Consider the following 65,359-nt stretch of genomic DNA (forward strand, 5'->3'; position numbering starts at 1 on the left):
ACTTCTCGCGATTTACACTAGTTGAATCAATCGAAATTGGCAATGATTGTTTTGGATCAGTACAATTATTTCGAATCGATGGATTGAATCGATTGAAAACCATCAAAATCGGAAACAATTCGTTTACTCACCAAAAGAATAGTAATGGAAATGACAAATCGAAATCATTCCACATATTGAATTGTGAATCATTGAAATCAATTCAAATTGGTGAATTTAGTTTCAGTGATTTTGCTGGAGACTTTGAATTGAAGAATTGCCCACAATTACAATCCATTCAGATTGGTAAAATACAAAGCAAGTCGTGTAATTTCCTCTATAGTTCATTTGTGATTCGAGGTATTGTTATGATATCGATTATTTGAATGATTAGATCTGCCAAGTCTTCGATCCATTACATTGGGTAATTGGTCATTTCATGATTCTTCATCAACGATAATAGAAAGCAATGATTGAATATGAATGAAATGATTGTTGTAGATCTTCCATCACTGCAATTTATTGAACTGGGTGAAGCTGCACTATGGGGATGTGTGAGTGATTCCTGTTCATTGATAATGCGAAGTATGAATGATATGATTCTTAATGATTTGCTTTGTAGATCTTCCAATTCTAGCATCCATAATTTCTGAAGGAGGTAGTTATTTTTATCCTCATTCAGTAACATTGGAAAGTACTTCTGAATATTGAAGAATGATAGTATTTAGATATTCCGAATCTTCAAAATGTCGATTTGCCTGATTCATTTATGGAAGTTTGTTCAAAATCAATCTCTAGTATTATGGATTGCTTTGGTTTCATTCATAGATGTTTCTTCCATTCTCGCTGATTGTGTCAATATCAATGATGATAATGATTCTGATTCTGATTATTGGTAAATCGATCATTTGATTTACACTCATCACTCCATTTAGTGATCCTTATGTGCTCAATTCCTGCTATTTCGTTTGTTCTAAATTCCCTATCATCATTCTCTGGTCATTGATTAATAATCCAGCTGTCGATTGACTCATTTCTATTTTCACAATCAAGATTGGTTTAGCTAGCTCGTTCCTGTCCTCTCTATTATCGGTGATTAGAATGTTTATCTGAAGTTTATGAATAGTAGTACAGCTTTTTCCGATTCAATCATATTTGGTTAAGTGTTCAAATTAGATCTATTAATGTTTGATAATTCAATGTCTTGATTCTAAACGATTGAATGACGACTATCAAGTTGATGAACTGGGTTGTACTGGATAGTTACATTCAATATCCATCTTCTCTAACTATCTGCCTAACACATATCTTACCTTTCAACCCAAAGAAATAGAACGCATTTAACAAACAATCCACCGTGTTCCTTTTCTATTTACCTTCTGTATAGACTGTATCTTTCCTTTTCCATTCTTCCCTGGCACATTCTTTTTCATTACCGTTTCTTTCTTCTTAGAAACTTCCTTCTTCTCTGCAACCTTTTTCCCTGATTCCTCCTTTTCCTCCTGTTCAGGTCCCTTCACTTTCTGTTTGCTCTCCTCATTCTTCTTCTTTTTCTTCCCACCGGCCTTTATCACATCGACCAGTCTGCAATATTCGTTCAGCAGTCTGCGACGAGGAAGCTTCCGGAAGTCCTCATAGCCCTCCTTCTGTCGATTATCCACTCTTTCTTTCGCCCATTCAAACACTTGCTCCAACACCTCCATAAACTCCTTCACACGCTCCACTCCGTCTTTTGTAGGAACACTATTCACACTGCGGAGCAGGTAGCGAAGCAGTCCCACGAACTCCAGTCGCTTATAGTTCTTTATCTTGCTCTCCTCTTCGCTCAGAATGACCTTGCCAAGCTGCGGAATCAGCGTCATGCACAGAAGCGGCGTGCGCGTGAACAGAAGTTCGAAGAAGCTGCTGTTTATATGGGAGTGTTTCTTCTCGAAGTCTGCGAGGACTGGCTGCAAAACGCGCTCGACGATCGCTCTGGCTTCCGAGAGACGAGCTGGATCTGCGAGAACGACGTGCTGAAGCGAGCGGAAATAGAGCGATAAGCACTCCGCGTTGCATTGCAGCACGCGTTTATGGAGAGCTGGATCGGCTGTGGAGCCTGCCAGCGATAAATCGACGAGTTTGCGCATCGCCTGCTCGGTTTTGTCGGCGGTGTCGAGGAAGCAGGAAGCGGGGAGCGAGCAGTTCTTCACGATTTTGTTGCGAAGAAGACCGAAAATGCGATTGGACAACGCGTTCTCTTCGCTCTCTTTCTACGACTCAACGAATCGAATCGAAGCGACCAGCGCATTCTGGCAGATATCAGCGAGCGACACGGTGAAGTTGCTGATCAACGCATGGTTCGGATGTTTCACAACGAAGCTCTCGACGAGGTCGATGATCCGCGATTTGAAAGTCGCCAGCTCGAGAGCCGTCGCTTTGCGAAGTTTGGCTTGATCCTGGCGAGTGCGAAGCACTTTGGCGATCGCGCGGTCGTCGAGTTTCATTCGCTTTTCGAAAGCGGGAGTCAACTAGAGGTAAAGAGAAGGGAAAACAACGACTTCTTGATCCCAATCCACGTCGGAATCTTCCTCGGGACCCGCTTCTTTCTCTTTCGAAGATTCATTTTCTTCACTGGATTCTATATCTTCGCTTTCTTCTTCTTCTTCTTCTTCTTCTTCCTCTTCTTTTTCTTCTTCTTCTTCTTCTTTGGCTTCACTTTCGTCTTCACTCATTTCAATTTCCATCTCTTCGCTTTCTTCTTCTCCATCTTCTTCCTCTTCGTCTTCTTCCTCCAAACTTTCGTTCGTCCAGAACACTTGCAGCATATCGTTCACATCCTCCTCCGTCAAATCCTCGCACAGCCCTCCAAACAGCTTCACCGCGTTGTCTCGCAGCACTTTGCTGCTCGTTCGAAGCAGAATCAGCACCACTTCCAGCAACACCGCGATCGGCCGCTCGTCATCGCGGCGTTTCGTCGCCGAAAACTGCTCATAACACTCCAAAACATCCGGAATGAACTGCGAATACTCCGGTTTAAAGATCTGCTCGATCGCAATGTTGATCAGCAGATTCGTAAACATCACTTCCTGCTTCGAGTCCTCCTTCTTTATCTTCTCCACCAGCGTCTCCACACTCGCCAGCAGCTTCGAACGGACCTCCGTTTCCCCTTCCTCCCACTCATGAACCAGCGAAACGCCCTCCGTCGATCGAATTCGCGCCTCCAGTCGCTGATACTCCTGCAGCACCAAGTACACATACAGCTCCTTCTCCTTTGAAACACCCGCCTGCGATCCGTCCTCCGTCTTCTGCGCCAGGCTGCGCAGCACGGAGAACAAGAGCGACTGCGCGTGCGAACGGACCGCGTCGCTCAGCGCGGGCCGGCAGAACGACTTCAGATCGCTCAGGAAGTCCGCGTGGAGGAAATCACAGCGACTGACGTCAGCCTTCGATTGCTCAGTCGATTGCTCCTCATCGATCTCCGTGCAGCAAAGAGTCAGCAAGAATCGCTCCAGCACCATCGGATCCATCGACGCGTTCGTCGACACCACGCTGTACAAGTTGTCCAGCGCCCAGCGACGTCGCGAAGTCGCCACGTCGCGCTCTCTGTCCGATTCCTCCGTCGATTCCTCCGTCGATTCCTCCTCTCTCTCCACACTGATCGGGTTTTTATCTACCTTCAAGACCGCTTCCAGCGCCTACCGTTCGCTTGGGGCTGCAAGAAAAGGCGGTAGCAGCGGCTGAGGAAGTCGCCGAGATCCTCGACGTGCAGCGAAGCCAGCAGCTGGCGACACGTCGTCGTTCCCGTCCGCTTATCGAAGTCCAGTCCCACGTTGTTCAGCAGAATGTTGAGCAGCACAACGCGGCGATTGGAGTCCTGCTCGGTGCTCTACGCGTGACTTCAAGGCAGGAAAAGGACCGAAACCAGGAAGTTCAGCAAGTGGAGCGTCTGGGAACGAAGCAGACTTTTGCTGTTTCGCACGTTGGAGCAGACGAGGCGAAGCAGTCGGTTGTTGAGCAGTCGGTGGATCTGATCGGTGGACACCAGAGGAAACAGCAGCTCGAAGGCTTTCAGCACCATTCTACGATCGATTAGCCAACGAACCGGCTGCAAAGTACCCTCCGCGCTCTGCAGACATCGATAACACCTGCGTCGTAATGGCGTCCCACCATTTCAGAAGCGACTCTTCCCAGTCCTCTGCGAATTGCTTCAAGTAGTCGACCGTGACAGTCCAGAGCGCGTGGAGCTTCGGGAAGGTGAACGAAGAGTCGCGATACACGCTCACCAATTGCTTTAAGTGGTGCGGATTCACTTCGGCGTTCTCCACAAATGTGCGTCTCACGTTCTCGTCGTCGAATTCAATGTGCTTGTCGTGGAGAAGAAGCTGGACTTGGAGAAGGAGTTGGAGAGAAGAAGGAGTGAAAGGAAGGGGAATCAGCAGCTCCTCGTTCTCTTCGTTTGGTCGAGATTCGATATACAGAGAAAGCGAGTTGCTGAGAATGAGAGGAATCAAGTCGTCGTGGCTGAACTTCAGAATGGTAATCAGCGTTTCAACGCTGATTTCACGCAGCCATTGCTTTTGCTTGTAATAGCCAACGACTTCCTCCACACACTTTTCAACGATCGAACGAATTTCCTCGGATGGAGGCTCTTTCATAAAACGAGTGGAACGGAAAAGCGACAAAATACCAAACAAACGACCGAACACTTGATCGCGCTTCTCAGCTCGCTTCATGCTTCCCTCTATAGTGCTGGACTCCATTATCGTCGTATATACGCTACTGAGAGGAACATTCGGGAAAAACTGCAAAACACACCTAAAACGTTAGGGAAGCGTGCAGAGTATGATTTCCAATGGATATGTTAACGCCAACGAAAAACCTTGCCGAGCTCCATCATTTCGGGAGCAAATACCATTACAAAGTCTCTTTATTGTGTAAATCATGTCGCGAGAACATCCAGGGAACTGCTCCTGCTCTGCAGGAACTTGATGTTCGCGTAAATAACTCAGCAAATCTCTCGTAGCGATTTCTCTCTTTTTTATGTCCACTTCGGCCAAATCCCAGAAGATTTGAAGGAAGGGAGTTGTTTCCTGCTTGGTTTCCACTATGGATGATCCCCATAGAAGAGCCCTACAAGTATTCTCTTTGTCACTCATACAAAACGAGAATGAATGGATAGTTTTAGAGAAAAGGACAACGCAAGAATTGGTAAAAATGGGAGGAATTTGTGCAATACAGAAATTCGGAAGACTTTTTGATTGAAGTACATGAAAAAGAAGGAAGGAAGAATAGAGAGATGAATTCCATTTTGCTGCTTACATAGAATCATGCAAAAAGGCAGAAAGTTCTAGAACCTTGTCTGTCTGAACACTTTTATTGATTTTTTGAAATGACTTATTCTTATCGAAAGGCAATTTATGTAATTTCATTCGCAGCGGCTGCCATTGCTTCGCTCGCTGCCTTTTACCAATTTAAAAATACAAAAGTGCCTCCCTTTGTTCCTACAAACGAATGGCAAGAAGTGCTGCCTGGCCAAGCTGTTCCCAAGGTTTTCAGCTGTTTTGGGGGGCTTTATGGAATAGGGGCTGAAGATCCGAATGGACTTTAACACACACAAAAAGTACGCAAAACTGGATGATGGAGTTGAAACAACGACAAATCAAGGATTGGTTGTTTCTTCGACTCCGGAAATAAAGCCGGTGGATGAAGAAGCAGATAAGCTAGCCAAAATCATTGCTGACAGTCTCCTCAACAAGTAGGTTTGTTCGTTGTGTTGTTCAAGAAAAGGGATGAATCGAAGTCCAACGAGTCTCCCGACCAAATGAAAGAGAGAGTGCTCTTGGTATTTCTTCGTTTCTCCGCTTAGTTGTAGTCTCTCCCAGAACCCCTCGAGGAGTTGAAATCCTATTCCACTCTCTCCGACGCAGAGAAGAAGGCGATCATCGACAGAGTGTGGGAGCAGCGTCAGAAAGCCATCGCGGACGCTTTGAAGGATGTGCGAGGAGATATCCTTTCGATGATTGTTTTGCGAATTTTGAGAGTGTTGGGAGTTTTCCTTCATTCCACATGCTGAGATTCTCGCAGAACGTCTCCAAACGCTGCGGTCTCTTTCTCCCCAACTGGCTACGCAGCTAGGAAACGCTTCCTTCGTTTCAGAATACCAGCAAACGCTCGCAGACATCGAATGGCTGATTCTGGTGCGCCGTTTTCTTCTTCCTTTCTGTGTAGGACGTCGACAACGTGGAGGATTTGCTCAAAATGGGCGGCGAGTCGCTCTTGGTGGATTCGCTCGTGACTCTTTCCGCCTCGAATGCTCCTTCCTCCTTGCTCGCAGGTTCCATTGTATCGGTGTCCACACTCTACAAGAACGCTCTGTCGATTTCGGACCTCTCTCTGTGTGAAAAAGCGCTGCACGCTTTGATGAATCTCAGTGCGAGCAGCGACGAATCGCTGCAGCGAAAGAGTTTCTTTGGCATCAACGCGATCGTGAGCCATTTCAAACCCATGGCGGAGCGATTCATCGAGCGGAACGGAATCCGCTTGGTGGAGCAAAGCATTCTGAGCGACGACGTGGAGAGAAAGAAGAAGGCGTTGCTGCTGTATCGCAATCTTCTCTCGCAGTTCCCTACGCAGCCCGCGTTGTCGACCGCCAATGTGTGCTCGCAGGCGATGCAGGATCTCACGAGCGTGGAATGGGAGTCCCAATACGCGCTGGTGGAATCGTATTTCAAGCTGCTGCAGTAGGGAAACGGAGAAAGGATGAGGAGTAGAGTGGGGAAGGAGCAGCAGGAAACGAGTTGCGTGGATCAATTGATGAAGAGCGATGGGTTTATGAAGATTGTGCGAAGTCGGTATGCGGAATTGGTGGAGAAGGCGAGGAAAGGTGAGAGTGGAATGGAGAAGTGATGGGTAGAAGTGATCGAGGAAGGAGAGGAGAGTTATTTCACGCAGCTGGTGCATTGTGTTCATTTTGTGTTTGGAAAAGCGATTGAATAATGTATGATAGTCTTTTCGATTGTTTGTTTGACATGCAAGTGGAAGAGGAATGTGTGATTGGTGGTTTGAGTGATTTGAAAAAAAGGAAGAAAGAAATAAGAAACAGGCAGAAAAGCATCGAATCGATTTGAATGCAATACCTTCCTTGATTATTTGTTAATATTCTCCGATTCAATTCATCTCTCCTCGTTCTCTGCCAATCCACTCCATTTCACTCTCTGCATCCAACAAACACCCAAAAATGAATAAAAGCACACTAATTTTCCTCCAACTCGGGATCATTCTCCTCCTCTTCATACTCCATCTCCACATGGCTTCCAGACTTCGGTCTATCCATCAATCCTCCTCTCAACCCCCACAATTTCCCATCAAACTTCGACTCCATGCGATCTCCCATCTCTTCCATATCCTCCTCTTCTTCCTCATCGTCGTAATCCTCAATGAACTCGTCTTCGATTTCTGGCTCGCTTTCTACGATCAAACTCCCTTCCCATTCTCACCCTGATGCTCATCCAGCATGTTATTGAACTCTTCCGGAGCAAAGTTGTAGATATCTCCGTACGTTCCCTTCTTCAGACGATCCAGCAGCTCCGACTCGATCGATTTCTCCAGCTTCGCCACGCTTTCTGCCTTCTTCTCGCGAACCGCTTCGCGCTTTTCGGTCTTTCGGTTGATTCGCTCCAGTTCAGGTCTAGAGAGAAAACACAGAGTGAATCGCAAACTGCACGCGCTGACGCAGCTTTCGCATCTTCTTCAAATACTGGCGAATTCGCAGCAAACGCTTCTTGTTCTTGGAGATGAGGAACTTGGGCCAGTACTGCAAGTTTTTCTCAATTTGTGATATAGCTTCATTTTTATTCTCCGACAACTCGACTTTTTCCCAGAGATTCTTGGGAGTATGAGCTCGCTCGATCGTTTTCATATATCTATATATATAAGAATCACTTCTAGAAGAGCCAAGTACAGATAGCATTTTCCCTTTTCCTCACGAATTGTCGCATATCGCGAGTTTGCTAACGGGCAGTGCTTTCTCGAGCAAATTCCAGCCACATTGTATGGATTTCTGCAGAATGCTTGTTTCTCCTGCCTTAACTTTGATTTGAACGAGCAAAACTCATTGTTGATGATTTGCCAGATGAGATCATCGTGCTGCATAGTTCTACGCAATAAATACGATGAGCAAATTCGTTACAGAAAAGAGTGGCTAACTGTGAGAAACTAGAAGAGTAAGAAATACAAAAGCGAAACTCCCCAAAAGAAAGCAAAATGAGTTTATTCTTTGTCGTGTGTCCTCATTGTGAAGTGGAATATGAGTCCAGACTCTCATTTTTAGAAAACAGAAGCGGAATGCAAATATCAAGCGAAGGATTTTCAGCTATGGAATGATAAAGAAATCGTTCGAATCCGCCGCGGCCGTGAAGTCCTTCTCTCACTGAATCCTTACGTCTAGACGTATATTTGCCCTCTGTGCGAGTCTGAGGATTGCATTGATCATGAAACTAATGTTTGCCTCGTGTGTGATACAATTGTGCACCCAAATATCATTGTTTCTTGCCGCGTACTTTTTTTCTACTATGTGTGATCCTAGGAATGTAAACATATTTGCTCTGCATTACCTAGTGTGAAATTAGCTCCCGTGCCTGAGGACCCGGATGAAGAACCGGAGTGGTGCGAGATGGAGGCATTTTGTTCAGATATGACTTTTATGGTGGAACTGTCGTGTGGTCATAAATTGTGTTTAGGCTGTTTTTCTAGTTATGCAGCTGTCGTTGTGTTGATTTGGCTGTAAGCTCTAGGATTGTTGTAAAACGTTTAAAAATGTGGTGTATGACGAGTTTACAAAAAGCTTCATCATGCGTTGCTTTGCAGACTGCAATATCCCGCATCCTCTCGATCTTCTTCGTCTTGGCGGCAGCTCCAACTGGAAGCTTCTAAACGAGAAAATGCTAGAATACCGCACTCACCTCGACCAAAACCGTATTCCTTTCGATGTCTGCTGATTGCTCCAGGCTGCATCTGCCCTCTTCCTCGCTGCGGCGCGATCATCGAAGGCGTTCCGCCGATCTCCGAGCAGAAAGTGGTGCGCTGCCCGACCTGCCAGCGCGAGTTTTGCCGGCATTGCAACGAGGAAGCGAAGAACGGCGAGTGTCCTCACAAAGAAGACTTGGAGGACGACCAGTCCTTTCGCCGGTGCCCGATGTGCCACACGCCAGTGACGCATTACTACGGCGATGAATGCCATCATATTGGATACGGAACGGGAGGTTGTCCGGGGTGCAAGATGCAGGGTCGTGAATATCATTGGTGCTATTATTGTTTGAACGGTGGAAAGGAGTATCCGGTGTATTGCAAGCAGAATCACTGGTTCTGCAAGCCGGATTGCCCGGTGTGTCCCGACTGTCCGGTTTGTCAGCAGACCAATCCGGGGCGGCGCGTGAAGCACAGCGATAAGAATCATTTGAAATGTCGTGTTTGTCACAAACAGAACACTACATGTCCACTGGACTACGCGGCGAGTCGCTGGCGTTGACTTCAAGCGACGACTGATGCTTGTTCGCCAGAGGACCCGAAGCCACATCGGCGGGTTTCTCTTCCTTCGGAATCGCTGCAGAAGCTTCGGTTTCCTTCTCCTCCGTCGGATTCATCACCGCGGAATAATTGTTTTCCTTCTTCTCCTCCTTCGCACTGCCCACAGCAGCAGGAACAGGAACAGGAACAGGAACAGGAACAGGAACAGGAACAGGAACATCCACAGCAGGCACAGCAGCAGGAACAGGAACAGGAACAGGCACATCCACAGCAAACACAGCAGCAGGCACATCCACAGCCTCATTTCCCTTCTTCTCCCTGGACACCAGCAGCGGATCGTTCTCTCTTCCCTTCGGCGACGGCGACGCCGACGCGCTGCTTCCCTTCTCCTTCGGACTCATCGCCGCGCGTTCTCGCTCCCGCGGACTGCGCGGCGATTCCTTCGCGATCCACGGCATTTCCCGCGGGGTGAAGCCCTTCTCCCGCGGGGTGGCGCCCTGCCCTCGCTCGCGAATCGTGATCGAAGGCTCCTTGAGCTTCTCGCTGGCTCGGTCCATGAGCCGCGGAGACAACGCGGAAGGCGTGAGTTTGGGCTTGTAGGGAATGGTCTTCATGCGCGTGTTCATATCCGCGAACCAGGGATGCTGCATCAAATCCGCCGCGGAGAGTCGCATGTCCGGGTTCTTCTGAAGCAATCCTTTGATGGCTTCTCTGCACTACAAGCATGATTTGGCCAAAAAGAAGAGAGAACGTTGTAGGAAAGATTGATAAACGCGCTGTTGTTGTAGTCGGGCTGTCCGGTCACGATGGCTTTAATGATGTCTTCCTGCTTGTTCCCGTCGAACGGAAGCCGGCCGCGTAATCTAGCCGTGAGTTCGTTCAACAAAGCGAACAGAAGATAGAAGATCACGCCCAAAGACCACATGTCCGCCTTGGTCGTGTAGCCTTGCTTGGAGATCACTTCCGGGGCTAGATGAAAAGGGAGAAACGTGGAAACCGATATAGTTGAGGGTTCCGCAAGGATAGTCGAGTTTTTCGTCGGGGAAGACGAGCTTGCTGAGTCCGAAATCGCCGATTTTGATGTCGAAAAGCGAATCCTTGCAGAGAATATTCTCTGGCTTTGCGTTAGGGCGAATCAACCGACAAGAAGTACTTTGATATCGCGGTGAATGATGCCCATGCGGTGCAGATAGCACAGACAATCGGTGAGCGGGTAGATGATGCGGAAGGCTTCTTCCTCCGTGAAGATCGATCGTCCGCAGATCCGATCGAACAGTTCGCCGCCCTTTAGAAGCTCCATTACGATATAAATCGACTGTTTCTCACCGTTTCCCTCTGTTTTTACCTCCTTCGATTCGAACGTGTCGATCAACTCCACGATGTTTTTGTGCTGCACCAGCGTCAGAATCGCAATCTCCGTCTGGATCAGCCCCGCTTCTTTCTACATGGAACGCCCTGCACGCCTCGGACCTCCGTCAGCTTCGTCTTATTGATCACCTTCACGGCGCATTCCTGCAGCGACGTCTTATCCACGCACTTCACTCGACGCCTCTCTCCATTCCTACGCGATACACGGTCGCGAAGCGACCCTCTCCGATCTTCTCTCGGATGTCGTAGTAATCCTCGATCTTCCGCACCTCCGTCATATCGCGAATCACGTTCACCCAGTCCTGGCATTCCTGCTGGCTCGTCGTGAAGAACTCGCGGTTGTACGTCGCAGGGAACTGCATGCGGAACCCGTAATACCCCGACCGTCGATTCGACCCATCGTCGATCCTACGCGCGTCACGCCGCCGGCGGAGGAGGAATACAATTCCACGGTCGCCTTCTCCATGGAGACCACGACGTTCGGCGCCTGCGCGTAGACGTTCGAGTAGATGTACATGAACTGGTTGTGGATGCGCACGAAGTTCTTCTTCATCCGGTTGAACAGCGAGGCCGTGTAGAGCTCGCCGCTGTACTCCTTCACGTCGCTCTACGCATCGCTCCGCTCCGCTGGGCCCACGTTCACGCCGGGGATCTCCATGCGCGCGTCCACCTTCTCGTCGCGGAACTGATGTCCGCAGCTCGAGCAGAACCGCATGGTGATCACGCGGTGGCACTCCGTGCACTGCAATTTCTTCAGCGAGTCGTCGCTCCCGCTCTTTTTGTCCACAGGGAACAGCTCGCCTTGGCACATGCTGCAGAAACGGACTTCTTTCTGGCAGTGCGAGCACGTTAAGCACCAGTACGCGCGCGTGAAGCCCACCCAGCGCTCCGGGTAGCGTTGCTTCGCCGTGCTGCTGCTACTCAATCAGCGAGAGGCAGAGAAGGAACCGGTCTGATCGGGTTTTGTAGACGTCGGAGTCGATGGTGTCGAAGGGAATCGCCTTGTAGGGGTCGTTCGATTTCAGCGTGTTCATGAAGGTGTTGTAGTTGGCGGTGATCGTGTTGCCGTTGAAGGTCACGTTGCGGTTGGTCGCGTTGAAGATGGACTTTTTCGAATTCGAATCGAATGGATACGCGGAAATACTCGTTGAGATGCGTTTGCTCGCGAAGGAAGACCGAGAAATCGTGGAAACTAATCATGGCGTGCTGGAATGTGAGTTAAGAGAGAGAGAGAATTTTACGTCGTCATTGCCGGTGAAGTAGGCATCCAGGAGAATCTTGATTCCTTCTTGGAAGGAATCGGAGGGCTACGGGTAAATTTCGAATGGGGAAGGCCTGCCAGATCGTTCATGTTGCCGCTGTATTTAACAGTCCAATCTACGGAACAGAAATGATGAAAGCGTTACTGTGTGCTGCGTTGCTTCGTTCCTCGGCAGATTTAAGAGTTACATAGAATATACTGGGAGGAAGATGGCTCATGACCGTTCTGAACTCAACATAGTCAATACCTCCATCACTAGCAATCAAATACACCCCGATCACTCTACTCTCCGAGATCGAAGAACCGGAATATGAAATCATCCAACTCTTGCGAAGTTCCAAACATACACAGCTTTATCCCTTCTTTGAAACTGGTCCAGTATATCTTATCGTCTCTATCCTCGTCAAACATCTTAAATAATCGTTCTGCGCGATTAACACGGACATTCAAAGCTCACCTCCGAGTAGACCAGGAAGATTAAAAAACTTAAAGAAGTCTTCCCTCAAAATATATCCCTCGTCACTCCGGGTCTCTGCTAATGCCTTCACCCTGATGCACAGAAAGGACCACCTACCATAAACTTCAACTTCAGAGTTTTAATTTCTGCCTCATTTTCTAGTTTTTACTAACAGTCGATTGTTTGTACGATCAGTTGATACTAATATCGCTTCATGCGACTTACAGTTTCCCATGCTAAAATGGAAAAAAACTCTAAGACAAAAGTATGGTCCTAATCACTTCCGACAAAAAAGAAGAAGAAGAATTCAATTCCGAAATTCGCAGGGATTTTGGTTTCCACAATTATGTTCGATTTTTTGCGCAGTTGGTGGGAGTTTCAGGTGGGGTTTTACACTACTTTTATATTCTTTTTATGGTAGATCTATATTATTTCCAAGATATTGGAAAAGGAGAGTCCATTAAGTAGGGGTTTTTTGTGTTTTACTCTGATCAGATTGGCGCTTGACCTGGCTCGCGTTCCCTATGTTGATCATACGATTCAGCTAGCCGATTGGCCCAGTATAAAATCCAAAGGATTGGCGGAGGGCTCTCTTCCTTTTGGACAATTGCCCTTATTAAAAATTAACGGTTTGAATCTGATCCAATCGACGTCTATTCTTCGCTACTTATCGCGGAAGTAGTTTTCCGCCGCAGACTTTATGTTAGGTACATCTCTCCGGAAGCCGATGAAGCATTACAAGCTACGATTGATATGATGATCGAGGGATGGGATGATGTGCTCTCTGGCTATTTTGACCATTTGTTTAGTTCTCCGGGTGTTCTGAAGTCCTGGCTATGTAGGACTTGTTTCGTGGCTGCAATCTAGATAATGAATGTGATACTTTGCTCGATCGGTTGGAACATTACTATCGCTTGCATAAAGTATTTTATATTTTTGGTTCTGGGAACGAGGTATAGACACGCTATTTTGTTTCCGATGAAATAACGGCAGTGGACTGTTTGGCCGTCGCCTGCGTTGAAAACCTTATGTACGACATGCCAGATATTCTGCTCAATCATCGCGACCTCACTATCTACATGAACAACGCCATCAATCATCCCGTTCTGCGAGCCTCTCTCCAAAAGCGACACATGTGTTCTGTTTGTAACAAACACTCCATTCCTCCTTCTCCACACTCTGCTCCTCACTTTCACTCCTTTCCTCATGCAGCCTCTGTCCGGCCTCTATATCCTGTTCTTCAAACTGCAATCGCAGCTGCCCAGTGCGCAGGGCGCTGATCGGGAAGCGCTTCTTCCGCGTCGCGCTCACTTTGATCACAATCTTCGCGTCCACACTTCCGCTCTCCAAATCCCTTCGTCTCTCGCGCTGATCGCGGTCTTTCACGATCGTAGACACGAAGGCGCAGCCACTCGTTTTGGAGGAACCGTTATACATGGTGCACGGGGTGTTCGGGTAGATCACATGATCATTAAGTAAAAGACGGTTGGAAGAGAGCGGAACGGCGATGGAAATGTCCGGGAGATTTTGGGCTTTGCAGATTTCCTGCGTGCTCCGAGCCATCTCGAGGAGATCTGAGATCATCTCGTCTTCCTTGAGGGGAACGGTCAGATAGCATTGATCTTCTATGGATTATTCGGTAACGAAGCAAAGCACTTTTTGAAGCATGCTGAGTACCGAGTTCATTCCTCCTTGACAGCATTTGATGATGATGTGCTTCTGACAGTCAAGAAATTAGAACGATTCTACCCTCTGCCGCTGCACTTCTCGTTTTTATTTGGTTTTCTTCGTTTTGGTGCCTTTTCAATTCACTGACCTGATCCTACTAGTTAAAACGCAATTTCTTTGGTTACATTATAAAATTTTTCGATTCTCGATTCTTCAAATGAAGCTAATTCATTTGCATTTTGAATCCTCATTTTCAACTCTGTTTGCACTAATAATAATTGATTTTTCAACTGTTTCTGCAATTCTTTAACAGCTCTCTTATAATCTTCGTCATCCTCTATTCCTAAAAACACATAAACAATAAAACCGAAATTATAGTTTTCAATTCCGGACGTATTCTTCTCAACCTTTCTTCGTTTAGACATGTCCTCATCGCTCTCCTCGACGTATTCATCTTGAACTCTCTGACGGTGGATGGTACGACGCGCCATTTTCATTAAATCGTTTTGTGCGCTTTACAAGCAATATCTACACACTAGTGAGTAGGGAAACAACAATCAATTGACACAACACTCCATCGGATTGTTTTCAAAGAGTCCAAACTGAAGCCAAACAGCTATGAAACATATATCACCATATGGTTCTAACAAAAATGAAATAAGGACTTACAAGCAACTTGAATTAAAGACAGCAATGTAATATGAAATGCTTGTAGATTAAGATTAAGCTGATTGGTTGTTGGAGTTGTCACGGTTATTAGGTTGTTCTAGCAGTTGAGCTTTTACTCGTACGGCATCGTGAAGGAGTTAAGGGATAATGATGAAAACTTTGTATAATGGTGACACAGCAAAGGTAGCTATCTATTATCCAACACACGTTAATTCCTCTTTTTCTCTGTGTAACTCACCATTTCCCCAATTCATAATTCGTTCTCAATTTTAAACAACCCGTAGTATTCCTCTTTTCGACAAAATTAAAATGGAACTTATTGTGACAGCCGATGATTATGGGTAATCGGATTCGGCATTCCGTGAAGAATAGATATTCTCCGTATCGTGATGATATTATCTTGGATTGTTTTCGTCGCGGTATTCTAACGGGAACCAGTTTGATGGTATGTGCTAGACTCGAAAAGGATCATTTTCAGGTGAATGGAAAGTCTGCTGAGTCTGCAGTACAGAAAGGGAAACAAGCGGGAATCTGCATTGGATTGCACTTAAATCTTTCGGAAGGGATTCCTATTTCAGAGCCGTCCCAGATACCGTCGTTACTTCGCGAAGAGAATGGTGTGGTCCAGTTTCTCGGGAAGGAAGGATTTATTCAGTCTGTGACGGAGGGACGCATTGTTCCTAGTGAGGTGGAAACGGAACTACGCAATCAGGTGTGAATTCACTTTTTTGTTTTGTTTTATTTTAGATTCAAAAGTTTATTGAACTGATGGGAGAGCCTCCCTGCTATATGGACGGCCATCAGCACGTCCATCTGTACCCCTCTCTAACCGAGACCATCGCCAGTGTAATGGAAGAATTCCACATCACAAAAACGCGCTTTCTCTCCGAAGACATGAACGAAGTGAGCTGGATGAACTCCAATCCGCGCAAATCCTTCCGTCAGCTCATCTACCAGAACGTATCTCTCTCCCCGCCAATCAAAAGCTAGACGCTTTCCGCGATTCCCGTGTACAACAAACACAACGTATTCGGTGGCTATGGAATCGGGAGCTCGATCGGCGGCATGTCGATGACGGCGCAGCGCATCATCAACTGCTGTCTGCGCTATCCGCGAAGCCGATCCACGGTGACAACGATCGAATTGATGGTAGGAACGAGCGAAGGGAGTGAGAGGAAGACGCATCCCGCGGTTCCGCACGAGGATTGCGCGGAGTGGGGGTGTGGAATCGGGTGCGATGCGTTCAGCCAGTCGGAGGATCGCGTGCACGAGCACTCGGTGCTGGTGGATGCGAACATTCGGCAGAACATTCTGGATAAGGGAATTCGATTGTGCTCGTATGCGACGAGCCACATTGGGAAATCGAAAAGGGAAGAGAAAAGGGAAAAGAGGAGTGAGAAGAATTGTGAAAAGAATTGTGAATCGAATTGTGAATCGAATTGTGAATCGAATTGTGAGTCGAAAACTGAATCGAAAACTGAATTGAATCATCAATCGAATTGTGAATCGAAAACAGAATCGAATTGTGAATCGAAATCGATGCTTGGCAATGGAAAACGCATCGTGATGATGCTTTCTTTGAAAGAAGGCACCGGAAATACCATTACCGGAACGCGAATCGCTTCCGTTCTCATGGAATTAGGCTTCGTCGTGCAGATGGTCGACACAACCGACCACTTCGAATCGCAAAACCTCGCCGCGATTCTTCACAACCAGCGCTACAACGAAGGCAGCACGCTCTATCGCCTGTTTTGCATCCACGCGCTGCGCGCAGGCGTTTTCGCGCTGACCGCCGATGTTCCGTACGTGCTGATGCTCGGAGGAACGGACATCAACGTGAGCATTCACGACCCCACGAAGATCGATCGCGTAAAAAACGTTTTGCAGCACGCGCATCACATTATCGCGTTCACCGAATCCATGAAACAACGAACGATCGATCTTCTTTCCGATTCGATTGCTCCGCCCATCACGGTGATCCCACAAGTTGTTATTTCGATCCAAAACACTATCCTTCAGAGCACAGAGATCCCACACTCTCCCGATGCGTCGCTCCGAACCGCTCTGCGGTTAACTGCTTCCCATCAGCTGCTCGTTCTGCCCTCCGGGCTTCGGCCTGTTTTCTTTTCCCACCCCATCAAACAAAGGTTAAGGACGTGTTCTTCGTGCTGGACGCGTTCTCGAAGTACCACAAACTTCATCCTAACGTTGTGCTCTGCATTATCGGACCCGTTCTCGATGCGGAGTATGCCAACTCCCTCTTTGCGAGCCTCCCCAACGAGAATTTGATTGGAATTTCGTATACGGGAAAGAAAGAAAGCGAATTGTACGAGGGTGTGTATTACTCCACGTAGCAAACATCGATGCCTTGAATGTAGCCCAATTCCTCACACCAAGTTCATAAACACGCTCATGGATGTGGACTTCGTGGTGAACTCCAGCATTTCAGAGGGCTTTGCAGCGATCGTAAGGAGGGAGGAGGGAAATTCGATGGATAGTTACTCGAAGCTTGGTCCGCCAAGAAAATCATTTTCGCGAGGAATAATTCGGGTAACAGTGCTGTGATTCGGGACGGGATCTCTGGACTGCTCTACGATACTCCCGAACAGTTCATCCAACAACTAGATCACGCGTTGTCGGATAAGGAATATCGAAATCATCTCGAGCAGTCTTCTTTCGAGTAACTTGCTACCATTTCTGTCTTATTGGAAGGTACTTGCTGTCTCAGGGACTCATTGAAAACGAGAAGCGCGAACTCCTTCGAATCCTTTGCGAATCTTACCATTGTTTGTTGGCAAATCCCCGCGGAATTTGATGCTTTTGCTTTTTTCCAATTCTCCCAAATTGTTTATTAAATCAAAAGGCAATGGCTGGAAAGGAAGGTAAAGATTAGAGCAAATCGATGATTGTTAGGTGGCAAGAAGAAACCTCTGAAGCAAAAGAAGACCGAAAAGGGTGTGGAGACTGAGGTAGACGCTATTGCCGTTCGCTTAGTTGTAGGAAGACAAGGCTTTCAAGGCCAAGCAAAAGGAGGAGCAGGCCGCTCTGAAGGCGATGAGAGAAAAGCTGTCCAAGAAGAAGTAATCCCTTTCCAGTGTCTATTATTTGCTACACGTTTGTTCAAACAAACCAGTCTAGTGGATGCTAACGTAAGTAGCACCATTAACTGTCTTCACACGAGGAATGGTGAGGATGAGCATTCCATCCTCAATCTTAGCGACCATCTGCTGCGAGTCCGCGTCGATGGGCATCTCAATCATCTTCTTAAAGAAACCGTTGCGTCTTCCAGCAATAAGATAAACATCTTCGTCAGAAACCACCTTCTTCTTTCTCTTTCCTTCGATCATAATCTTGTTATCCTTCACCTGGACGCTCACACGATCCTTAGGAACTCCAGGAATATCGGCAATGACGACATACATATCACCGGCCTATTCGTAAGCATACAAAACTCGATTCAAACCTGAATCAAATCAATATTCAGAGGAAAATGTTCAGGGTTCACGTTATCGCTAGGAAATCAAGTAGGCAGCAAAATCATACAAAACGTTTCTAGCTCTAGCAACAGAGTTGTACGCGTAATCATCATCCTCAAAGAACTTGTTCTTTGCAAAATTAACTATCGACATTTATAATCACCTTTAATAAAATCAATGAAAAACATCTTTTCCTTTGTGAAGATTCTCTCGATGAAACTCCCATCATTCCATTGGGCATTTGGTTTTCGCAAGATTCTAAACAAACACGCAAGGCAGCTAACTTTTTCTTTTGAAAACTCGTCAATGCGGCAGCAAAGGCTTGGATGGAGGATAGAGGAGCCGCATAGTCCAGCGAGTACTTTTTCGACGAAACCTTTCCGAAACACACGTAAACCGTCGCTAGGACTTGGAACCATTCAAATACCACCCTACGCGACGACTCTCCACTATCTTCTCGCAAGATCAGCTGGAAGTTTCGTTTGGACGCCTTCTTCACACGCCCTTTGAACTTTAACCTACAATTCAACCTTCCTAGTCACAACAACGTCCATCCCTTTAATTCCTCCGACCACACGGGCTTTCGCGTTATAAACACCTCGGGGGAGCGGAACCCGATCATTTTCTTCGTGTGGGACGTCGAGGCTAACATCGATTTGTAAAGCTTTTGATCCTCTTTTCTCTATCGCTCATTCGCTCGATCTCTGTTTCTACGGTGGCAGGAGCAAACACCTGCATCGAGTTCGGCTGTCTGCCGGCTATATTGCTTTTGTATGTGATCCGAAGCACCTGGTTTCGCTGGTTTTCCTCAAAGACGCACTCGGGGATTAACGCAGGGTTCAGCCCATTGTCGTATAGAATGAATTCTGTGCCCAGGCCGTTGCCTTTCATCACACCTAGATAGTCTTCGTCGTAGATGTGAGCAGTAACCGTCGATGCCGTGATGTTGGGGTTTTTGAAGAACGCTACGTTGCTAGAGCCGGGCATGGCCACGGCGGACATGATATACTCCTTCGAATCTTCACGATACAAATGGAACACGTCGGAATCTGGATTGTCCGATGCTGTGGAGTCAAAATCCAAACATCGATTTCCACCTCGGTTCCGCTCGATATAACACCGAATTGTGCCTGCGAAGCCGCACGAAGACTTTTTCATTCCAAAGGAGCGGAGTTGCTCTTCGGTCATGGTGTCGAACTCGCAGGGCTTTCCTCCGCTACTTAGATATCCCGGAGAGAAGAATTTGCTCCGTTTTGCGATATCGTCGAGAAGCAACACGTCAAAAATGTCGGAGTTGATTTCATCTCCGCGATATGTGAACTTGCTGGTTTTCGCCAGGAATAGAATCGATTCGCTCGTATCTGCGTCTGATTTCTTGTACGACACAAGAACCCCGTGTCTAGTGCTGAGAAACGAATTAGTTTTAAAGACCTTTTGAGCCAAGTGAAACATCCAGAGAGAACCGTACGCGCATTATACGCAGATGCGTACTTGCAGGAAGCGATGAAATTTGAGCTATTTAGACCTTGGACAAGCAGATTCTGCAGTCGATCTTGCAGAGAATCCAATTGTAATATACTTGCCACTTTGCAGAGCTCAATGTCCAGTCCTGTGTTGGGGCGCAGGAGATGGCGCATTTGGTCCATTGCGAACACACTTCCATTGACATCTTTTAGATGGATGTAACGAATCAGCAATCCGAATGCATGGAAGAGTCTACAGCATGGTGCTGATCAGAGTGGTACTACTTTTCGCTTGAAACACGGATTGTTACTGTGTTTACGTTTTTCCACTCGGATTCCAATTTACTTCTAAAAATGATTCACAAATCAAGCCGATACTTAAAATAGTTACTCTGACAGAGAAGTTCTCTGCTAGATACAATATCATAAGTCAGCTCTGAACAATCGAGTTCAAATCTAAAAATCACTGGAATCCTCCATTCCTAACTGTTTTCCATCTAAAAGAAACCCATTTCCAAACATGCCGTCTTCACCTTTCATATAACACACAATTATCCTGATCAGATCATCGTAATCCGACGTGAAAACACTTTCCTGATAGTAACTATTCATAAAAGAAAAAAAATGTATCTAACAAACAATCGACTTTAAACCTCTTCAACTCCCAATTTCTTGCATTCTCCCAGCGTCGATTCAAACCTTCAGTCCGTTCTTCTCACAAATCGCCTTATACGCCTTTATCGAATTCGGGAATCTATCCATCACTCCATGTCTTCATTCATTTCTACGCTTCTTCGAACGGAGGCTCCGTGCAAATCGTCTCAATCGGATACTACTTCGCACAAAATCAGCGATTCTACCTTTTCACGGAGATGATTCAGCACCTCCGCTGTTTCATGTTCGTAGCTGTAGAAGCGGCGCTTGATCACATCCAGGTTGTCATCGCTGCGTCCCCTACAGTGAAGCAATAGGGAGAGCACAGTACTGGTCCTTTCCGCGCTCCAACAATCGCTTCTCCAGGAACTCGTAACTGCACTGGTACAAAAGGCAGCCAAGAACGTTGCAGCTAGATCCCATTACGTTGACCCAGGTCTGTGGTTGAGTCTGTAACCAGAAACAATACATTGTAGTTCGACATGTTGCGAGGATAGCCATCCAGCAGCAATACTCCGTTCGTTGTTCTGAGGACTTTGTCCTTTATCAATTCCATCGTCACGTCGGTAGGAACAAGCGTTCCCTCGTCGAGGTGCTTTTTAATCATGTCAGTGTACTTTCCGGGAGTCTTTACCGTCTACCGATTTATGCAGAGCATGCACAAGTACTTCTCTCAAAATCTCTCCCACAGAAACGTGGCATCCTCCGAATTTCGCAACGAGGTGATCAGAGTGCTTTCCCTTTCCAGAGCCGGGAGCTCCCAAAACAAAAATCACATTTCCTGCAGTCGAGGAAAAGCATCGGACAGAGCTCTGCAGCGATCTTCCGAGAATCAAACTTGAGCGTAACAGGGACATATAGAAAGGAGAATGTGTGAGAAAGGGTGGGATCCCACAGTATCGATTTGTAGTTTGGACAAAATAGTAGAATGTTTATTGCTCATAAGCGAGTTGCGGCCGAAGGCGACTTTGTCTTTTTATTCGAGAGGAAGGACTCGATCATTCCTGTTTTTTTGAAACATGGGGAAAAGTATCAGTGTATTTTGGGTGCATTCCTTCATGACGATATGATTGGAAAGGAATTTGGATCGATCGTTGTTGTTTTGTCGACTTTCCTAATTTGCAGATAACTTCCCAAACTGGAAATAAATATTTGTATATGCTGCGGCCTACTGCAGAAATGTGGTCCGGATCGATGAAAACTCGGACGCAAATCATTTTCGCTCTCGATGCGAGTGTTATTATATTCAATTTGTTTATCAAGCCGGGTTCGAGAGTTGTAGAGTCTGGGACTGGATCGGGTGCGTTGTCGACCGATATAGCGCGTGTGCTCTCTCCCATTGGTCATTTGTTCACATTTGAATACAACGAAATGCGAGCTACGGAGGCGCGAGCTGAGTTTGAGCGAAACGGGCTGAGCGATATCATTTCTGTGTTCCATCGTGATGCCTACACAGACGGATTTGTGGTGCATGACGAATCGAACGAAAAGCTGTGCGTGGACGCGGAGCACCCTGTGGATGCTGTGTTTTTGGACCTTCCCAAGCCTTACAATGGTATTTGCGAATGTCTGCACTGAGAAATAGCGATCAAGCACGCTTGCGAAGTGCTGAAATACAACGGCCGAATCTGTTGTTTTAGTCCCTGCATTGAGCAGGTGCAGGAGAACTGCCGTACGCTGCGTGAGAATAAATTTGAGTGTAGGGAATGGGAGGGAGAGAAGGTAATGGTGTAGTGATTGAGACGATGGAAGTGTTGGTACGCCAGTACGAATTGAATAGCATTGACAACAATAACAGCTACACGACGAGAAATCGAAATCGGGAGCGAAACGCAGCAGCAGCGAAAGCAAAGGGTAAAGGAAGCGAAGCGAGCGCAATGGAGACGGAAAGTAACAAGGAAGAGGGCGAAGGGAACAACGCAGAGGTAAATGAAAGCGAGAAGATGGAATCGAAGGGATCTGTGAAGCGCGAAGAGCCTGAAGAAGCGAGAGAAAATGAAGGGGAAGAAAAGCCACAAGAGAAAGAAGAAGAAGAAGAAGAAGAAGAAGAACAGAATCAAGGACCGACGCTGTTTGTGCCTTCAAAGAATGTGATGGAATCGCTTTCTTCGATGATTTTGTCAAAGGGAGAGCATATTGGAAGAGGCCACACGGCTTATTTGACGTTTGCTACGAAGCTGTAGAAGAGCGAATGATGAATGAAGGAATTGAATGAATTGAAGTAAATTGAATGAATGAACACAATGCAGAGACTGTGAGTTCGTTGTTTGTTAGAACAATCAAGAAAATGGAGCTGATTGTATAGTGCTAAAGCGCACAAAGCCTTGGCATCACTTGTTTCACGCACAAGATCATCCAGTTCGATCACCTTCAAACAAATGTATTCACCTTCCTCCATTAGTCCCGTGGCTTTGTCCTGGAATGAATTCAGCTCGGCCTCGCTCACCTCCTTCTCGTATAAGAACAGCTTAATGTACTCGTCACAACCTCCAGGAGAAGGATACATTCCCGGATAACGATCACCGTACACCTCCTTGGTCATATCGACCAGATCCGATGCATTTATACTGAGTCCAACTTCTTCCTTTAATTCCTTTGCCGCAACACCTCCGAAAGCTTCCCCATCAAACACTCCCGCAGGAATTTCGGTAAAACAAGAGTTGGCAATAGGCACGCGCGGTTGACGCGTTAAAATCGTGTACTTCTTTCCGTTACACTTGAGAACGATCAAAATCGCCACAGAAGGTCCACGCATGAACACAATGCCAGGAACATGTCTTCCCTCTGGATTCGAAGCTTTGTACACTAAAGATTTGAACTTAATGAACCCGATTCTTCCATTTCCGAAATAGTCAACATTTTGAATATCAATGCTTTTCACGAGGAGACCATCGTCAATACTATTGACCCAGTTTGTAAAATTAGGATTTTTGAGAATGTCTTGAAGTTGGCATTGACAACTAGCGGTTACAGGCACATCAACGCCATGGATTTTTACAGATGCTGACATTGTACGTAAAAAACAAGAGCACGAACGAGCAAATCGAGTGGATTTAAATAGTTGAATCATGGATATTTTACCCTTTTTTACCTTTCCATAGTCCTTTCACACTATTTCCTCGATTTACTCCACCCAGATTCCTCTATCTGGTGTATAATAAAACTCTATCCTTTCGATTGATCGATGGTAGAATTAATAGTGTTAATGCGAAGCCATGATCGCGGGAATTGCATAATTTTGTGCCATTTCATGATCATCTAAGATGAATCTGGATATTTATATTTTGAATAACTCTTTATTTTCAAGGTATGGACATCTTAATGATATGTGTGAAATGTCATATATTTAGTGTTCGCGGGTTCTAACTAGTTTTCTAGATAACTTACCAATGCCCAGTAAGCATAAGTCTGAGAAAGCTGATAATGCGTCTTCGAATCGCAAGGGATCTCTGAAAGTCGGAGATAGTTAGTGTTTGTACGAAAAGTGATGATTGTGTAGCTTCCGGAATTATTAACGAACTGACAATCCAAGTTGACTATAGTCTGGACTCCCTCGTCGAGTTGTACGATTTGTTGTCCGTTCTGAAGTGTAGCAATGAGATAGATTTTGCAAGCGCCATCAGAAAAAACGAACTCGCCGTCTGTAGTTTTTCGATTCCGTTTCGATTCTGTAGGCATGAGTAATGATGATGTTGCCGAACTTGCCCAAGGATTTGATGCGTCCAACGCCAGAGTCAGCACGTTGGTGATTGCAGGTACCACTCAATCGGAATCCCTCCTGTTCAGCTTCGGACGACTCCAAGATCGAAGATGAGGACGGTTCCGTTCTCACGGAGCTGATGGAAGCCATCAGCGAGCTCTCCTCGGTCACAACCCTCGTGTTTTACGGACATGACTTCGAGGTGCTTTCGTTCACCGCGATGCCCGAGAACGTGCAAGAGCTGGTGTTCGACAGTCCGCCTTCTTTTCTCTCTCTGTGAGCCGTAGAGTGCAAAATCGGCTCGATCGAACTGGACGAGAACGACGCGGCGAGCGTGGAGACCCTTGTGTTTGCCAGTACGTCGCTCTAACGCATCCTAACTCGCAGATCTGACCAGCGGCGGCACGCTGACGATCCCCGAGAACGCGTTCCAGAACGTGAAGCAGCTGAAGATCGTGCGCTGCCACGCGGAGAACGTGGAGATCCAGGACGGCGCGTGCCCGGTGGGCACCATTCTGGAGATGAGCAGCTGCCGCCAATGCGAGACGCTGACGCTGGGCAAGGATTGCTTCTCGCAGGGAGAGATGCTGCGCGTGACGCGCGTGCCGAATCTGTATCGCATCGAAGTGGGCGAGAACGCGTTCGAGAACGCCTCGGAATGGAACTTGTCGGGTAGGAAAGGAGGAAGCGAGTGAGAGCCAGCGTCGCTGCTGAAGATTCTGGTGCTGCAAGGCAACAATTTCTGCAAGATGAAGGAGGTGGATCTGCAGTTCCCCGAGCTGGTCGAGTTCCGGTGCGGTCCCAATTGCATGCAGGAGGCGAAGAGTCTGATCTGCCAGGATTTGGGCAAGCTGCAGAAGCTCATCATCGACGAGCACTGCTTCGAGCGATGCAAGAAGCTGTTCTTCAGCGGTGCGGCCTAGATTGGAGTGCTGATGCTCAGATACCGACAATCTGCGTGAATTGGTCTTCGGACCCTACACGTTCGGATCGCTCACCGACGAAGATCTCACGCTCTCGGGTACTCTTTATTACCAGCTCGCATCATTGCTAGACTTCCCGCGCTTGGAGCTGCTGGAGTTCGGAAAGAGCTCGATGGCGAAGCTGGACCGCTTCATCCTGGTGAGTAGGCGCAGCAGGATCTTAACGAATGATTTACAGAGTGCTCGAATTTGCGCACGCTCCGAATCGGCCCGAAGGCTCTCAAGTCCTGCGAGTACTTCGTCCTGCTGGGTAGGCTGGCCGGCCGGCTGGCCGCTGGAGCGTCGGCTCACCTCTAGACTACGTGAACCGCGTGCACATGGAGGAGGACGTGGGCAAGCTGCAGATCATCCCCGAGGAGTACCCCAATCTCCCGCAGGAGGCGGAGATTCAGTGCCAGGCGAACTCGTTCCGCGTGGAGGGCAGCGATTGGGCCCGGGTTTGATCGCGTAGTGTGTCGCCGCCTGCAGGAGATCGAGTTCGGCGCGGAGTGTCTGAAGAACGTGGAGCACTTCGAAGTGAGCTGTACGTACCGCTGCGCCGAGAGAGCTGACGTGTAGTCCTGAAGCGTCTGAAGAAGATTTCGTTCCCGCAGTACTTCCTCGAGGAGCTCAAGACCTTCACGATGTCCGGTAGCGTTCTCTCGCCTCCTCTCCACGCTAGACAACCCCAAGCTCACCGACGTGTTCATTCCTGAGGGCTGCTTCCCGAAGGCGCGGTACTTCTCGCTGCAGGGTAGGAGGCGAGAGCGAGCGCAGCGATGGCATGTAGATCATCCCGCACTGACCACGCTGGAGATCGAGGATGGCGTGATGGCGAACGGAGGATTCTGTATCATGCGAAGTAGGGGCGAGAGGACGCGCTGAGACGCAGATCTATATCCGACGACGATTAACATTAGCAGTCGAAGTATGCTTTGCAGCGCATCCAGTTATAAATCAATCCCCAAGAAGTTACGCCGCGCAATTGTGAAGAATCTGTCTCCGTTCCAGACGAAGATTGCTTCGGACGCTTTCTTAGGTCAGACATTAGTTGGATCCATTTCTATTCTTGGAATCGTATCTGTTTTGGTGGTTCTTTGTCTTTGATCTGTTTGTTGCATTCATTTTCGGAGGGGTTTTTAGCATCCTTGATAATCAAGAGTCATGCTGATGATTGGTCATACAGTTTCTCCGTTTTGGGTCTACAATAATCTTAAAAGGAAAGTTAGATGTAGGGATTGTTGTCGGCGTCCCGCTCTGATCACATAGATGCAAAGTTTGATTCGAAGTGCTCTTCGCAGAACTGGTTCGCTGGCGGTGGTTGCCCGTTTTGCCAGTACCCGCCCGTTCGCTCCCGTCTTCAATGTGTGGATGCCTGGAATCCGTGACTCGTAGTTCGTGGATCGCTATGTGGGTCCCCGCGACAACGAGATCTCCGAGATGCTGAAGACCATCGGCTGCACGAGTCTTGACGATCTGATCAATAAGACCATTCCCAAGGAGATTATCACTCACGTTTGTATTCCGATCTTTGGATCACCCGCAGAAGATGAAGCTCCCCGAGCCCATTTCCGAGGAGGAGGCCCTGGAGGAGATTCGAGCGATCGCCAAGAAGAACAAGATCGAGAAGAGCTACCTGGGTGAGGGCTACTATGGCACCTACATGCCCACCGTGATTCAGCGCAACGTGTACGAGAACCCGGGCTGGTACACCGGCTACACCCCCTACCAGGCCGAGATTTCGCAAGGCCGTCTGGAGTGTCTGCTGAACTTCCAGACCATGATCTCCAACCTGACGGGCCTGCCGATCGCCAACTCCTCGCTGCTGGACGAGGCGACGGCTGCCGCCGAGGCGTTCCACATCGCGCACGAGACCTGCAAGAACCGCAAGAAGTTCTTCGTGAGCGAGGACTGCCACCCCTCCACGATCGCCGTGGTGCGCGAGCGCGCGAACCTGCTGGGCGCGGAGGTGGTTGTGGGCGACGTGCGCAGCGCGGACTTCTCGTCGAAGGAGTACAGCGGCGTGCTGGTGCAGTACCCCAACACCTACGGAGAGCTGTTCGATTACAAGACCGTGAGTGACGCCATCCACGCTAACGGCGGTCTGTTCATCGCGGACGCCGACCTGCTGGCGCTGACCGTGCTGAAGACGCCGGGCGAGATCGGCGCGGATGTCTGCGTGGGCTCGACGCAGCGGTTCGGAATCCCCATGGGCTACGGAGGCCCCGCGGCCGGCTACATGGCCGTGCAGAACAAGCATCTGCGCAAGATGCCCGGCCGTATCATCGGCGTGACGCTGGACCGCCACGGCAACAAGTGTCTGCGTCTGGCGCTGCAGGCGCGTGAGCAGCACATCAAGCGCCAGCGCGCGACGTCGAACGTGTGCACGGCGCAGGTGCTGACGGCGAACATGTCGTGCATGTACGCGATGTACCACGGCCCCGAGGGTCTGAAGAAGATCGCGACGCGCGTGCACAAGATGGCCAACGCGTTCGAGCTGGCGCTGAAGGAGAACGGGTTCAGCGTGAAGCCGGCGACGTACTTCGACACGATCACGGTGGACGTGCCCAACGCCGACGAGATGATCCAGAAGGCGCACAAGAAGGGCATTCTGCTGCGCCGCGTGAGCGACAAGCAGGTCTGCGCCAGCTTCGACGAGACCACCTCGGCCACCGACCTGGTCAAGCTGCTCGAGTGCTTCGACGTGAAGGCGGACGCCGCCGACCTGGACGCGCGCTCGTCGGGCGCGATGCCCGCGGAGTTCCAGCGAACCTCGCCGGTGCTGCCGCACGAGATCTTCAACAAATACCACAGCGAGCACCAGATGACGCGCTACCTGCACATGCTGGAGACGAAGGATCTGTCGCTGAACTACTCCATGATCACGCTGGGCTCCTGCACGATGAAGCTGAACGCCACCAGCTCGATGATGCCCATCACCTGGCCCGAGTTCACCAACCTGCACCCCTTCGCGCCGCGCGAGGACGCCAAGGGCTACCAGAAGATCATCGACGACATGGACAAGATGCTCTCCACCATCACCGGCTTCCAGAAGATGTCCTTCCAGCCGCTCTCCGGCGCGCACGGCGAGTTCGCGGGCCTGCTGACCATCCGCAAGTACCTGGACTCGATCGGCGAGGCGAAGCGCAATGTGTGCCTGATTCCGCGCTCTGCGCACGGCACCAACCCCGCCTCGGCCGCCATGAACGGCATGACCGTCGTGGAGGTGAACAACCTGGCGAACGGAGCCATCGATCTGCCCGACCTGGAGAAGAAGATCGCCCAGTACAAGGACACGCTGGCGTGCATCATGATCACCTACCCGTCCACGTACGGTATCTTCGATGAGGGCATCAAGGACATCGTGAAGAAGGTCCACAACGCGGGCGCGCAGGTCTACATGGACGGCGCCAACATGAACGCCCAGGTGGGCCACACCTGCCCCGGCGTGATCGGCGCGGACGTCTGCCACCTCAACCTGCACAAGACCTTCTCCATGCCGCACGGAGGCGGCGGCCCGGGTGTCGGCGCCATCGGCGTGGCCAAGCATCTGGTCCCGTTCCTGCCCACCAACCCGACGCTCCCCGTGCACAGCGGCGCGGGCAGCATCGTGTCCGGCGCGCCCTACGGCAACGCCAACCTGCTGCCGATCACGTGGATGTACCTGCGCATGCTGGGCATCGACGGACTGCGCAAGAACACGGCGTGCGCCATCCTGAACGCCAACTACATGGCGGCGCGCCTGAGCAAGGACTACCACGTGATGTTCCGCGGCAAGCAGGGAATGTGCGGCCACGAGTTCATCCTGGACGTGAAGCCGTTCGAGCCGTACGGCATCACGGAGAACGAGATCGCCAAGCATCTGATGGACTACGGATTCCACGCGCCGACGATGTCGTTCCCTGTGCATGGCTCGCTGATGGTGGAGCCCACCGAGTCCGAGGACAAGCAGATGCTCGACCGCTTCTGCGACGCGCTGATCATGATCCGCAAGGAGATCCAGGACATTGCCGACGGCAAGCTCGACAAGGACGACAACCCGCTGAAGAACGCGCCGCACACCGCGCAGGACGTGATCTCGGACAAGTGGAACCACAAGTACTCGCGCGAGCTGGCCGCGTATCCCACGCCCGAGACCAGAGAGAACAAATACTGGCCGACGTGCGGACAGGTGGACAACACCTGGGGCGACCGCAAGCTGCTCTTCACGGTGGACAGCTACAAGAACTAATCAACCAACCAACCAACCGCTTCCTTCCTGTTGTTGTATTGTTGTTGGTGTGTTTGTTGGAGGAACCAAGGAACCAAGGAATCAAGGAATCGAACAAACAAATTGAATGAATGAATGAATGAAAGGACTGTGAACGATGGAAGGGAGTTCGATCGTTGCTAGGGATTGGTGCGAGGTCGCTTCTCGGATGATTGCCCAGCCAGAAGCGCGAGCGCTTGTCTGCGCGAGAGAATCGTATTCTGCTGCTCTTCTTCCTTCATGAACTGCTTGAGCGCTAAGGAGAATCACCAACTAACAGGCGAGTGCTACCTGCAGGGCACTGAATTCCGTTTTCCTCGCACAGCTTCACAAACGCAGGGAACAATTTCTTGTTGCGCGCATTGCAAAACACGCACACGCTGCTCCTCTCTCCCGCCCTCCCCACACGTCCCGCATGGTGAATAAACTCCGAAATCGACGACGCGAACGACCACATCAGAATCTACTCCTCGCTCCTCCCATTCGCCTCTACGCAGCGCGCCGATTGCAGCTCCACTCCGCGACCCACAATCCCCGGCGTCGACACCAGCACCTTCAATCGACCCTGCTGAAACTCCTCGATGGTTCTGCGCCGGTCCGCGAAGGGCGTTTCCACAGTTAGCGAGGTATGAGTGCATTTCGGAAACTCCTCGTCGAGGCATTTCGTCACTTCCGCGGTCTCCAAACGCGTCTGGCAAAGCACAACCAGCGGCAATTCGATCTCCGACTCCCTGCCTTGCAGTCGGTTTCGCAGCAATTTCGCGAAGCTCTTTCGCTTCTGCGTGTCTTCGCGCCAAAGAACCGAGTAGTCGAGCGCGCGGTTCAATGTCTCGACGGTCGACACGTTGATCTCCATCGGGTTTTGAAGCAGAGAAGCGGTCTGCGATCGGAGATTGGGCGTGATGGTGGCTGAGACGATGATTTTCTGGGGCTGAGAGACGCATTCAATGCGCACTTGCAAGCAGGGCGACGAACAATTCGAAAGAATCGACTGCGTTTGTTCTAAAAAGTCCGATTTGAACAATTGGTCAGCTTCATCGAAGACAACGCAGCGAATTTGATGGCAGAAAAACGACACTAGTCTTCACCAAAGCCACGCTTCTCTCTACTCCACTCTTTTTCCGATCGAATCAAATCCAAAAGCCGCCCTGGCGTCGCTACCAAGAAGTTCGCGTTCTGATGGAGGCGATAGCTTTGCTGCTTTTTGCTCCCGCCGCCGATCAGCAGCGCCGAACGAACGCCGTGCTCACTCGTAGCGAGCTCTTTGAGTTTGTTTTCGATCTGGATGGCGAGTTCCTGGCCAGGAACCAACACCAAAACAATAAAATCTTGGTAGAAACGCGTGGCTTCGAACTAGAAAATATAAAAAGAATCAGATTGATCTGAGTACGTAGTCCATTAGAAGAAGGGTTAGCGGAATGAGGTACGCGAGTGTTTTCCCACTGCCTGTCGTGCTCTGGAGAATAACGTCACGGTTACTGAGAATGCAGGGGATCTATCATCTATTGTTCGAATGGGAAGGACTACGGATTCCATTTGAATTGGGGTGGGTGAAAACACGCCTACACTCGTTAAATTGTCTCGTAGAGTGGAAGGAAGGGAAATGTTGTCAAAAGAAAGTACGGAATGTTAGAGAACCAAGCAAATCCTACGAGGATGATAAAAATCGCCCCGAATCGAGATGTTGAGGCCTTGCCTTATTTTTAGAATCTGCGGATATTATCGAAAAGGGTAGATGTACATCGATGCTCGAGTACAATCCACTCCATGTTACGAATTTGTAATATTCGGCGATTCTCCAATTATAAAACTCATTATCTAGCAGATTACGATATGATCAAGGTCCAACCATCCCATTTGGCAGAAATGCTTAATTCTCTTAGCTTTTTCATATTTTTCTCTTTTTCCAGGTGAATTAGTTTGCACTCCATGCTGCAGACATCTTTATCTGTTTCATCACAAATGTACTCTCCATATCGACCACAGACCTACAAAAGAAAATTATAAGGTAGGTATACAACGCAAACCGGTTCTCCTGGTTCAGGATATCGTTGATCCTTAGAGAACTGAACGATTTTCTCTTCGGACATTCCGCAATGCACTGTAATGCGAATTTAAATGCAGAATCCGAATCTAATGAAAAGGAAAGAGAAGTATAAGGAATCTGGAAAGGATAGATTTGATTCCAAAAGAATCAAGTCGAAATAGTGGTAAAAGCAATGTATTACCTAACAATTTAAATAGATTCACCCAATGTAGATTGACAAAGCTTAAATCACATTATTGTTATCAAATTCAAAACTGGTATCAAATGATAGTATTCAAAGTTGTCTATTTTCGATGATTACCAACTTGACCATTAGTAGTCAAAACAAAGGATCCTTGCAAAATCGATATTGTATTAAAATTGAATTGAATATGCGAATTAAAGCAACTATGTACTGACTGTTATTACTCAGCGCCATGACTCGATTTCCATTGTTGCTTTTCTCTTTTAAACTCACATGCGAACATTATTCCACAAATGAGTCTACATACATTTTCAACTCAATCATACTTAATTTTACTCTATTTTGAAGCAATACACCCCACTCATAGTAAACCATAAAAACTTGTTCCACATTTGAATCTCTCTCTATTTCACTTTCGTAATCAGGAATCAAACAAACAAGTCTAAAGTTGCTTTTTTGACAATTTTCTCATCATTTTCTTTTTCAAATGGATCCCCAGAATCGACGTGTGGTTCAAGGCATCGAATTACTTCAAACAAATAAGTTTTAGCAACGCCTAATGTCAATTCTCAAGAAGCGACTCCCTCTGTTCATTTTTCACCAAATGTGATGTCTTCTGGACGTGCCAATGGAGAGAGATCTGAAACAGACCGCAGTGTATCGAGTACGCCGTATGTGTCTTGCTCTTGATTATTATTCAATAGGGGCGGCAATATTCGCTCTCCGTCAGCCGAAGTAGCTATTATTTATTCGTTTCATGTAGTTCTCTCCGGGTTCGCAATCTCAGTTCGAAGATGTCATTGTCGGTACCGACATTGTGGTTACTGAAGTGATGTCCGTGTTCAAGCAATTTTTGGAAGATTTTCAAGCTGAGGGTGAAGAAAGTGGCACCTACATTCGTAAGATCAATCAGCTGATCGAGGAAAACAACCGTTATTTGAATCTGGACTGTAATGATCTGCGAACATTCCCAACCACTTCCAAACTGTACGAGCAGCTGATTCTATTCCCCCAGAAAATAATCCAGGTGTTTGACGTGGTGGTGAACGAGTTAGTGAGCACCCTTCATCCATCCACTCCATTCTCCATCCACATTCACGTATTCAACATCGGAAACAAGCATCCGATGCGAGACCTCTCCACCGACAACATCGACCAGCTGGTCTGTGTGGAGGGCATGATCACGCGCGTGGGCGACCTGATTCCCGACATTCGCATCGCCACGTTCGTCTGTTCCAACTGCAAACATCGCGCCGAGGTGCACCGCATCGGCAACCGCATCGACTGCCCCGCGCGTTGCGAGCAATGCCACAGCCCCAACACCCTGCGGATCGACTCCACGGACTGCATTTTCAACGACAAGCAAGTCGTCAAGATGCAGGAAGTTCCCGACCAAGTCCCGCAGGGCGAGACGCCGCAGTCCGTCACGATGTTCGCCTCGGAAGAGCTCTTCGACTGCGTGAAGCCGGGCGACAAAGTGGAGGTGACCGGGATTTTCCGAGCGCTGCCCGTGCGGATTTCGCCGAATCGGACGACGGTGCGGGACGTGTTCAACACGTTTATCGACGTGCTGCACTACCGCAAGAAGGTCGATAAGCGCTTCGCCGTGGAGGGCGAGGAGCTGGACGACGTGCAGCAGGTGGAGGAGGAGCGGCGGCGCGAAGAAGCGCGGCTGGTGGAGCTGTCGCACGACGAAAACATCTACGCGAAGCTGACCGCGTCCATCGCCCCGTCGATCTGGTCGAACTCGAAGCGTTCTGTGACTTGTAGGGGCATGGACGACGTCAAGAAAGGCCTGCTCTGCATGCTCTTCGGGGGCAATCAGCCCGACGACGAGCGCGGCCCGCACTTCCGCGGGGACATCAACATCCTGCTCTGCGGCGACCCCGGAACCTCCAAGTCGCAGCTGCTCTCCTGCGTGCACCAGCTCGCGCCGCGCGGGATTTACACGTCGGGGAAGGGCAGCTCGGCGGTGGGACTGACGGCGTACGTCACACGCGTAGGAAGAAGGAAGGGGTTGGGTTCAAGCCAAGGATCCGGAAACGTACGATTTGATTCTGGAGAGCGGCGCGTTGGTGCTGAGCGACAAGGGAATCTGCTGCATCGACGAGTTCGATAAGATGGACGACACCACGCGGTCGGTTCTCCACGAAGCCATGGAGCAGCAGACGATTTCGGTGGCCAAGGCAGGGATTATCTGCACGCTCAACGCGCGCACGTCGATCCTCGCCGCGGCCAACCCCGTCAATTCGCGCTACGACCCCAATCTCTCCGTCATGCAGAACCTCCAGCTCCCGCCCACGCTGCTTTCGCGCTTCGATCTGATCTATCTCATCCTGGACAAGCCGGTGGAGGCGTTGGATCGGCAGCTGGCCACGCATCTGATCTCGCTGTACACCGAGCACCCCGAGAATCACGTCGAGGTCGCGCCCATCGACAAGAAAACACTCACGGTTTCGTCGAGAGAGCGAGGTGACGTGCAGGACTATATCAGCTACGCGCGCAGGAACGTGCACCCGGTGATTCCAGACGCGGCGGCGGTGCAGTTGGAGGAGGAATACATCAAAATGAGATCGCTGGGAGCGCGGTCCACTGCGGGCAACGTCGTGACCGCCACGCCCAGACAGCTCGAGTCGTTGATTCGGATTAGCGAGGCCTTGGCCAAGATGAAGCTGAATAGCGAGGTGAGCGTGGAGGATGTGAAGGAAGCCGCTCGGTTGATCAATGTAGCTACGCAGAGGGTAGGGGATGGGAGATCGCTGTGTTGTAGGCAGCCACGGATCCTCGCACGGGAGTCATTAACATGTCTAGCATATATGCGGAATAGAAGAAGAAGAAGAAATGATTCATTGTGTTTGTTGAAAACAGGGAATGGACAAAGCTATGCTGCGGTCAACCCCTTTAGAAGATACCAATCTTGTTGGCGACGTCCATAGCCTCGTTCTCTCCGCTCATGCGCACAAACGCCTTCTTGAAGCCCAGAGGAGAGATAACAGTGTTCACCTTGTCGCACTTGACGTTGTACAGCTTGTTGATAGCCTGGCGGATCTGTCTCTTGTTGGCACGGATATCCACGAAGAAGGTGAGAATGTTCTCAGACTGACGTGTGACTGGAGGGAAACGAACGGCCTACCTCAATCTTCTTCATCGAAGACTCGCTCACAGCGGGCTTCTTGATAATGGCGTAAGCGTCCATCTTGTTCTCCTTCTGGACAGCGTGTCTCACATACTTGGGCTTGCGGGCAAGCTCAAGAGTCTTAGGACGGTAGAAGCGAGTGGTGGTGTGAATATGACCAGCTTTCTTCATCTGAACGCGTTTCGTTTTCTGAGCAGCGGTAGCAGCTACAGCGATAAGACAAGTAAGAAAGTGATATTCTACCCTTCGTAGCCTTGACCATTTCGTCTAATTTTGATTTTTCGGAAAACATGGGGGTGTGATTGTGGTCTGCGAGATTTGCCTGAGGTAGTTGCACCCCCATAGTGATAATGGTTTTTGATTATGTGCACTATTTTTGAAGTTTGGGTAGGTTTACTGGGATGAAGTGGGAGAGAACTGTATGGAGTAGCAGAAGGTTTCGAACAAACAAGGTAATCAGTTGTACTTACTGTGGTTCCTGAGGTTCCTGTGATTCCTGAGGTTCCTGTGATTCTTCTTCCTCTTTCTGTGGAGTTTCTTTTTCTATTTCTGGAGTTTGGGTGTTGTCCTTATCATCTTCATTCTCATCAACATTCTTATTTTCATTCTCATTCTCCTCTTCATCTTCATTTTCATTTTCATTCTCCTCTTCATTCTCCTCTTCATTCTCCACTTCTACCGCCTTCTTCACACTATGATTAAACTTCGTCGCATCAATCTCATTGATCTTCCCCTCCAACTCCGTCAACTGATCAATATACCGCGGGAAATTATTCGGCTTCAAATGCACCAAGATCTCCTTCATATGCGCAGCGTTATTCAGCAGAATCCTCTACCCCTCACCCTTCTCCTCTCCTCTCCCTACCCGCACAGGCGCAAACAGAATCCCCTGCGTCGCCGGACTGTCGATGTACAGCGCGATTTTCCCCACCGTGTCCTCCAAGCGATCCGTTCCCTCCGCGAAACTCGCCAGCATGTTCACCACTTGCTGCTCCTCCAGAGGGAAGCGATCCTCCGCGGAGGACGCCTGCGCCATGAACTGCTCGTACTGCTGAATGAGCGTGATGACCGTGCCGCACACATCGCGGCAAATGCCCTCGATGAGCTTGTTCGTGCTGTCTTTGAGCGCCTCTTCGATGAGACGCAGCCCGTCCTGGTTGATGAACGTCATGGTGGGAATGGCGCGAGCGAAGAGTCGGTACAGCGTGCTGTCGCGAAGCGAAGTGTCGCTGAACGGGAGATACGTTCCGGGCGAATGGAGATCGAACGGAGAGATCTGCTCGCGCAGGATGAGGAGCGTTTTGATCCGGAAAAGCTCGCTGTCCACGAGGGATTGCCGAGAGAGAATGGCGGCGGCGGCTCGCGAAATGGAGACGAGAACGGCGCTGACGGCTTCGGCGGTGAGATCGGCCATGATGGTGTACTACATGATCAGCAAGCAAGCAAAAAGCAAGCAAAAAGCGTACATCGACGCAAGTATAAAGCAAGGAAAGCACGCGGAGAATCTTCTGGACGGGCGTGTACCACACCGAGTAGATGGAGAAGTCGGCACGATGCTTGCGAGCGTAGAATCGATAGAGCTTGTCCGGATAGTCGATGTCTTCTTCGGTGGGAGCGTAGTTTTGAATCGTCGTGTCGATGTACGTGTGCGCGATGAACAAAATTCGCTCGCGAATATCTTCTTCCAGCTTGATGATCAGCGGAATCACCACCGATGTGAAGGAATCTACATGGAATCAGCCCTGCAAAGAGCCACTTCGCTTCACCACATCGCCCGCCACGATTTCCATTTTCACCATGTGCACCAAATCGCACAGAATGTCCAGCTGCGAACAATCCAGAACCAGCGGACGGATCTGCTCGTAGCAAAGCAACGCCAAATCCTCGATGAGCGAGCAGATGCTATTCGCGAACCCCGGCGAAGACCGAACCGTGGAAACGTGGTTCTTGTCCGATCCGGAGGAGAAAAACGAGACGAAGCACTCGCTTTCCATTTCGCAGACTTCAATCATGAGCAGAATCGCCGATCGCACGCGGGTTTCGAAGGACTCTCCGTTTTCGAGGATCTGCGCGACCTCGCGGAGGAAGAGCTCTTTCATTAGATCGTAGCGAGCCTCGCAATAGAGCGAAAAGCAGGAGTCTTTCTTGGGCTCGTAGGCGCCGGAGTGGATTTGAAGGATGTGATTCACGACGCCGGCGTTTCCGCGCGATAACGCAGAGAAGAAGTAGTAGAGAGGGGAGGAAGAGACGAGGAGCTGCTAGAGGGAAGGATAGGAAGAGAAGCAGAACGTTTTTGTCTTGTTTTTCTTGGACTTGCGCTGAGCACGTTTTCAAAAGCGAGGAGAATTTATTGGAGATGATTTCGTACACGCGGTCGAGGAGAGCTTGATACTTCGTGATGTAGTTCGAGCTGTCCTTGTAGGAGGGCTGCATGGAACGGGGAAGAGAGTTTGTACATGGGAGTTGAAGAATTGCAGACAGTCGAAGATGCGAGTGATGATGGAGGAGAGCTCGTCGCAGTACAGGTCGTACTCCATTTCCTTGCTCTTCTCCGTGGATGCTTCTTTCGCGTAGATGCTGCTCATTCCGATCTTGTCTGTAATCACAGACAAATCGCGGAAGTAGGAGAGAGGCTCACGAAGCTCGCTAAGAACACGGCTGAGTGATTTCTACAGTATAAGATTACAAAATGAAAAAATACTTCATCAGAAATATACCCCTCACACTCATCATGGAGGGACTTTGTTATGATAGATATCTATGGCACTAAACGCAATTTGAATAGTGGGTACATCATCATATTGCTGCGAAATCGTATCTAACGTTCGGATGGACGAGTTTACCGAATCAAGAATGGTTTCTGTACTGCTGATCGTATTATCAAGTCTTCCAATGAGGGTACTACAAAATGAAAAAGTAAAAACAACGACTACCTCAGCTGTTGTTCAACATGGGAAACCTTTGGACGTAGATCGATATCTTCAAAAATATCAATGGAACGGTTCGTCAGGACAGGAAGGGTTCCTTCCGATTCTGTCCACGATGGTGGAGTATTCATGCAGGTCTCTAATTCCGCATAAATACGTGTAAGTTCATCAGAATAAGGGATAAAACGTTTCCAGTCGGAGGAATCCGTATTCATCTTGAACAGAAAAAAACTGTATTTGAGGGAATGTTGTTCGAAGTGTATTGAGGAAGGAGTGTTATTGAATGTGGAATCGATTTTGCAGGTATTGAACGCTAAGTCGAAAGTCGATTGTGGGATGTATATAAACATTGCATGGAAATGCGAATCTATCGGTCGATTTGCATTCAAAGAAAATAGAATTTTATATTGTTAGCCAGAATCCACTCACTTTCCATCTATTCCCCATTTTAGATACATTTTTCTGTTTTGTCTTACACCCTGATTTATATTTCAAGCAATATAGCCAATCCACATTATTGTTAGAAAACCAAATCTGATTGATCTATTCAGCTTTCATCCTATAGAGGTCCTGTATTTCAGCATTTTCAAACCCTCTCATGTCATCTGTTGGATCATTGTATCAACCAATTCTTCGGGACGAAAATTCTGAACAACTGAAGCGCCATCTGCGATTTATTAGGATATCCTTGCAATTTCTTCCCTTGTTGTAGAGTTGTCTTAATTGAGAGTGGATCGCTGTAATAGTAATTTTGTGTTGTTTGTCTTTCGGTCTGTATTGTGTAATATACAGAAAACAGAGTCCTTATCTGTTCGCTTCTCGTTACTCTGACTCATGTTTAGTTGGCTTTTTATACATTCCTTTGTGTGGGTCCTATCATTCTATTATGTTCGATGGGTTTATCAGTTCAAGAACCGACCGGGGTACTGTTATCTCGTGGGATATGCGTTTTGTACGTTTTGCTTTTTGATCAATATCATTTTCATCATATGTTCGATTGTTTCCATGATGTAGAATTTCGTTTTGATGCTAATGTAGAAAACAAGTTGTGTGGTGGTACATTATTATTCTGATATGCTGTATCTTCCAAAGCATTTGTATTCGAACTCGAATCTTTACTCCCTATAGACTGGATGCTTCTCACTTGGGACATCTTCAAAATCGCCTCCATTTCGGTTTCCAACTACGACGAATCTTATTCCCTGCTCTCTCTTCTTCGACTCTCTTGGATCTCTGAGGTTTTGATTCTCCACTCAATCCCAATTTAGGAATTAAAGCGAACCAACAAGATCGTTTCAGTGAGTTTATTAACTCTCTTTTGTCTCGGTCAATTCGGTGTCTCTCTCTATTCTCACTGCGAGTCTTCGGTTTCCTGGTTCTCTCTGGGTCTTTCCGGTCTGTTCCTCCTGTACCTGCCTCCATCGAATTCCATCGAACTCTAGAACCACACTGTTGTTCCTTCCCCTCTATGGATGCCAGACCCGAACGATTTGGCTTCGCCGCGTGCTGGTCGTGCTGATTCCGATGACGCAGCTGGCCTTCGGAATTCTATCGAACTGTTATTTTAACCGATTGGTGTGCTCTGCGAACAGAGGATTGTGCGATTCGAGGAATGAATTCATTGTGTAGAAGCGTGTTGGCGAAGGGAGAGAGCGTGCTGCTCACGCTGTGCAGCGGCTTCGGCTTGCTGGTTGCGCTGCTTACGACGAAGGAGTACGATTTGTATAGTAAGGACTTTGACGAGCTGAACGCCCAAACAGAAGAGCGGATCAATCAGATCTTGCAGCACACGATTGTGTAGAGAAGAGAGATGAGATGATCTGACCCGTTCTTTGTAGATCAGGTCAGTTCGCTTGCTCCTATTGGCGTTGTTGTTGTTGTTGTTGCTGTTGTTTTTTGAACAAACAATCCACTCTAAGAACACTTGAAAGAGGAGCAGAGATCGCTCCTTCATTAGCTGAGAAAGCTGAATGCGAAGAGAAAGTCGCTGCGTATTGTTATCTTCCAGATCTACTTCTCACTCCCTTCTTTCATTCCCACTTTCGATCCGTTCTGAAATTCGCTTTTTCAGCGAAGCCAAATCAGCTTCCACCTGCTGAATGCATTCTTCCAAGACGGAAATCTGGTTTACATACTCCGAAAGATTCGCTTGTTGACCAAGCTTGACCAGCCTCACATACGACCTCTCCGCCTTCGCTTTCTTTTGATTCAAATCGCCCAACTCGTCGGTGAATCGCGTCTCATCGAGGAGATTGTTTCGAAGATCGTTCCGAAGCAGCACTTCCTCGTCGTGAATGTTTTTGATTCGCTCCAGCAGCACGCGGATGTCGGATGACAACTGCTCGTGCTTCACTTTGCACTCCTCCGACATTCTACATCTCAAACCGAGCAGCGAATGGCGAACGTCACGCGGCATCGATCCGAGAACTCACTATACAACTGTACATACGAAACCCGATCAATCTGCAGATCATTTCTCGACTCCTCCCCCACATCATGCAATGAAATCATGGTTTTAAAGAAGGCTTGCACTTCCTTTTCTTTTTGCAGATGCGAGAGACCCACATCATGGATAAAGCTCGATATCTGAACCAAATCGCTCTGTAAAATGATCTTTTTATACTGCAGCAGCAACGCCATGGTGACTCGAAAGAGGCCTGAGATTCCCACGATAAACAAATAGTCCCAGATCCGGAACACCAACGAAAACGGCATGTTGTTCGAAAAAAGCGGAATGAACCACCGGGTGACGATGATTGACAAGTCAAAACCGAGCGATTCTAAATGATCGCGAAGATCCGGAGCATAGCGACTAGGGAACAAAAGGAAAGCTAGCTGTACTCTAAATACTTTCGTAAAACAAACACGAATAAAGGGAGGTCTGGAAAGCCATACCCCCACAACCGAACCATCTGCAACCGATCAATCAGTAAAGACATGATCTCGTACATTTGGTTTCGGATATCTTCTGTGTCCAAACTACGTTCAACTAAAAAAGGCGATGGCCCACTTTCGAATTCGATATTGCAGTTCATCTGTGTCATTATCACTATAGTAGCCGTTTAGCTCGGGATCGACTAGAGCGATCATGATCGTTCCAGCGACGTAGTTCATTCCTTGGCAGTAGCCAAGTCCAAAATAATTGTCGCTCACTTTGCGAAGGACAGATTCTAAAATTGACTGGCCACCGTTCTCTTTGTGGCGGAATAAAAGGTGATGAGGAAAAGTGCGACAAACATCACGTGAAATCTCACCTTCGTTCTTATTCAAAAAGGGATTATACCATCTATATACTCGTCCTTCATTAGCCGCTCTCCGTGATAATGAGGGACAATATTGGTGAGAATGTCATCACGAAACTCAAAGCAATAATTGTCCTTACTAATAGGATAGAGTACTTCAGTAGAGTAGAGCTTCAAAACAAGCTCCCAGAAACTACCCATCAGAAAAACACCAGAAGCACAATACTGCGGAATAAAACGATTTGGTTTGCACGGATAGCGTAAAAAGGGCAGAATATTCTCGGGTTTACCCAATCCTATGCGTTACTGTTCACTGTCCGCATTCCACTCTTTCGAGATTGAATTCCGATTTTGCATAGGGAGATAAAGTCAAATCGCTACAATCAAACGAAACTCGCTCGAAGCCTACATCGAAGAAACTTGAAGACAAGCTGATGACTTCAAATACCTTCTCAGACCTAGACTTCTCCATTAGTGATCGAGTTGATTGGTAATAAAAGAAAACTTAAACTAAACAAACATACAAACACAATTCATTCCACACATTGACATAGGAATAGCACGAAAACAACACGAACAGACGACGATACCACAGAAATTGGGTACGGTGCAAGGACATGGCTCTCCAGCTCATGAGTGGAGACCACACACGAAATGTGTAAGCAGAGCTCATTTGAAATGGACCCAAATATTTGGTGAGCAAGTTTGCAGATTTCAAATATCTTACAGAAATGTTATTGTTTGAGCAGTAGCTTGCGACTGCAGAATGTGCAGATATATGGTTCACATGACCCGACACCCCAAAGGCATCAAAGGTGAAAATCTATTGAAGAGTAGAAATTGAAAATACTTCCATAACGTTCCATTTTTCGACAGCAGATTGAAGGATCTGGACAGTTTTTGTTTCATTCCAGGTGAGAGTCGGAGAATCCTGAATAGAATGATCGTGAACAATCTGAATATGGGTAGGGTCAACGGACAAGAAAGTTAGGGCAGAAAGTAACTCTTTTTCACGAATGTCTCCCAAACCTTCGAAATCCCCTTCATATCAATCATGTGCACCTTTAATACCATTCGTATAATACAAAAAGTAAAGTGTGGACTTGTTCAGAGCGAGGATGGTGGGGATCTAGTGATAAACACTGATTACTTCTACCATAAACATGGACTCATCGTCCGGATGTGCCAACACAAACAAACAATTGTGATCGGGAACGATTGGCTTTTTCACTCTCACTAGAGCCCCCGATAACCACACCGCAAGAATGGCCAGGATTCCAAAAACCCGATTCATAATTCGTTTTTGTTCACTTCGTACACTTGAAGTATGTTCAGTACATTTTTATTTTTGAAATGCCTTCCAGAACGGAATTGTATGACATTCTTGGAGTATCTAAAGATGCAACTGATGCGGAAATCAAGGTTGTGATGATAACCTTCACTGAAAGATAGAAAGCATACCGATCCAAAGCTTTAAAATACCATCCAGATAAAAATCCAGGCGATAAAGAGGCCGAGAAGAAGGTATTTCTGTCAATACTGTTGAACTTCAGTTTGTGGCGATCAAAGAGGCGTATGATATATTATCCGACCCACGCAAAAGGGTAGTTTGTCAGTTTGCGTTGTGATGTAGGCACTTTATGACAAGATGGGAAAAGAGGCAGTCGATATGATGGACAATCCGTCTAACATTTCTCAGGAGACATTCATGGCGATGTTGCGAACCTCCTCAGTTTCCATACGTTGTTCTATTTTTTCGCTCCTTTTGTTTTTGCTTCTCGGGTCGATATGGTTCGTTTGTACACAGCACTGACAGAAATCAAATATAGTAACATTGTGCATGCGGATCGATGAATGGATAACTTGGCCATGGTGGGTCGTTATGCTGCCAGCCTTTGTCGTGGATGCATTTTTACTCTACATGTGCATCGGCACTTTCCCCATTCTTTTTGCAAAAATGAAGGAAAACAGAACACTGGATGAGTCGGAGCGTCTCCCGATTTCCTACCCGCTCCTCATGAACATCAATGTCATCATCTTTGTGGTGGCCCAGATCTGCTTCGTGCTGTGTCTCGACAAGGTTTGGAAGGTGAACTTCACGACCGCCCTCATTCCCTACTTCATCTACGCTCTCAAATATATCTACATGCCGTTTTTGAATTCCTACGAGGGGCAGAACAAACTCCGAGACTTCTTCGACGAGTTCTCGAACGTGATTATCGCGCTCACCGTCTATCTGGTGGCCGCGAAGCACGATGGGATCATCAGCTGGGACTGGGAGCTCACCTTCCTGTTCGTGTGGATCTACTACGGACTGCAGATTTTGGTGGCGCAGTGCATGCGATGCGGCCTGCAGGCGACGGGAACGGAGGTGTGGATGGGAAGAGAGACTGAACAGTAGGAGGGAGGGCTGCTCTCGATGGCTCTGGGCTGTCACACGTGTGTGACCATCGTGAAGATCCTCGTGGCGGTGTGTTTGTTGATGAAGATCTCGGGGAAATGGAACTGGAAGTTCACTTGGTTCGCCATCCCCGTAGCGATCATTGTAAGCGAAAAGGGAGGATTGGACCGTAGGCGTTGTGCTTCGCCTCGATGTTCCTCTGTTCGGTGAGCGCTGTGCTGTTTGGAAATGGCGGAGTCGTGATGGAAGATCCTTCCGATTTTAAGGAGCCATTTGAACCCACGCAAGCGACGACTGTTTCAATGGAGACCTCTGTGGATATCGACTAATTCTTCTTTGTTCAACAAACACGCAACGCCACGTTCTCTCCATCCCACAGATCCTTCCATGTGAAGGGTGCTGGGAGCAGGAAAGCGCCATTGCAGAATCGATGATGCCGATCCATCGCTCGAATCTCTCTCATCTCCTCCTCCGTCAATTCGAAATCGAACACGTCGCAGTTCTGCACGATTCGCTCAGGCGACGAGGACTTTGGAATGCACACCGTGCCTCTCTGAATCGCCCAGCGAATCATCACCTGCGCTGTCGACTTGTCGTATTTCTCTGCGATCGTTCGGAGAATGGGATGTTTCATGAGCGGTTCTTCTCGCTGGCCTGTAGCATTCGCGGATCCGCCGAGTGGATAATACGCGGTCAGGAAGATGCCCTGTGAATCACAGAATTCTTTCAGCTCCCATTGCTGTAAATAGGGGTGGAGTTCGACTTGATTCATGGCAGGCTTGATCGTGCAGAAGGAGAGCAAATCCTTCAGTTTCTTCGTTGTGAAGTTCGACACACCAATGGAACGAGCTAGTCCGCTTTCTTTCAGTTTCTCCATTGCACCCCAGGTTTCTTTCAAATTCTCAATCTGATAACCCAAACGACGACCCGGTTCATCGGGCTGAGTACCATTGTAGTCAAAGAAATATCCCTCTTGACGTTTCTTTTCTTCGTCTTCGGGCAGATTGCATGCACCTGGCCAGTGAATGAGGTAGAGATCAATGTAGTCGGTCTGAAGGTCCGAAAGACATTGCCGAATAGCCTTCTCAACGTTCTCTTTCTTCCAGTCCACCACCCAGAGTTTGGTGGTAATGAAAAGATCTTCACGCTTCACCAGTCCTTCTTCGATACATTGCTTTATCGCAGTCCCGATTGCTTTGCCATTATTCTGGAAGTTAAAGACTTTTGGGTGAATGGAAAGGATATGTAGTAGGAGGCAGTATCAATCATGCGGTATCCACATTTGATGGCGGCTGTTACGCATTTGATGGTTATTTCGTCGGTTGTTTCCCAAGTTCTATTCATGAAGTGGACTGTTTAAAAGCACCCCAAACCGATCACAGGCATCTCATATCCAGAATTGAGTTTTACCGTGGAAGTCAAATCCAGCATAGTAACAAAATATGGTAAATTGGGTTGAAGTGTACAATTGTTGATCATTTGACATGATATTGAATAGGAGTGGGTAACTAAGATGGAGTCTAGTAAGAAGGATAACGAGTCTGGTTGTTTTGAGGTAAGAGATAAGAAACTTAGGTTTTGGCTTTTATGAGTTGTTTTTCATTATAGCTGAATGTTGAAAATAGTCTTGCATGATATATCATAAGATTGAACATTGATAAGATGATTTGCAGAGTAATAATGCAAGCAATAGTTGTGACTCTTGAGTGAATAATAAATAAACGAATGACAATAGGAAGTAAGAAATTAAATATGGATCATGGATATATGGTATATGTATGAACGTGATGAGTAGCGAGGAATAGATCAGAACCATATGGAGATAGTAAAAAGCCAGTGAAGACACTAGAAATGAATTCCTTGTACAAAATGAATCACTTCCAACAAAAAAGGGTTGATCATCCGATATAGCTGATAGTTCTTTTACATATTAACTCTAATTATTCTATCCTTGCTCTTGATGGGTAATGCAAACTCAGTTGTCTTTCATATACTATTTTTACCAGTAAGCATAAATATACATAAAGAAAATTGAAATGATGGTAATAAAAAAGTGAATTGATGCTCATTTTTATTAGTTCACATTTTCTTTTATAATCAGTTATTACCAATCGCTAGAATCTATAAAATGAAAATAGGATGGTAAAAAGGTTGAAGGTTGGTAATTCAAGGTTAATATACCATATTCACTCCTATATAATGGAACAATATCAGTAAATAAACCAAGTATCGTTTGAATTATTAGCGTGTAGTGAATCGTGCTTGTTTGTCGAAAATGTGAAAAACGAATTCACTACTATAAAACAAATCATATTCAAACGAATGGTTAAGAAGCAAAAAGGATAATTCGTCTAACCAAAACAAGCAAAGGTATATCGTTATTCTAAACTACTCTAAGGTATAAAACAGATGAATGTTATTTTGTAATATTTCTGTATTATGAGTGACAATACTGTGTGAGTAAACCTTTCTATTTAACTAACGATAGGTCATCCATATAATATAATTCTTAAAACTACAGTAACTCACAAGGCTCAATAGAAAAATCGAATCGATGCTCTTGTACAATAATTATTGATTATCAAGAAATCGTTATAACAATATATAACTACACAAAACACAAAAATTTAAATGAGTAATTTGACAAAAGGCGGAAAACTTGCTTCTAACATAGAATTAGCTTCAATTAAAGTCGAAGGTGGTGGAAACGGCGACGCTGATAATTGGTGGGAATATAATGTCTCTGAACAGTTTCCTATAAAGTCCGTGAAGGAAGAAAATGGAAAAGCACGTATTGAAGTAGATAAGCCTCACGAAGGCTGTACGATAAGAACAACTCTTAAAAACTCAAAAATGGATGGTGAATCAAGTATCTATTCCAAGAAGAACATATTGATGGCAAGTTTGACTTTTGTGGAAGGAACAGCTTGTGGACCTTGCACAATCTATAAGAATGGCTTGGTATACTTTCGAGGTTATTTTAAGAATGGACGTCGGGAAGGTCGAGGAAAAGAATATGACAGAAATGGGAATTTGATATCTGATGGATTTTATTCGAAAGGTGAGAAACTGAATATAGAACCATTATCAGAAATGGGAAAAGAAGGCTATTGGAAAGAGTGTGATGAAAATGGTAAATTGATTCGAATTTGTCAAAAAGATGATTTCGGAAACAATGAAGGATATTGTTATTATTACAATAATGAAGGAAAGAATCTAGATAGATTAGTTCATTTTAAAAATGGATCTGAAAGTTTATACAGTGGATTATTCAAATTATATGATGCATCTCATAAAGTATGGTTTGAAGGTAATTTTGAAAGTGGATATCGCGAAGGTCGAGGAAAAGAATATGACAGAAATGGGCAACTTGTTTCTGATGGATATTATTCGAAGGGTAAGAAACTGAATATAGAACCATTATCAGAAATGGGGAAAAAAGGCTATTGGAAAGAGTGTGATGAAAATGGTAAATTGATTCGAATTTGTCAAAAAGATAAAGAGGGAAACAATGATGGTATGTGTTATTCTTATAGTGCTGATAAGATAAGTCGTATTAGTCTATGGAAAGAAGGTAAAGAAGTGGCTCTATTGAAACAATTTAGTTCCAATATAATGACGGAATATAAAAATGGCCACAAGATATATGAAGGAGAATTCTTGAATGAAATACGAATGTGCTATCCAAGAAATGGAAAAGGTGAAGAATATGACAAAGATGGAGAATCAATGATATTCCAAGGCAATTATAAGAATGGTAAACGTCATGGAAAAGGAATAGAATATGATAATGGTGTAGCTAAAAAAGAGAGAGAATGGATAATGGGTCATCGTATGGAAGAAATATGGATTATTCAATCAATAATGATGATTTTAGTAATAGTTTTTATTATAATTAGTTTTAATGTTCAAGTAGTAATTGGTTCTATTCTATTGGGCGTGCTATTATTGTATTTCGTGTCTCTCTGGAAATGTCAGGAATGGCTTAGTGAAAGAGTTTGTATATTCTTTGATTTTGACGATTCGATTAATAGTTTTATCGAGCGATTTTTAACAGTTGATAAAAAAAGCAAAACGTGTAAATCAAAATACAAGAAAGTTATGAGGAATATACTAGAAAATTGTTATTTGTGTATGATTGTTATCTTGGTTATTGTAATTATCATTTTCATTATCTACAGTATAATAGATTACTACTATGGAGGACCACATGGTATTAAAAGTAACCAAGAATCATACATTGTTGGAAATGGATATGGAAACCAATTTAAACGATTTAAAATATCGAATTATCCAAATCTAAAAACAATCGAGATAGGAGATGATAGTTTCGGAAAGGCGACTACATTTGTAATCGATGGGTTAAGAAGTCTACAAACTATCAAAATCGGAAGGAATTCATTTACTAGTGTAATAACAATACAATTATCAAATTTGAATTCTTTGGAATCAATCGAAATCGGCGATGAATGTTTTGGATCAGTGCAAACATTCCAAATCGATGGATTGAATCGATTGAAAACTATCAAAATCGGTAGCAATTCATTTACTCAACTGAAGCAATCTAACTGGGACTACGAGAAGGCGGACAACAAATCGAAATCATTCCACATATTGAATTGTGAATCATTGGAATCCATTCAAATTGGTCAATACAGCTTCAGTGATTTTGCTGGCGACTTTGAATTGAAGAATCTACCACAATTACAATCCATTCAAATTGGCACAATTGGAAGTGTATCACGAAATTTCTATCATAGTTCGTTTGTGATTCGAGGTATTGATATGATAATGAATATTTGAATAATGCATAGATCTTCCAAATCTACAATCTATCACCCTAGGTGACTCTGCGTTTGGAAATAGTACTGAATACTGTCTGCACAATCTCAATTCATTAGAAACAGTTGAAATCGGCGATGAACGTTTTGAATCAGTGAAAACATTCCAAATCGATGGATTGAATCGATTGAAAACTATCAAAATCGGTAGCAATTCATTTAATCAATTGACCACTGATTTCTTGAGTAATCCTCATTCTGCATCAGAATGGATGGAGAATAGTGATAAATCGAAATCATTTCACATATTGAATTGTGAATCATTGGAATCCATTCAAATTGGTCGATATAGTTTTGGTGATTTTGGAGGCGAATTTGAATTGAAGAATCTGCCACAATTACAATCCATTCAAATTGGCACAATTGGAAGTAGTTCAAGCAATTTCTATGGTAGTTCATTTGTGATTCGAGGTATTGATATGATAATGAATATTTGAATGATGCATAGATCTTCCAAATCTACAATCCATTACATTAGGTAAATGGGCATTCGCTGTTTCTGTAACAACAATAATTGAAAGTATTGAATGAATTCGAATGAAATGATTGATGCAGATCTTCCATCATTACAGAAAATTGAACTGAGTTATTGTGCACTTCGTGGAAGAGATGATGATGATTCATGTTCATTGACACTTCGAAGTAATAATGAGTTGATTGGTTATGATTTGCTTTGTAGATCTTCCAAATCTAACATCAATAACTTCCAAAGATTGGAGTTTCCAATATCCTCGTGTAGTGACATTGGCAAGTATTTCTGAATATTGAATATTGATAGATTTTAGATATTCCAAATCTTCAGACTGTCCATCTACCTATTTCATTCCAGAGAGTTCGATCGAAATCAATTTCGAGTATAGTTTGATTGATTTGATTTGATTCATAGATGTTCATTGGAGACTCGCTGATCTTGTCGAAATCGATGAGTAATTCCAGCATTGGATCTACACAAATCACTCCATTCCATTCCATTCCACCCAATGATCATTGTATATTCAATGCTTACCTTGTTTGTTCCAAAACCCCTTACCGTCACTCTTTGGTCATTGATTTAGGATCCAATCATCGATTGACTCTTTTCCATCATCACAACCCAGATTGGTTTAGCTAGCATGTTCCAATCCTTCGTGTAACGATGTTAAGAATGAAAATAAGGAATAATTGAAAAACGAAAAAGCAAAACTGAGACAATCGAGTATATTTTAATGTTCAGAATAGAAATGTATTATACTGGGCATCTTTCTCTATTCCAAACGATTGAATTGAGACGATCAAGTGAATTTACTGGATCGTACTGGATAGTCTCATAAAATAGTTATTTCTCACAAACACTCAGAGACTGGAATTGAGTGTGAATGGAACTTGTTGTTTCGATTTGATTTGTGTGTATTGTATGAAGACATGCACATAGAATAATCGTATCTAATGGATCTGTCACTATTATGAGAATTGAAACAAATTGCCGATGTATTGTATTAGTATAATCAGTAACACAATGGATAGAAGAAATAAAGCAGTATGCAAGCGATATAGTTGCTGTATGTAACAAACACCTTATTAAACCTTGTTATAGGAAAATACTATTTAACAATAATAATTAGGATAGATTTCACTTATTAATCCTAATCGTCCAATCCATATATTCATTCACTATGTCACCCTGTTGTTATTGCTATTTCTTACTTATTGTACTGGCTGTATAAGTGTGCGATACTTGTTGCTATGTTTCTTACCTGTAATATAGAAAAATACAATCTCTATTTCCAACTGTGAGTTAATTATATTTAGTACTATTATTGTTTTCTATGGTACTTCCACTATTACCCTATCATTATATAAAACCATTTAGACTAACAAGTATATAACAACGATTCTTGTTTGTTATAGTAATTCTCTATGTGCTATCTCTTGTTCTATTCTTATATTATATGATGAATCAAATAATTCCTACATTAGTTCACATAGCAATTGCCTATGAATCGTAAACTTTTGTTTTTCAATCCCTTAGTGTTGTTTCTATGATACTGGTATCCAAAGCGAATGTGAATCTTCTTACTTCTATATTCCATTTGCCATTTTCTTCAAAACTGTCTTTTTTCTTGAAAAGGCTTGTATCAACCTACCAAATCATAATAGTAGTATAGGAATGGCGCGAATATCGCGCGAAACCATTTTCGACCCTTTTCCCGCGGTGAACTATATTTTCGTCCAAAGTCGCCTTTTCTCTATCTGGCTGCCTATTTCTACCATTTCTACCTCGTTGGTCATAACAAGAAACGCGCGGAAACCGACGGTTGCCATTATGGCTAATTTCTGCCATTATAACCTGGCCTCCTTTTTAGACCATTATATGCCTAGCTGTCTCGATGCCCAAAGTGTAAAATTGTTTCCCTTACTTCAATCGGTAATGTCCAAACGCAAGTGTGTGCACGTTGTCGTCCAAGATCCAACGCTTGCTATCGGTGCACGTCATAAGGGTCTTGGTCTGCTCCTTCGTGCTGATATCGAAGGCCTGGTTGTTGATGCGTTTGAAGCTGCCTTCGATCACTGCATCCTCCTTCTTCTCTGCCTCGAGGACACGCTTGTACAAATCGATGTTCTTCACACTCATCCTCTCACCATCGATCACCACATTGCGAGGAACTCCCTTTGCTGCGTTGTGTATCACATGCTTTTCATCAACCAAGCAGTACATCTTCGGTCTCAGTCCAACGAACTCCGTGATACGATGTCCGTTGTGCTCGTCCTTGAAGATGGGACCAGGCAACTTCTTGTTGAAGATGAGGAACGAGTCCAATGAAGGGAACTTGCTCTTGTCCACTTCATGCTCGTAATACTTCACGAGTTCACCATAGAAGTAGCTCGTGTTGTCCAATTCCGAGAAGTCGAACGATTTGTACATGTCACACATCTTGTGAACGATGTTAGCGCGATCGTGCAACTGCACGATGAGTGAATCCGTGTCCTGTCCCAACAGCTCCACGTTATCGAATGTCGTCTTGAGCACATTGCAGTAGAAATCATAGATGATGTGCTTGGGCATGTCCAGAATGGCGAACCCGATGAAGAATGGCTTCTCCACCCTGCGAACCGGTGTATTCAACTTAATACCGATCAGATTCTCGGAATACATGGTAGTCCCGGCGATCATATCGTACCCATGCTTCTGAATGATGGCTTCACGTTCATTCCATGTGTTAGCGAACTTCACTTTCATCCGTTTCAACCCAGTCTCAACGAATTTGCCATAGGTCGAGTTTGCCAACAGCTTGTACAGGCTCTTCTCCACGGTGGTCTTAGACTTCGCTCGTTTCTCACTCAGCATGTTCACATACTCGAAGATGAACGGTGCCTGCTTGAATCGAATGATGTGGTGAATGTGAGTGACACGATATCCCTGTTGAATGCCCAGTTGCAACAGAGAGTAATGTACGAGATACTTGCGACGAGGTACAAGATCGCAGATGAGCTTCGGTGTATTCACCTCTTTCACTTTGTCCACAATGTCGTTCTTCTCTGCGTACTTCTTGATTCCATCGGAGTACATGCCTGCCTTCTGTACGGGGAAGAATGGCAGATCATTGAACTTGTCGTGGAATTCCACTGGTGCCTCGATATCACACTCGATAAAGAATCCATACTTGCCGAACGTCTTGAGTGATTGCACCCACCCATTCGGGTCACGATTGATCTTCTCCATCACTTCTCGTCGCTCAGGTACACCCACCAACTCGTAAGGCATCATTCGATGCATGGCTCCACCGTACAGGTTGTTGGCGTCCAGGTAGTAGATGCCTTGGGACGACGTTGCTTGCTCCTTGTTGTCAATGTCAACCTTGGCATGCCGTTTCACGATCTGTGTGATGCCTCCTCGCAGGTTCTTCAACAATCGCATGAAGTCATCGATATCATTTGTCTCCATCAATCGAATGCCCTTGCTCTCATAGAATTCACCCATGCGATTCAAGAACAATTTCACCAGTTGTTTCTCGGCGAGTCCCTCATTCGCGTTGATGCGCATGATGTACTGAGCCCATTTCCTTGCGAGGGTCATGAGGCTACTCTCACTATGATCGCCCTCCATTGTGACTTTCAAGAAGAGCGAATAGGCCATTTGCGGTGCTGTGATGTAATGCATTGGATCAACACCGAATGCATTCAGTGTGGTAACGCGAAAATGCTCGAATGCATCAGCCATGAGAGTCACATCGAGTACATTGTACAATTCGTAGTACTCACCCCATGTCTTGATATCGAAGGTCTTCCACAGCTTCACCATGTGATCATACTCGTCTTGGGGCATCATCTCTCCCTTTATATCATCAATGCATTGCTCACGAGAAGGAATGACGGTGTTGTTCAATGACTCGTATGATTTGATGAGGCTGTAGAACATGGGTTCTTTCCGTGTCAACAGATTGATGTATTCATCACTCCATTGCTTGCCTCGAGACTCACAGTACTTGCATAGTTGTTGTTTGGTGTACACGTACAAATCGAGGTTCCCTCCGAGTGTCTGCGCGACGATGGATCGAAGGGGGCTGCTGATGAGCTTCAACGAGTCCTTGAATTGAATGCCATTGTACTCGATCTGCATTTCCTTGTCCTCAGTAGTTGGAATGACTTCGAGATTCCCGCCAGGCATCGTCGCGATGATCTTCATGATGAATGTGACATCGTAGTGCGATCCATTGTGGAAATACACTGGCAGACGATAGTTCTTCTTGTTGAATGAGAGTTGGAGATTACACTTGGTACAACAAATACAGATGTACTGCCCAGTTTTGAAGCTGCATATTTTTCCCTTCCCTGTGGTGTATACACCTGCCACATGTGCGTGATGTCTAACCTTGTCGTCCTCCAGTTTCTTGCGACAGAAGGGACACACGGTTGTTGAACGAAAGTCCTTCTCGACCTTCGATATGCTCTCCAATGGCAATTCATCGAAGACATACGTTTTCACACTCCCTTGCAATTGCACGAGATACTCCATGAAAGGACGAAGCTCTTCTTCGCTCTCGTGTGGTGCATGGAAGACTCTCAGTTGAGTCTGGATGGCAGGGATACGAGACACGGCTAGACAGGATAACATGATTGGCTTATGTCTGTTATCGTCATCAATGGCCGACTCGAAGTCAGCGTACACGACGACCGGTGCTGGCATTTCGTATCTCTGGTTTGTGAATCGCAACCGAGTTTCCTCGTTCGACAACTCGTACTCTTCGCTTTCATTGACGAGTTCTCGATGTGCTTGTACTTCGTGATCATGAACGGCTTTGTGAGATCCGAAGAAGTCGTCACAGAATCTGCATTTCACGTTTCTTGCGAGATGTCTATTCTTCACATCACTCTGACGAAAGATGCGATGTTTGAAATCATTCAAGTCCTTGATGTACAAGAAATGCTTGGGAGTGCCCTCGGGTAGATTTAGATCGTTCAAGATGCAGAGGGACAGAAGAGGACATGCTTTCTCCTTGCTTTTGTACACGACATCGCATGTGAATAAATCGAATTGCTCCTTCGTCTTATCGGTGTATCCAGGCAAGAGTGTGACCTCGAATACATTGAATGAGACTTTCAACAATGCCGCCAATGCGGCGAATTTCTCTTCACTCGCGTTGAAGGGTGCATTGTCGCGAATGTTCATCGCCTCCTCCACTTCGTGAATGGTCACTCCGAATACTTTGTACTTATTGGGTTGTTTCCACCACTTGTTGTACACGGTTGCATCGCCCATCTTGCGATTTGCAATAATCTTGTGTCCGCCTTCACTTGCCAGAATGAGACACCGTTGCAGGCATCGGTTGTCATTGATATTCGGGTTGACCGCCGTCTGTCCAATGATAAAAGGTGTGTGGTGCTTGTAGCCCACGAATGTCCGTAGTGGGAACATCTCGACATGGAAGCCGATCCACCCATGGTACACGAACCCGCTTCCCTCTGTCTCCTGTTCCTCTACACCATTTCGGTACCATTTCAAATAGTCCTTGATCCACTCATCGATACGATCTCGGCGAACGATGCGGAGGTGTCCCAATCGATCATTGGTGAGGTAGAGAATCTTGGGATCTCTGTCATGTTCAACATGAGGTTGTATGCCATGATTGTGACGAAACACTGGTTGTACTCACGCATACCAGTCATGATGTACTTCTTCACGATCTCATTGAACTCCTCGCTCTCATCGAATACGAGGTTGATCGGTTCCACTTCCTCATCGCCCTTTTCACCAGGTAGTCGAACCCACAGTCTCTTGTCATCATCGTTATTGAGGCGAAAGTCCTTCTTGGTACGTTTCTCTTTCATCCATTCCTTGTACATGTCTCCTTCCACAGTGTGATAGTACGTGAGTGCATACCCGAGTGACGAGTCGATCACATCACTCAAGCGTCCCTGTGAGACCTTGCGATCGAATCGTTCGAATGCCTAATGGCGCCTCATTTCACGCCTTTTCTCCACGGTGTTCAGGTAAGCGGGTAGGTGACGTTGTCGCTTCTTACCGAACTCATGCCCGTTCCACTCGTACAGGTTTTACAGCTCATTCCATGCCTTGCTTCCTACGAACACGTACTTCTTCTCGTTTGTAAGGTCAGTCACTCGTTTACGACGTGTTACCTGTGCTTTCGGCGTTGATAGTTTCATCCCGAATATCTTGTTCGACAGATACACTCGTGAATCAGGAATGGTCTGATTGGTGAACGTATCGCCGATCATGTAGTACTTGGCGACCAATCGCTTCCAGGTCGACCCACCGATCTTGATTTGTTTCCCGGTCTCAGGGTTGATAATATATTCGTCGCGATGTGAACTCATTTATATAAGGGTCACAAAGTTTATAAGTGAATATACACGCGCGACCAAAGTGAATTAGTTAGGAGACCAACGTGGGGAAGCGAAGCTTCCCCGGGAGACGACGAAGTCGTCTCCCTACGGTCTTCCTAGAATGGGAAAATGGCATGGCCATCTTCGTCATATTCGAATTCATCGATGTCGACGTACTCAGACTCGGACGAGGAATCGTCTGAATCATCGTTTGCGAATATCTTGTTGATGTCTGGATCATTATCGTATGCTTTGGCTTCTTCTTTAGTCATCTTCACCCATTGTCCTTTCACGAGTCTGTAAGTGTCTCGGATCAACTCATTGAATGCTGTGCCACCAATGATAATACGTTTATTGGTGGGTGATAACATTCTCGACTTTGAGAACGTACTTCGTCGTACCCTCAGGCAATGGTTTGTCGTACAAGCGATTCAATTTCTCGTCGTACTTGAATCCACGCTTGAGAAGGTTCCAGAAGCGAACTCCGTTGATTTGAATTTCTCGTCCTGTATTGGGGTTCAATGTGTGAGTAGGTCTGTCCATTTATATATTTATATTTTTCCCTTTAATCCTCGTTATCCCCTTCCTAAATGAAGTACAAGAAAACAGAGAACAACACATGGTCTTCCCTGGTACGCACTTGTAAGGACGAGAATATCGAACTCGCCGATATCATCATCCATACCAAGTATCCGATCAATTCAGAGCATCTATTCGGTTTCAGTGTTCGCATCCCGCGATCGAATGTCAACTGTGGCCTGATCTTGCACGACTATGATTGCGTGGAGATGACGTTGGACGAAACTCGTCCTCCCTTGTTTACCGAGGATGAATGGGAGTATCTATTGCCTCAATTGAAATCCAATGGTCTGCTGGGTGTGCCTCTGAACGTGTTTTGGAGGAATGATTTACTGCCTCTTAATATTATCGGTGTAATGACCGAGAATCGTGCGGTTTATTTCTTCTCCAACTACTATGTTCGCGTGGTCTACAAGGTCGTGAATGATGAATACCCGCCCGAGTTGTCCGATCTGTTCATCGATGATGGCGCGTGTCTGAAGGGTGTGTACGTTCGTGCATATCAACGAAACAATCCAAAGTAAATAAGTAAATGTCGTACATCTTCAGCAGCAATGGAAACAATTACACGTTCAAGAAGCTCGATAACATGCTTATCAATATGCCAGAGAAGGACGGTCATCATATGCTAATTCGAGAGACAGTGGATGGTGTTCCTCAGTATTCGTGGGGCAGTGCTTCATGCATCGTGAAAGCGAACGAAGCATTTGTCTTCGAGTACACACCAGAAGCTACCGAATCATTCAATGGCGAGTGGGGTGGTGATGCTATGCCACCTATGCCGTCCGGATCATACCTGGTGACCACGAATGTCATAACGTACCTTCCCGATGACATGTTCAACGATTGCGACTCAATCGAATCGGTGGTTGAAAAGGGTTATCGAGTGCTAGTCACGTTTGACAATACGCCTATCCTAGACAGACCGTACATCGATACATTGAATAGTCTTGCATCTCATACTGGTTATGCTGTTGTAAATGTTGGTACCTCTCCTGTCCTTCGTACGTATTCGAATCTTCCTATCATGCTTCTCGGTGGTGTGAAGAGCATCACGATCGTTTTCGAACATCTTTCTTCTGGCTCCTCGTAATGGGTCGATGTGATGTTGCTGCCTCTCTCAATGCATTGGGTTCCTTTCGACTCTTGGATCGAGTGATAGGCGGTGCTGGTTGTGGTTTGCATTTGCTAGCCAGGAGTTTCCAATCATAACACTTCTGTGTGCGGTTGTTTCCATCTTTCACTTCGTACATCAATGGCATGATGTGATCGTCAATGTCAACCACTTCAACCAAGTCCTGAGACCATTTGCTCGTCAATGATCGCTTTTCCAGAATGCGAGGTCTTCGTGTCACTCGAACATAATCACCCACATCGAATTGAGGTGTTGTGTCCTTTGCTGTCATGTTGGATGGTTCTGTTTTCTCCGTGTACAAGATGTTGTTGTTCCAAATGTCATTGGGTGTATATCCGATGTCTCTGTTCTTCCTTGCATTATGTCTACGAACTGTACCATCGATCAAGTCGAACCATACATTTTTCGATTGATTGAATGAGGAAGGGGAACCATGATGTGTTCCTTGATATCTCGAATTGCTCGTTCAGCTAGTACTGCCTTATTCGCTGAATCCATGTGATACATGCTGATATCATACTTGTTCAAGATGTTGGTACGAAAGATGGCATTGGTGAACTCGGTACCTCGATCCGAGCAAATATGCTTTGGTGGTCCGTATGTCTGAATGATGTCCTTCATCGCATGCGTGACTTCTGTAGCACTCTTGCTTATCAGTTTCCGAGTCATCAGGTATTTCGAATATCCATCAATACATACAAGGACATACTTGTATCCACGATTCTTGTAGAATCCGGTACTCTTTTGTCTTCCTAATACTTTCTGTATCGATTTGTGTTGTTTTGAATAGAAATCGATAAGATCGATGAAGTATATGTTTCCCTTGAATCCACTGATGATCACTCGAGTTGCACCTCTTCATTTTGGTGGTTTCCATAGTTCCTTGATTTCGTTCTTAAATGAACCGCTTTATTCAATGGTTGAAAGGGTTGTGGAAAAAAATGAGTAAGAGAAAAAACCACAAACTGGTGGTGGACTCGAAATGCAAGGACAGATGTCACTGCCTGTGCGTGTATAATGAGAAGAATGAATCAAGTGACGACAGTGGAAGCGATATTTCCATGAGTCCAACAGAGATTAAAGTGAAATGAGGGGAAGCTTCGCTTCTCCCTGCTTCCTTTTTTCACTTTGGCTTTACACTTCCATGATGCTTACCTTCAGTCGAGTGAAGTAATGTTCGATCGTGGTGTCTCCAGAACGTATGACTTGAATTTTCATATCTACAGGGGCGTACTGATGTGAATATGTTCGTGCTACTCAATGTCGTTGTTGGTACTGGATTATTCAAGCTTGCTTTAATGATTGTAGCTGTCTCGACACCCATTACGAGAGTTGGCACGCTCGTGAATCCTACAAGTGCCTGTTCATAGTTGTCACAACGAAGTACGGCATCGATGGTGATCATGTACGTCTTGTTGGGTTCCAATTTGATGGGTGCAGAAAGGTCCGAACCTTCCGACGTGAGTGCCTCGCTAACAACCTGGTGTCCACTTGTCCAGGAGGTGTACTCGAATGTCTTACTCAACTTAGCTGATGTGGGTGATAACGAGACTGTGCCGTTTTCTTTGACTTCCATGACGTACTTGCCAGCAGTGGATGGGATTGTTAGCTTGGACACGTTGGTCCCATTGTTGTACACGAGACACTTTTCATTACTAGTACACCCGAGGATGTCTTTGTAGACGATCTCAGGCGTGAGATTGGCAAGAACAGGACTCTCATTGCTACTCTCGACCTTGAATGTCGCATAGCCTGCCGTGGTTGGCAATGATAGACCATAGGCAGCACTGTCACAGTAGGTGACGATTCTCTGTCCATCAGATCCGATTCCTAGAGCTTCATGGAAAAGACTTCTTGGTGTGACCTTGTTGAACTGGAAGTCATTGTTCGAATCGGCTGAAAGGAAGAACGTTCCCGGCTTACTTGGTAAGAATAGATTCTTCGAATCACTCTTGGTCGAATTCCAGTTCGGTACCGCATACCAGTCCGACGTACTCGTAAGTTCGAGTGCCTCGAAAATCACGGGCTTCGTCAACGCTTCCAATGAAGGACCACTATCCCGGTCAGTCGTGAGAATGAAAGAACCACTTTCTGGCAGATTGATCGCTCCGAACGCCGAGTTATTCTTGAAGAAGGGAATAGCTCCATTGGTTGGAATGGTAATCGATTGTCCATCGCTATCTTTGAAATACGAGTTATCCAAGGAAGTGAAATCTTCACCTGCGACGGACCATGTGTACACATCGTCAGTCTTGGTGAGCACGTAGTTGCCATTGGTCGACGGAAATGCGAACGTGTCGAAAGAGTTGTCCGAGTAGTACTGGATACCATTCGTCATCTCTTTGCGCCTGAACACTCCGTTCTGAAGATATACAAGTTTCTCAGGTTGTGTTGGTGTTGCCATTTACTATAGGGTTGGATAATTATTTTTTCCCCACAATAAATGGCTACTACAATTCCTCCTGTGCATAACTACGAATCGCAGATTGTGTTCAGCAATCAGTCCAATAACATCAAGTCGACCGATGTGATCAATTGGACGATCGCTCCATCCGGTGGTGACGTGTACTTCAATCTCTACAAGTCACGAATGACTTTCAAGCTCAAGATCACCGGATTGGCAAATAATGCGAGCAGTTCGTCGAAGGATATCTATGTTCCAGTGAAGAAGAACATGTCGGGCATTGTGAACAACACGAAGGTCACGTACACCTATTGGAACGGTGAGAACTTGGCGTCCTTGCCTCTGAGTGCAGACAATGAGAACATCGGTCAGATCCGGTCACTCTTGAATGCGCTCACGGACAACAAGCACAACAATGTGGTGAACGAAGGACTGAAGGAACTGTCCTACATCTACTACGATGACCGTGACTACGATACAACCGATAAAACCGCACGAACTGCGGCCATCCTGGGTCGACCTTATGGCGGGAAGTTATTCTACAACATGCTCAAGTTCGTACAGCCACCTGGATCGACCACGGCGTATACGACGATCAATGTGAACTTTGCAGACATCTTCGAAGGTTGTTCTCAGGAACGATTCATCAATCTCACGCAGATGGATGCTCAGATCTATCCCACGAACGACGATGCATACTTCTACATCGATGCTGGCAAAATCAATACCGCTATAAGTCCGGACGCTGTTCCATCAGCCACAGCTTTCACCGGTGTGTATTTCGATACGTGCACGCTTTGGTATCACAGTTACAAGACGAGCGATGATTCGACCTTCGATCCTGAGGACACTCAGTTGGTGAAGAACCAGATCATGACCAAGACGTTCCGTATTCCTACTGGCCAGAACTTCATCGATGATCGTGTGCTGGTCAACTTCCCCATCAAGATGATGTTCATGATGTTCACGGACGACAATGGCGATTTCTCGACTCTCAAGGACATTCGATTCAAACGTATCTCATTGAACATCGCTGGTGAACAGAAGCGTATCATCAATGTGGACAACACGAACACACCTGATGGAATTGATCACACGTTCTTCGAATGGATGGACTATCTTTGCAATAGTCGTTCCGACGAGTACGATACGCTGTTGACGTACAAGACGTGGTTGAATCAGTTCCGAATCTTCGCCTTCCCGTTAGCCGAGTGGTTCCCGATGCGAGCATCGAATCAGATCCAGTTCAAAATCGAGTTGGAAGACGATGTTGCAGCGACGACCCAGATGCACCTCGTCATGATCCGTGCCAAAACGCCGAGTGCCTAAGTGGCATTAAAGAGTTCAATAAGTAAATATAAATAGATATGAGCAACAAGATTCAGGTTTTCGATCTTTTCAACACTTCTAACATTTCTCTCACTTCCACCGGATTCAAGAGAGATGGCGAATCGGCTAAGTATGTCTGCAAGATCACCGATGCTACCATTGTTTTCGTGGGTGACAACTCGAAGTACGAAACAGACAAGAAGAAACTGTTCAACACTTTCTCCATCACACTGCCCAAGGAGCAATCGAACGAGTTCAAAAGAATCCTCGATGAGACGAAGAGAGAGAGTCAGCCGTATAGTGAATACGATGGCGAGATCCAGTTCAAAGTGAAATTGAGTCCGAACACGAAGATCGTGAATAACGACAAGAAACCCATTAAGATTGACCTGCGAAATGTACCCTGTACCGATCTTCGCGAATACAAGGATGCAACGATCGATCTTGTGGTAACCGGGGAGAGCAAGGAGTTCATGAAGGAAGATAAGGACGGCAATATCACCGAGTTCTCGTACACAACTCTCACAGCAACGCAAATCAAAATCAAGGATAAGAATAGTGTCTTCGATTGCGATTTCCTGTAAATGGCTACCGTGGTTGCTGTGACTACCTTTTTCACTTTGGCTATCGTGGCTGTCGTGGCTGTCGTGGCTGTCGTGATTGTCGTGGTTGCCATGAATAAATGGAAGATAGTCCATACATTCCAAACATTGATACAACATTGCTCGCCATTAAGAATCGAATATGACGATTCAATCATCGATGTCCGTATAACAACAAACGATTGACAAGAAGAACAGAAAATACGCTCAATCAAGCCGAAGTAATGCAGGATACCATCAAACAACGGATTGAGAATGAAACCGATGAAGAGAAGAGCAAGCAATATGCCAAAATACTGCGAGAACTAGCCGACTACATCCAACCAGAGCAGACCATTGATGAGCAATTGCAGGATCTTCGACAGAACAAGGAAAGCATGGGCATTATGAAGTTCGATTGGGAACTTGATTGTCAGGACACATTCCTCAATCAATTCACGCTCATCATTGCTCCTTCCAAGTCGGGTAAGTCGTTCCTCATCAATCAGTTGTGCTACGAGATACCTCACTCGTTCGACAAGATTTGCTTCTTCATGGGAAAGGTGAGCTATGAAAACAAGTGTCCACAAGTACTCAAACATGTCGCCAACAAAGCAGGCATCAAGACACAATGGATCAACACTGACGGAGGGGGATCGGAGATTCCCCCGTTCACGGATAGCGAGGACGTCGCGTACAAACAATTGAATGAGGATGGATCAAGTGTGGCCATCTACAACGACACCACATATCCGTCCATCTACATCTTCGACGACCTGTACACGAAGCCGAATAATCATTGGGTGGTGAACTTCATGGACACCATGGCTTGCATGAGTCGACATCGAAAGACCAGTTGCTTCATTGCATTCCAAGGATTCTCTCGATTGAGCAACAAGATTCTGGATAATGCCACTCGAATCTTCTTGTACTATGACATCCTTGGTCGCGAGGATTTATGGCGCAAAATGAAGATACCTCCGCCGTCCAATCTATCCGAGGTACTTCGTGATATCCAGATAGGCATGCACACACGATGGTACTACTTGGACGACGATTCGTTGGTCGAGTACGTTCCATACGAACTGAGTAGCAAACAACAGGCAATCAACAAACTGCGATCGAAATTACCGAAGGCATTGAGTGATGAACGAAAGAGGAAGGAAGTGGAAGAGAAACAACGACAAGTACAGCAACTCGAGCAGGAATTGGGACGCGCGAAGCAGACCACGCAAACCGTTGCCTCCAAAGTGAATAAGGCACGCACTTACAATCTCTTGGACATCAAAGAGGCCGTTGAAATCAAACCACAGGACTACAGTAAAGTCATCAACACGAAAGAATTCCAGTTCGTACAGAAACCAAAGGATGGAACGCAGAACTGGGAGGCTCCGAGTGATAGAGTTCCCCCAAAGCAGAAGAAAGGCAAAGGATTGCGTTCCAGATACGGACTAGCATAGGCGTGATGACCAAAGAGGGGCGAAACTATTTTTCTCTCCCGAGGCGACATTGTCGCCTCCAAAGTAAAAATGGGTTTATTATTCATTTACTTCTACAACCTCTGGATAGCCGGGTCAACAGCGTCGTGCGTGTACAAGTGAAGGAGTGCCAGGTAGCCACAGTTGTTCGCAAAGATCGACTGGTATTTCACTTTGTTCACACGGAATACACGGCGAGTGTCTTTGAGGGCTTTTGGAAAATCATTCAGCTTGCCAAAGCTGTCCTGGTAGTTCAGCGTGCCATCGGGTTCACAGAAACATGACACATAGTGACCCATGGAGGAATTTTCCTCGAATGGTATCCAGATGATGCAATTCGCTGGTTCTTTGTACTCCTTTGCCAAGGACTTGTACTTGTCCAATTCCATCACATCGAAGTCGGGTATTTGTAATTGTCTAGCCAGTTTTCGGACTTCATCGAAAGTCATTAGTTCAGCATCCACATTCATGTAGCCGTGGGTGTAGAGGCTCAATAGACTCTCCTTCGGATCACTGACTTCTCTATCTTGTTCTCGTTCTGTGGAAGGGCTGTGAGGATTCGATTCTTTTTTTTCGTTGGGACTTCAATTGCTCGTGTCTCGTTGTTCAGGTCGGAAATGTCATAGCCAGTGCCGGCTTTGCTTTCCTTTCCCTGAATCTGGTTTGCCACATCGCTCACCGTACCCTTTGCCATATCACCCACCACGTTCGCGATCTGTTTCACAGTGTCCGATCCTGTCTTCTGGGATACATAGTTCACACCCTTGTTGATCGCGTTATTCGCAGCATTCGTGCCAGCATTTACCAGGATATCGGTGATGGGTTTCAACTTGTCTGCATTGTTGTCGTACCATCCTTTGATCTTGTTCCAGGCATTCTAGAAAAACGTGCCGACACGACTTGAACCAGCGTACATTGCTCCACCTCGGACTTCGGTGTTTTTACTTTGTCGTTCAATGGCTTTCATGGTCTTCAACACGTCGTCGTATTCGCTAGGGTTGATTCCGTTGAGGAACACAGCAGAAGCACCACCGAATTTCAGCGCGCCACCCTCCTTACCCTTCACTAGCTCTTTGAGGCTTGAAATGATCTGTGGAGCCATCTGAATGAGTGCCGGGATGATTGTGGCAGCAAGAGTACCAAGTGCCCCGCCTTTCTTGAGTCCGGTTAGCTCGTTCATCAATTGCGCTTCATTGAATGCCAGGGCTCCTCCGGGTTTAGGATCTGTCTGACATGCGCCGCCTTCCTTGAAACCAATGGCACCGGCACTTTTTGCTGGAGCTCGCTTCGGTGATCGTTTCTTTCTCTTTGGTGTGTTGCTTACTGGTGTTTCGAGTTCCTTGTGAAGATTCAATGTCTTGCGTCGGTCCACGATCGTTCCACTATCCTGTTCTCGAAAATCGGGTTCGCCATAGAAAGCAGATATGTCAACAGTGAATGGAATTGCCATTTATGAAGTCAAAGTGAAAAGAATATTGTCCGTCTTCATTTAGCCATTGAAACCTTGTGTAATGGACATATCCTTGATTGTGTTATACGTATTTTGCAGATATTGCTCGAATTGTTGATCTACATTGACAGCAAACCGTTTGATCTTGTTTTTCATGTAGTCCAAATAATCAGGAGTTAGATCCTTACTATTAGCTACTCGTATGAAGAAACTCATCAGTTCGGTATCTTCATTTCGATCACGATAAGCCCTGAAGAGATGTGAGAATCCAAGGTCATTTGCAAATTGAGCAAAATCAGGATTGTTGAAATTGCGAGCAAGCAAACTTGAGAAAGCAATGAAATCTTCGCGAGTATCATCGTTTTCCCAACTTTCCTTGGTGTCATTAGAATCTTTACTTTCATACGCGTCAATCAAGGCTGCAGCTCGATTCACTTGATCGATTGCTTGAGGTGTGAAACTAGCATTTACACTTTCAGATTGACGGTCGTTCAGTACAATCACAGGTTGAATTTGTGGCTGATTCCGGAAATATTCATATGATTGCCAAATGGCATCCATTAAGTTCTGGATTCCTCTCATATTCTGCTGATACAATTGTTGATATAATTGTTCCCGGGACAGCTGAGTATCAGCAAAATGATTACTCATTGTAGTAAGCAGCTGACCAGTTTGAGCATGTCCATCAACAACTGCATTACCAACATCTGTCAACAGGTTACCAGTTTTAGTCTGATTGTCAGCAAGTTGATCAACAATTGCACCCGTAGAATCTTTGATTAACTTGGTTGTTTGAGTCTGCCCGTTTTCAAGTTGCTTACCCAGAGCGTTCGTGTCATCGAATAATTGCTGCCTAGTTGCCTTTCCCTCTTCTGCAACCGCATTACCAGGAGCTATCAGATTCTTGTTCGTAGTCTGCAATTCATTGGACACGTTTTGAATCAAAGGTGTGAATGTATTGAATGATTCAACCAACCGTTTGTTGATCTCATCATATGCTTTTGCCAACTCAGCAGATACAAATTGCTGAATGAAGCTGTTTCGCTCTATCCATTGTTTCAAGAAATCATTGTACTGCGCCTTCATGATCTCTGTCAATCCATCGATTCGCATTTCACTTTGTGTTGGAATCAATGCTACAATATCAGCAATTGCAGGAGGATCAGGTTTGTTTTCAATTCCTTTCAGATGATCTTCGATTCTTTGCAGATATCTATTACTCTCCTCAATCACAGCCTTCTGTTGATTTACCAAGTTACTATCATTCTGGATCAACTTGTCGTCTCCTGTCGCAATGCTTTTTGCCACTTCAGCATATCGATTGCTCAACAACTTGATTCCTTGGTTCGTATTTGTCAATTTAGAATTAACCTCTGCCAACAAGTACATC

General features: G+C 46.3%; 25 protein-coding genes; 12 read left to right on the plus strand and 13 right to left on the minus strand.

The window, feature by feature from the left end:
• Positions 1-2,489: 2,489 nt before the first annotated feature.
• On the minus strand, positions 2,490-3,488 carry GSBLH_T00002684001 (uncharacterized protein; the record flags this gene model as incomplete). Its single annotated transcript, XM_013041170.1, has 1 exon — positions 2,490-3,488. One exon carries the CDS (start codon positions 3,486-3,488, stop codon positions 2,490-2,492), a length of 999 nt encoding a protein of 332 aa, XP_012896624.1.
• Positions 3,489-3,637: 149 nt separating this feature from the next.
• GSBLH_T00006474001 (uncharacterized protein) lies at positions 3,638-5,117 on the minus strand (the record flags this gene model as incomplete). The annotated part of the gene is made up of 6 exons (XM_013041171.1): positions 3,638-3,847; positions 3,884-3,907; positions 3,941-4,040; positions 4,078-4,776; positions 4,834-5,065; positions 5,096-5,117. The coding sequence occupies 6 exons, from the start codon at positions 5,115-5,117 to the stop codon at positions 3,638-3,640; spliced, it is 1,287 nt and encodes a 428-aa protein (XP_012896625.1).
• Positions 5,118-6,525: 1,408 nt separating this feature from the next.
• GSBLH_T00002685001 (uncharacterized protein) lies at positions 6,526-6,973 on the plus strand. XM_013041172.1 has 3 exons: positions 6,526-6,701; positions 6,732-6,844; positions 6,875-6,973. The coding sequence occupies exons 1-3, from the start codon at positions 6,631-6,633 to the stop codon at positions 6,955-6,957; spliced, it is 267 nt and encodes an 88-aa protein (XP_012896626.1). The 5' UTR covers positions 6,526-6,630; the 3' UTR covers positions 6,958-6,973.
• Positions 6,974-7,195: 222 nt separating this feature from the next.
• GSBLH_T00002686001 (uncharacterized protein) lies at positions 7,196-8,112 on the minus strand (the record flags this gene model as incomplete). XM_013041173.1 has 5 exons in its annotated part: positions 7,196-7,286; positions 7,317-7,428; positions 7,458-7,648; positions 7,680-7,883; positions 7,922-8,112. 5 exons carry the CDS (start codon positions 8,110-8,112, stop codon positions 7,214-7,216), a joined length of 771 nt encoding a protein of 256 aa, XP_012896627.1. The 3' UTR covers positions 7,196-7,213.
• Positions 8,113-8,288: 176 nt separating this feature from the next.
• GSBLH_T00002687001 (uncharacterized protein) lies at positions 8,289-9,113 on the plus strand. XM_013041174.1 has 5 exons: positions 8,289-8,377; positions 8,408-8,515; positions 8,546-8,722; positions 8,754-8,934; positions 8,967-9,113. The coding sequence occupies exons 1-3, from the start codon at positions 8,340-8,342 to the stop codon at positions 8,580-8,582; spliced, it is 183 nt and encodes a 60-aa protein (XP_012896628.1). The 5' UTR covers positions 8,289-8,339; the 3' UTR covers positions 8,583-8,722; positions 8,754-8,934; positions 8,967-9,113.
• A 332-nt stretch (positions 9,114-9,445) lies between these two features.
• On the minus strand, positions 9,446-11,620 carry GSBLH_T00002688001 (uncharacterized protein). XM_013041175.1 has 10 exons: positions 11,492-11,620; positions 11,298-11,459; positions 11,052-11,262; positions 10,957-11,022; positions 10,832-10,927; positions 10,640-10,801; positions 10,484-10,604; positions 10,380-10,455; positions 10,238-10,349; positions 9,446-10,202 (listed from the first exon to the last, which is right to left on the minus strand). The coding sequence occupies exons 2-10, from the start codon at positions 11,405-11,407 to the stop codon at positions 9,447-9,449; spliced, it is 1,710 nt and encodes a 569-aa protein (XP_012896629.1). The 5' UTR covers positions 11,408-11,459; positions 11,492-11,620; the 3' UTR covers position 9,446.
• A 1,219-nt stretch (positions 11,621-12,839) lies between these two features.
• GSBLH_T00006475001 (uncharacterized protein) lies at positions 12,840-13,531 on the plus strand (the record flags this gene model as incomplete). Its single annotated transcript, XM_013041176.1, has 4 exons — positions 12,840-12,941; positions 12,994-13,250; positions 13,280-13,410; positions 13,440-13,531. The coding sequence occupies 4 exons, from the start codon at positions 12,840-12,842 to the stop codon at positions 13,529-13,531; spliced, it is 582 nt and encodes a 193-aa protein (XP_012896630.1).
• A 1,687-nt stretch (positions 13,532-15,218) lies between these two features.
• On the plus strand, positions 15,219-15,627 carry GSBLH_T00002689001 (uncharacterized protein; the record flags this gene model as incomplete). The annotated part of the gene is made up of 3 exons (XM_013041177.1): positions 15,219-15,250; positions 15,282-15,354; positions 15,388-15,627. The coding sequence occupies 3 exons, from the start codon at positions 15,219-15,221 to the stop codon at positions 15,625-15,627; spliced, it is 345 nt and encodes a 114-aa protein (XP_012896631.1).
• Positions 15,628-17,321: 1,694 nt separating this feature from the next.
• On the plus strand, positions 17,322-18,018 carry GSBLH_T00002690001 (uncharacterized protein; the record flags this gene model as incomplete). XM_013041178.1 has 4 exons in its annotated part: positions 17,322-17,375; positions 17,408-17,589; positions 17,622-17,878; positions 17,910-18,018. 3 exons carry the CDS (start codon positions 17,322-17,324, stop codon positions 17,722-17,724), a joined length of 339 nt encoding a protein of 112 aa, XP_012896632.1. The 3' UTR covers positions 17,725-17,878; positions 17,910-18,018.
• A 25-nt stretch (positions 18,019-18,043) lies between these two features.
• On the minus strand, positions 18,044-18,538 carry GSBLH_T00002691001 (uncharacterized protein; the record flags this gene model as incomplete). Its single annotated transcript, XM_013041179.1, has 3 exons — positions 18,044-18,340; positions 18,373-18,421; positions 18,453-18,538. 3 exons carry the CDS (start codon positions 18,536-18,538, stop codon positions 18,044-18,046), a joined length of 432 nt encoding a protein of 143 aa, XP_012896633.1.
• Positions 18,539-19,030: 492 nt separating this feature from the next.
• On the minus strand, positions 19,031-21,359 carry GSBLH_T00006476001 (Adenylate kinase; the record flags this gene model as incomplete). Its single annotated transcript, XM_013041180.1, has 11 exons — positions 19,031-19,790; positions 19,865-20,101; positions 20,134-20,196; positions 20,227-20,304; positions 20,369-20,478; positions 20,548-20,602; positions 20,637-20,680; positions 20,709-20,802; positions 20,834-20,940; positions 20,972-21,139; positions 21,171-21,359. 11 exons carry the CDS (start codon positions 21,357-21,359, stop codon positions 19,031-19,033), a joined length of 1,905 nt encoding a protein of 634 aa, XP_012896634.1.
• Positions 21,360-21,430: 71 nt separating this feature from the next.
• Positions 21,431-22,685, plus strand: GSBLH_T00002692001 (uncharacterized protein; the record flags this gene model as incomplete). Its single annotated transcript, XM_013041181.1, has 4 exons — positions 21,431-21,595; positions 21,628-22,057; positions 22,088-22,201; positions 22,237-22,685. The coding sequence occupies 4 exons, from the start codon at positions 21,431-21,433 to the stop codon at positions 22,683-22,685; spliced, it is 1,158 nt and encodes a 385-aa protein (XP_012896635.1).
• Positions 22,686-22,809: 124 nt separating this feature from the next.
• GSBLH_T00002693001 (uncharacterized protein) lies at positions 22,810-23,572 on the minus strand (the record flags this gene model as incomplete). The annotated part of the gene is made up of 2 exons (XM_013041182.1): positions 22,810-22,835; positions 22,879-23,572. The coding sequence occupies 2 exons, from the start codon at positions 23,570-23,572 to the stop codon at positions 22,810-22,812; spliced, it is 720 nt and encodes a 239-aa protein (XP_012896636.1).
• Positions 23,573-23,891: 319 nt separating this feature from the next.
• GSBLH_T00002694001 (uncharacterized protein) lies at positions 23,892-25,628 on the plus strand (the record flags this gene model as incomplete). Its single annotated transcript, XM_013041183.1, has 12 exons — positions 23,892-23,967; positions 24,002-24,065; positions 24,096-24,145; positions 24,177-24,257; positions 24,289-24,456; positions 24,490-24,558; positions 24,590-24,874; positions 24,905-25,114; positions 25,146-25,223; positions 25,257-25,328; positions 25,364-25,435; positions 25,483-25,628. 12 exons carry the CDS (start codon positions 23,892-23,894, stop codon positions 25,626-25,628), a joined length of 1,371 nt encoding a protein of 456 aa, XP_012896637.1.
• An 805-nt stretch (positions 25,629-26,433) lies between these two features.
• Positions 26,434-29,441, plus strand: GSBLH_T00002695001 (Glycine dehydrogenase; the record flags this gene model as incomplete). XM_013041184.1 has 3 exons in its annotated part: positions 26,434-26,529; positions 26,560-26,679; positions 26,711-29,441. The coding sequence occupies 3 exons, from the start codon at positions 26,434-26,436 to the stop codon at positions 29,393-29,395; spliced, it is 2,901 nt and encodes a 966-aa protein (XP_012896638.1). The 3' UTR covers positions 29,396-29,441.
• A 228-nt stretch (positions 29,442-29,669) lies between these two features.
• GSBLH_T00002696001 (uncharacterized protein) lies at positions 29,670-30,949 on the minus strand (the record flags this gene model as incomplete). The annotated part of the gene is made up of 5 exons (XM_013041185.1): positions 29,670-29,876; positions 29,907-30,495; positions 30,528-30,766; positions 30,804-30,908; positions 30,941-30,949. The coding sequence occupies 5 exons, from the start codon at positions 30,947-30,949 to the stop codon at positions 29,670-29,672; spliced, it is 1,149 nt and encodes a 382-aa protein (XP_012896639.1).
• A 290-nt stretch (positions 30,950-31,239) lies between these two features.
• On the minus strand, positions 31,240-31,503 carry GSBLH_T00002697001 (uncharacterized protein; the record flags this gene model as incomplete). Its single annotated transcript, XM_013041186.1, has 2 exons — positions 31,240-31,401; positions 31,432-31,503. The coding sequence occupies 2 exons, from the start codon at positions 31,501-31,503 to the stop codon at positions 31,240-31,242; spliced, it is 234 nt and encodes a 77-aa protein (XP_012896640.1).
• A 973-nt stretch (positions 31,504-32,476) lies between these two features.
• GSBLH_T00002698001 (uncharacterized protein) lies at positions 32,477-34,493 on the plus strand (the record flags this gene model as incomplete). XM_013041187.1 has 4 exons in its annotated part: positions 32,477-33,643; positions 33,678-34,097; positions 34,128-34,385; positions 34,415-34,493. 4 exons carry the CDS (start codon positions 32,477-32,479, stop codon positions 34,469-34,471), a joined length of 1,902 nt encoding a protein of 633 aa, XP_012896641.1. The 3' UTR covers positions 34,472-34,493.
• Positions 34,494-34,515: 22 nt separating this feature from the next.
• Positions 34,516-34,988, minus strand: GSBLH_T00002699001 (uncharacterized protein). XM_013041188.1 has 2 exons: positions 34,778-34,988; positions 34,516-34,743 (listed from the first exon to the last, which is right to left on the minus strand). The coding sequence occupies exons 1-2, from the start codon at positions 34,838-34,840 to the stop codon at positions 34,546-34,548; spliced, it is 261 nt and encodes an 86-aa protein (XP_012896642.1). The 5' UTR covers positions 34,841-34,988; the 3' UTR covers positions 34,516-34,545.
• Positions 34,989-38,252: 3,264 nt separating this feature from the next.
• On the plus strand, positions 38,253-39,336 carry GSBLH_T00002700001 (uncharacterized protein; the record flags this gene model as incomplete). XM_013041189.1 has 5 exons in its annotated part: positions 38,253-38,717; positions 38,746-38,804; positions 38,836-38,945; positions 38,976-39,115; positions 39,150-39,336. Exons 1-5 carry the CDS (start codon positions 38,542-38,544, stop codon positions 39,334-39,336), a joined length of 672 nt encoding a protein of 223 aa, XP_012896643.1. The 5' UTR covers positions 38,253-38,541.
• A 388-nt stretch (positions 39,337-39,724) lies between these two features.
• GSBLH_T00006477001 (uncharacterized protein) lies at positions 39,725-42,243 on the minus strand (the record flags this gene model as incomplete). Its single annotated transcript, XM_013041190.1, is given in 13 exon segments — positions 39,725-40,079; positions 40,157-40,519; positions 40,558-40,686; positions 40,718-40,877; positions 40,896-40,993; positions 41,068-41,142; positions 41,176-41,245; positions 41,278-41,326; positions 41,359-41,407; positions 41,474-41,772; positions 41,800-41,990; positions 42,021-42,078; positions 42,106-42,243. The coding sequence occupies 13 exon segments, from the start codon at positions 42,241-42,243 to the stop codon at positions 39,725-39,727; spliced, it is 2,034 nt and encodes a 677-aa protein (XP_012896644.1).
• A 59-nt stretch (positions 42,244-42,302) lies between these two features.
• On the plus strand, positions 42,303-43,679 carry GSBLH_T00002701001 (uncharacterized protein; the record flags this gene model as incomplete). Its single annotated transcript, XM_013041191.1, has 7 exons — positions 42,303-42,371; positions 42,402-42,473; positions 42,503-42,553; positions 42,583-42,748; positions 42,779-43,320; positions 43,354-43,494; positions 43,524-43,679. The coding sequence occupies 7 exons, from the start codon at positions 42,303-42,305 to the stop codon at positions 43,677-43,679; spliced, it is 1,197 nt and encodes a 398-aa protein (XP_012896645.1).
• An 11-nt stretch (positions 43,680-43,690) lies between these two features.
• Positions 43,691-44,829, minus strand: GSBLH_T00006478001 (uncharacterized protein; the record flags this gene model as incomplete). The annotated part of the gene is made up of 3 exons (XM_013041192.1): positions 43,691-44,571; positions 44,650-44,686; positions 44,761-44,829. The coding sequence occupies 3 exons, from the start codon at positions 44,827-44,829 to the stop codon at positions 43,691-43,693; spliced, it is 987 nt and encodes a 328-aa protein (XP_012896646.1).
• A 3,388-nt stretch (positions 44,830-48,217) lies between these two features.
• GSBLH_T00002703001 (uncharacterized protein) lies at positions 48,218-48,959 on the plus strand (the record flags this gene model as incomplete). XM_013041193.1 has 4 exons in its annotated part: positions 48,218-48,602; positions 48,640-48,711; positions 48,747-48,833; positions 48,871-48,959. Exons 1-4 carry the CDS (start codon positions 48,404-48,406, stop codon positions 48,957-48,959), a joined length of 447 nt encoding a protein of 148 aa, XP_012896647.1. The 5' UTR covers positions 48,218-48,403.
• A 786-nt stretch (positions 48,960-49,745) lies between these two features.
• On the minus strand, positions 49,746-53,184 carry GSBLH_T00002704001 (uncharacterized protein; the record flags this gene model as incomplete). XM_013041194.1 has 1 exon in its annotated part: positions 49,746-53,184. One exon carries the CDS (start codon positions 53,182-53,184, stop codon positions 50,584-50,586), a length of 2,601 nt encoding a protein of 866 aa, XP_012896648.1. The 3' UTR covers positions 49,746-50,583.
• Positions 53,185-65,359: the final 12,175 nt, after the last annotated feature.

This window comes from Blastocystis hominis (assembly GCF_000151665.1).
Source record: "Blastocystis hominis, Singapore isolate B (sub-type 7) whole genome shotgun sequence assembly, scaffold_2".
Taxonomy (NCBI): domain Eukaryota; class Bigyra; order Opalinata; family Blastocystidae; genus Blastocystis; species Blastocystis hominis.

Coding starts and splice junctions, on each gene's coding strand:
- GSBLH_T00002685001 (XM_013041172.1), top strand. CDS start 6,631: ATGCAGGATCTCACGAGCGTGGAATGGGAGTCCCAATACGCGCTGGTG. Junction 6,702..6,731: donor TCGTATTTCAAGCTGCTGCA/GTAGGGAAACGG, acceptor GATGAGGAGTAG/AGTGGGGAAGGAGCAGCAGG. Junction 6,845..6,874: donor GGTGGAGAAGGCGAGGAAAG/GTGAGAGTGGAA, acceptor AGTGATGGGTAG/AAGTGATCGAGGAAGGAGAG.
- GSBLH_T00002687001 (XM_013041174.1), top strand. CDS start 8,340: ATGATAAAGAAATCGTTCGAATCCGCCGCGGCCGTGAA. Junction 8,378..8,407: donor GAATCCGCCGCGGCCGTGAA/GTCCTTCTCTCA, acceptor CCTTACGTCTAG/ACGTATATTTGCCCTCTGTG. Junction 8,516..8,545: donor ATATCATTGTTTCTTGCCGC/GTACTTTTTTTC, acceptor GTGTGATCCTAG/GAATGTAAACATATTTGCTC.
- GSBLH_T00002688001 (XM_013041175.1), bottom strand. CDS start 11,407: ATGAAGAAGAACTTCGTGCGCATCCACAACCAGTTCATGTACATCTAC. Junction 11,263..11,297: donor GAGAAGGCGACCGTGGAATT/GTATTCCTCCTC, acceptor TGACGCGCGTAG/GATCGACGATGGGTCGAATC. Junction 10,928..10,956: donor ATAAGACGAAGCTGACGGAG/GTCCGAGGCGTG, acceptor CGTTCCATGTAG/AAAGAAGCGGGGCTGATCCA.
- GSBLH_T00002699001 (XM_013041188.1), bottom strand. CDS start 34,840: ATGGACGCTTACGCCATTATCAAGAAGCCCGCTGTGAGCGAGTCTTCG. Junction 34,744..34,777: donor CTTCGATGAAGAAGATTGAG/GTAGGCCGTTCG, acceptor GTCACACGTCAG/TCTGAGAACATTCTCACCTT.